The sequence below is a fragment of the Protopterus annectens genome, chromosome 8.part1, assembly GCF_019279795.1.
Source record: "Protopterus annectens isolate FY-2018-M chromosome 8.part1, PAN1.0, whole genome shotgun sequence".
NCBI classification, from domain to species: domain Eukaryota; kingdom Metazoa; phylum Chordata; order Ceratodontiformes; family Protopteridae; genus Protopterus; species Protopterus annectens.
Genome location: NC_056742.1, coordinates 282,882,351 through 282,954,439, shown reverse-complemented (window position 1 = coordinate 282,954,439; position 72,089 = coordinate 282,882,351). Strand labels below are relative to the sequence as shown.

The 72,089-nt window shown below is 38.8% G+C and overlaps 1 long non-coding RNA gene across 1 annotated transcript; it reads right to left on the bottom strand.

Moving 5' to 3' along the window:
- Window positions 1-46,396: 46,396 nt before the first annotated feature.
- Window positions 46,397-71,591, bottom strand: LOC122810081. The gene is made up of 2 exons (XR_006366049.1): window positions 71,159-71,591; window positions 46,397-47,037 (listed from the first exon to the last, which is right to left on the bottom strand). It is a non-coding gene; the product is annotated as an uncharacterized LOC122810081 (long non-coding RNA).
- Window positions 71,592-72,089: the final 498 nt, after the last annotated feature.

Sequence of the window (72,089 nt, the reverse complement as noted above, 5' to 3'; positions counted from 1 at the left end):
TATCAAAGTATTTGACATGGGCAGGAGACAACATAGTCTGTTTGTGATGGTAGTTATGTTGTATTGGAACAACCAACTGCACCCATTTCCCTTTCATTCAAAGTGGCATGAGGTTCAAGTGTTAATATCTGGTCACAGAAGTTTAGGAACAGCATTATAATGCTGCTATAAATGTCTTATGACCAGCTCTGTAGAAACTAATATATAGATTTGACGAGCCATAGCATATTACTAGTTCAGTAGCTGTTAGTGCACTTGTATAGTTCTTTTCTTTTACAGGGCTTTTGGTTCTATAATACTGCATTTGTATAGTGCTTTCCTTTTGGGAAGCCACGGTGGTGCAGCAGTTAGCGTTGCTGCCTCATAAGCAAGAGGTTCTCCAGTTCGATCCTCATCTGGGGTGCCTTCTGTGCGGAGTCTGTATGTCCTCCCTGTGGTCGCATGGATTTCCTCCAGGTGCTCAGGTTTCCTCCCACATCCCAAAGACATACTATAGGTGGATTGGACACACTAAATTGGCCCTAGGCGTGCACCTTCTGTGGAAGGTTGGGCGCTGGGCTGGCAACTCGACACCGTAAAACTCCACTGCCAATCATGAGCAGACAGTGGTCTGCTGTGGTGACCCCTAACCAGGAAAAGCCAAAAGAAGTATAGTGCTTTCCTTTTACAGGGCTTTTTATTCTAAAACCGCATTAACATAAATACTAGACAGAATACAAATGTAATCTTTCTCCAGGATTAAGAGCCCATTTTTCACAACAGTTCCATACACAATTCACAAAAAAAACCTCCCAGCAGCTCATCTTTTTCTATTCATGAGGATTTTTGTAATGTACCCATAAGAGACAGTAGAAAACCAATGACTATTTAAAACTTAACTCCTTCTTTCTCTATTTGCTCCTTTGCCAAGGGGAATTCCCTCTGCCTCTGGACAAGTAATTTCAACAATTTGCTTTGTCTTACAATACAACCACAAAATTGTGCAGATGTCATGTAACAATATCATGTATAAAAACAAAGCTTAATAGAATCATCCCCATGTTCCCATACTCTTCCAACATGGGGTCACATGAACTGTCAACACCACTGTTGTGCACTGTCCCACCTGTGACAGTCATTTGTCTACTGCAAGTTCTCTCATGTAATGCATATAAGTTTTTGGACTTTTCTTGCCTTGTCTCCCAAATCCTCTAACTCTTGTTCTGCTGTTCTGCAAATGTGCCCCAAACACCATAATTTGCTCTTGGATATTCTCTGTATCTGGGGCTACTTTGGTTTATGATACAAAGTGATTTGTCTGTGACAGTTTGCATTCCACTCCCAGTCTTAGGCACTTCCATCTCCAACACGTGTAACTTAAAATGCCTAGCGTTCTGTACCATACAGAAGTATTGGTCACACCACTGTTACACCTTACTTTCTAGCTTCTGTGTTATTCTTGTTATTCTACCTCACCTATGCCAGTTTAATTCCCTGATATTCTAGCTTTGGGTTCAGATTTCTCTTCTCAACCACCCACCCCCAAGATCACTGAAGCCAATAAACCTAGCCTGTTGCACTACTTCCCCCTTCAGATTTTTAGCCACTTCTGATCCCTCATTTGTTGCCATGGCAACTCTTGCCTGTATTTTATTGCATTCCATTCTTCTATCATTTGCTGAAGGTCCTGTTCAGAGTCTGCTTGTAATGCCACATCTAGATACAGCAGCTTTGTTTGCTCCACCGCCTATGACTCATTTGCCAGCAGTCCAACACCACTATACACAGAAGTGAGCTCAAAGCTGAATCCTGATACACCCACTCCCACTGGGACCTCCAAGAGTCTAAATACCATTCATACTGGTCTCATTGTGGCCTTCTACATAACTTGCACTACTTCTACCAATATATCTGAAATCTGGAACCATCACGGGACTCACTAAAACAGCTTTTATTGAATGCTATATACTTGCTACACTGACAATGGCCAGTTGGACTATTCAATCTTTCTCCATGGTCAGACTACAACATTATATTCAGATCAGGCTATAGCACAACTGACCTAAACTGCTGAATGGGATAGTTTCCCTGTTAAGTTTGTCACTGTAAAATTTGTGCGCTGCATAATTACTTCTCTAATCTTACCTCCACCTTGCTTAAATGCAACATTTCAGTATCCACTTCCTGGATAAATCTTGTAGATCATAAATGCTTGCCAGTATTAGGTACTACTAAAAAGCAATGGAGACTAGTGAACAATAAAGTCCTTTTGCCAACAGTGTGTTATAGTACAATTTTGTTAGAAGTAGCTTTACCCATGTTAATGCTGGAGCTCTGTAACTACAAAAGTTCAAATACCAACTTCTGTCATAAAATAATTTAAGTGAAAACCCTCTATTACAATAAGGATATAACTATGATGCCTTTTGAAGAAACTTAATTAAAAATGTAACAATGAAACTGCAATGAGTGTTAGAGAAACTAGTATGACACGAGTTACTTAAAGTACTGAAAATGTAGTTTCATTGATGTTAAATTAGGTCTTCCCTCAATTTAGAGGAATTTTAGAATAGTGTTTTTCACACATTACCACAGTGGAGTTTATTTTCTTGTCACATATATCAAATACATAACGAGCATGCATTTATGGTCCATTCATCTATCAATACATGTCAATTTTTATTCCTCAGGGAGGGGTACTGTTCCATCTGTTTTTTATAAATCTTATTACATGGCATAAAAATAGGATGGAATGAGTTGTGACCAATCATGTGCCAATTTTAAAATGGCCTCAGTTTTAGCACTAGTACATAAGTCATCCTGTAAAACATGGTGTTAAGTTGGCAAGGTTATCCGATGTGCAATGTTAGAATACCAAACCAGTCCCCTGACCTAATCTGCTCTTTCACCTGATCTAAATTGCACAAAGCCTTAATTGTTCCAATTTAAAAGCAGTTTGCCACAGCCTTCTCAACACTTCTGCACACAAGTAATTTATTTTGACCATTCACGTCACATGTTCATATGTTTCTGCCAGCTGAAGTCTTCTTTCCACCCCTTTGTGGACTAGGTAAGGCATGTATCTCAGGGTTTACTGATGCACATTTGACACCTTAAGCTTGTGAAATACAACCTCTAATTATCAGAACATTATTCTCAGTGCAAGCTGTAGTGTTTGGAAGAAAAGCTCCAGCAAAAACCTTGAAGCAAGGAGGCTGGCAGTCCACAAAGCCACAAGTACAACAACTCTATTCTGCCAGTACCAGTTGGTTGCCTGGAGCTCAAAACTGACACCAAGTGGAAACCATGTGGTCAAATAGCCAAATCAGGGAAAGTGCTGGCATCTACAATTTTACTGACAAGTTGCTCTGATTTGGAAGGTAGAACTGAACACTGGTGCTATATCTGGATTGCTGTGCCTCACTGAACACTACATAGATTTACTAACCAATAAATATCAAAGTTTATATACATGTACTTTCACCAAGATACCACATCGTACGAGGCACAAAAAAATGAAAAAACTTCCCAAAGTCAGGTAGGTTGTTGAAATGAACCCATAGCAGCACACAAGTACTTTTGTTTCTGAAAGACTACATCTCCAACACCTGCAATGATTGCATGGAATCATGTTTAAATATAGACTGGTTTAGCTACTTAACTTTTAAAAAAGCTTTCATTAATCATGCAAACCTGCAAAGTTAGAGGCATCTTGCTTGAAATGACAACTATACCCCTTCCAGTCTAAGATTTTCCACATTAATCTTCATGATGTAATTTATAATAGTTTTCTCTTATGGCATATTTCTGGATGTTTGCATGAGTTTTTGATCAACAGCATGAATTTGTGAGCTGGAGAATTTATAGTTTTTCCTTTAGAAAATACTGAGCATTGAGAAGAGGACAATTTACATATTTAGATTTACAGCTAAAAGCACCAGGTTATTTTTTAAACAGCTTTATTGAAAACATGAACAGATATTTTGAAAAAAATTGAATAAGTTATTTTTTTTTAAGTACAATATTTAAAAAAGAAAACAATAATACAACTATAATAGCACAGTAAACTATGTACAATGATGTTCACTATATATCGAATAACAGGATCAATTAATTTTAGTTTGGCAAAAGAAAAATGAAAACAGAGAATAAAAGATTAAAGAAAAAGGTAAGATTACTGCATTAATCATTAATCCAGTTCTTTAATAATTCATGTAAATTTTCCCATTTGTAATATAATTTTGTATTCCTTGTAGATTTAGATTTGATAGTTAACATTTCTAACTTAGAAATCTAAGAGAAGACCTTTAAACTCTTTAAATGAGGGAACTGATGAGGAATTCCAATTTCTTGTTAATTATTTTCCTGGCAATGGATAGTATAGACCAAAGCAAAGAATATTTGTTTTTGTTTATACAGTCTGGGGCAGTTGTATTGAATAATCCAAGTGACTTTGTAAGCATAAAATTGTCTGTAAAAATTGCCTTTAAAAAAAGTGTTAACTTCTTCCCAAAATTTCTTTAATACATAAAATATATGATTCCAATCAGCATTTGTTACTGCATTACATCTCCAGCAAACAACATCTTGTTTAGTTATCTTACTCATTTTCTGAGGTGTGATGAAAGATTTATGTAAAAATCTCCATGTGAAGATTTTCCATTTAATGGAGGAAGTGGTTCTGCTGGCTAACTGAAGGAAATTAGCTGTCTTTTTCTGAGGGAATAAAAATATTGATTACTGAAAATGAATTCCAATAGTTATCTGAATATACATCTAGATCTTGTTTAATTGCTTTATAAATATATGATATAATACTTGACCAGTTAAAAAATAGTATAAGTGTATAAAATCAAATATCGAATAAGTTTGGGTATTGAATTTTTAGCATTTGAGGGGATTAAAATTAGCTTATTTAGGATATATTTTCTAAACTCTTGCAAATCTGACCAAAGTAGAGAGCTAAGGTTATATTCATCTATAAGAGCATTAATAGATTTTGCCTCATTTTCATTTAACATTTGATGCCAAAACATCAATTGTTTGTTTAAATAACAAAATTTTAGAATAATCTGCAGATAGAATAATACCTTGTGTATAGGCAATAGGGAATATGAGGAATATCCAATTTTCAAAGATTCTAAACCTAAATAAATAGTTCTTAATGCCCTTAGAATTAAAATTATACAAGTAGATTTAAGCATTTGAATGGAATAATTGGAAAAATACTCTCAAATTCCATATACATGAATTTATTAACTGTGGTAATGTTATTTTCATTTTTGGTATTTTGGGATAAATTTAACAATTTCCATCTATAAGATAAACAATTGTTTTAATAACTGCTGAAATTGAATAAAGTTCTAGATTTGGTAAAGATATACCTCCATTTTCCCAGCTATACATATGATAGGGCAATGCAATTCTAGGCTTTATCGGATGCCATAAAAACGTTCTTAATCAGTGTGTTAATTTTTTTAATAAAAGAGTCAGTAGGGGGAATAGAGATAGATTGTATTATGTATAAAATCTTTGGAACCAAGATCTTCTTTATAATGGAAAGTTTTTCATCCATTGTAAATAAAATCTTGTGCCAGTTAATTAGTGTCTCTATGATAGTTATACTTTTACTATAATTTAGGTGTAAGATATCTAATAATGGTTGCTATAATTATACCTAAATATGTTACTTGTTGGGACTGAGGTATACATTTTTATATTGGTCTTGTATATTATAACTTTTGGAACCAATTAGAGGAATCTGAGTTTTAGAAAAATTAAAATTAAGACCAGAACGTTTTTGAAATATATCCATATTTTAAACAAGTCTTGTAAGGTAGGGTTAGTACCACCAAGAGTGATTAATACATCATCAGCAAACATTTGGATTGTTGATGTTTTATTACAAATTTAACCTATATCCTTCTATAGTATTGTTAGCCCAAGGTTCTATAATTAATGTGAATAAAAGTGGAGATAGAAGGCAACCTTGTTTGGTAATGGGTATGTTCTGGAATATACTTGTACCTATTTTTATGTAGGCGTGACTTTCATTATATAAATTGAGTTGTAAGGTTGATAAAGCTATTAGAAAAGTTTAAGTCCTTCAGTAAAATAAAAAGATAGCTCCAATTAACTGAGTCGAAGGCACAGTTAATATCTAAACTAACAAGAGTCAAATTATTCTTTAAGGCTACTACTGATTCAATTATTGTTCTTTTGATGTTATAAGTTCCATTAATTATAAAACCTGTTTGAACCATATCTACCAGGGATGGTAAAACATTTTTTCATCTATCAGCATAAATAGACATGAACATTTTATAGCCTGTGTTTAATAACAAAATGGGTCTATATGAAGCACATTTTACAGGATCTTTATCAGACTTTAGAATGGGGGAAATAAATGTGTACTTCCAAGAAGGAGGTTATAATGTTATTTTGAGCTATATTAAATACTGTATGTAGTAGAGTTAACGCTTTAGCAGGCAAAACCTTATAGATTTCAGAAATTATACCATCATTACCAGGAGCTTTATTTTGCTTAAGTTTGGTTATTTGATCTTTTACTTCTTTAAAAGATGTTTATCTATATTTATCTATTAATTTTATTTGTGCTTCAGTCTGTTTTTTATATTATTATGTATAAACGATTGAATATTTTTTGTACTATTAATGTTATCATTGGGTTGGTTTAATTTAAAAAAAAATTCTCTAAACTCAATATATTTGTTAAATCAGATACCATTTTATTTTGTTGGAGAATAGATTTCTTTAATATGACGTTTATTTAATCTTTTAGTTTTGTTAACTAGTATATTCATGGATCTAGGATTTATAGAAAGTTATAAGTCAATATTTTTCAAAATGTATCATAACTTTATGGTTTAAAAGTTCCATGTATTTATTGTTTAAGGTATTTATTTCATTCTGTCTTTATCTGGATTATTTGAAGCATCAAGCCTTAAAGTATTTAACTTTGTTTGTATATCTTGAAGGTCTTTATCCCATGACATTTTCTTTTTATACCAATCAATTTTACCATATAGGTAAGCTTTTAGAGCATCCCAAATGTACACTTCAGAAGTTCCCTGTGTGCTATTAAATTCAATAAAATGTTGTACTTCTGTAGTGAAAAAAATCAATAAAATCTGAATTTAATTATGTACGCTGGTATCCTTTTAATTTGAACATTAAATGTGGAGTTTATTATAAAAACTAATGTTATGAAATTATGGTCTAAAAGGGGACAATAAATCACTTGAGTTTGATAAGACATCAGTTGTTATTGAGTTGAATGTATAGAGCAGTAACTTGTGTCAGTAAAGTTATTAATATATTTCATCATGTATGAATCTGAAAATTCATTCAATAATTTAGCTATAGTTGGAATTTTCCTTTTAACCACTGGTACTAGAGTCTTTTATGTCAGAAATACAGTTAAAATCTCCAGCAAGAATACTACTACCCTTAGAAAACTGAACTATATGTTGTTTCACAGTTGTAGGTCCAATGCCAGGAACCCAATACATATTTGTTAATGTCAAAATTTTCTTATTAAATTCTATAATAACTGAAGACAACATCTCCTTGTTATCTTTGTAGGTGTCAATTGTAAACATAGGTGATGTATTTTTCCATAGTATGGCCACCCCCTTTTTTGTGTATGTTCTGAGCTAATCAAAAGTTTGTAAGATTTGGATTACAATTTTGTGACATCTTCAGTTAGTAACTGAGTTTCTTGGAGAAATAGAGAATTATGCAATTTAAGATATTTGTTCAAGGATCTTCACGTATTAGGATTATTTAATCCATTGAAGTTTAATGATATACACTTCAATATCATGAAACATTAATGTTCTGAAAATCTGTTGTTGAATAACGCTCTTTTTTTCCCATATTTTATAAGTGAATAGAAATGGACTATTAGGAATACAATTATAATTTACAAATAAAACATGAAGAACTTTTAGCCAATGAAATTTGTTTACATCAAACATTTACTAACAACAGACTCTTTAAAAAAAAAATCTGGAGTTAAAACTCCTAATTTGAGTGACATCTGTCACCAGGGCTGGCCTTTGGTCAACTGATGCCCAAGGCAAAAGAGCTCCACAGCACCCCCCACCCCAGATGGTGCCCCCATCCTGGTCTACCTACACCATCCAGATTACATTTTTTTCTTCATTTTTCTCACAGTCTTACTCTTCCGCTTTTCCTATATTCATTCAACACATTTTAAAGAAAGCATTTCTTTACCACAAAAAAAATAAATACTGGAAAAGTGCCCCTGCTAGAGTGGTGCCCTAGGCAGCCGCCTTAGTTGGCCTATGCCTAAGGCCATCTATGTCTGTCCCCCAAACTGACCATCAAGCTAGCAACAACATTCATCTCTTCCCTGTCTAAATATATATGTTGTTGCATAATTTAACAAACATCCATTAGAATTGTATACACAAATTCAAGAAACAAATTAAGGTAAATCAAATGTAACCATTTCATTTTAACTTTTGTCAAATTAATTCAACATATCATAAATAAAAGTCATAACTAATTTATATGTAATGGACTGCTATAATGACCAGTAAGTAAACTAATCCCGTCTCTTTCTGTATTGTGCCAATATCCAACACTATTTCCCCATCTCCATGTATCTGAGAAAAAAAATGTATACAAAATATTACATTTTAGTTTCCTAATGTAGTATGAGATTCCAATAAAAGTGCTCAGTATTAAAGAATGTATTCCATTTCTTACATAAGACCTTTAGTAATCTGAATGAACTTCTAGATTTGTCAGAATATATCAAAATACACGTTTATATGGTAAACATCTGCATCTGAAACTATACTATATGTAGCAAGCTATATGCATATAGAATATATTACATTTCAAACACGTATTTTCTATATGTACTAGAATTATTCTTATTTCTGATTTTTGTGCCTTGTAAAAGAATATTAACTACTGCTTAGGTGTCATGAAAAGCTTTATATATTCATTTTCTTTCATAAATACTTTAATGGTGTTGCTATATATGCCTTATGTTTGTTGTACTAATCAAGAGGTTTAAATGAAATAAAATTATAAATAAAAAAGTCAAAAATGCTTATAAATCCTTTTAATATAACAATTATATTATACAGGTTACTTAGCTGCAGTTCATTCATTTGACCTGTAGATGGTATTAGAGTGTGTTCAAGCTATTATCCAGCTCTGCGAAGGTTCTCAGCACAAAGTTCAGACTGCAAACAGCTCCATGGGAACACCACTTTTACTGCTTTCTGTTGAGGCAGTCACAGTATGAACAGGCAGCAGAACCATTCAGTAGTTTGGATGCACGAGAGCAAGGAGGGAAAACTTTTGCAGCTATTTCCTTCTCTTCCTTTTTTATTTTTGTAAACTATAGATTATCTTGTGGCAGGACCAGGAAAAACAAAAGTAGACAAAGCAAAAAGGCAACAGAGGGGAAAAGCCAATACAAAATAGCACAAAGCCAAAAAACATCTCTCAAACCCAGCAAAACACTAGACCATCATAGACGCACCAAACCCTTCATTTCAACAGCATTGTTATGTATGCTATATGCTTGTAATTCCAATCGATATAAAATGTATACAACCACAATAGAATTATGAAGACAAGTGTACAAAATGTAAGGGTTTAAATGTGTCAAAAGTGCTTTGTTTATGAACATTTATAAATGCTTAAATATAGTAGATATATTATATATGTTATTTAGGGGCAGTTTTTCAATTAAGCTGAAGATGGCATTAGAAACAGTCTATTCTAATGGTTATTCAGCTTTTACGAAGCTTCTCAGCACAAGGTTCAGTCTATAAACATTTCCATGAAAATTACACTTTTTCTTGCTCTCCTTTGTAGCAGCTGCAATGCGAGGACAAACCAAAGTTGTTTAACAGATCAGATGCACAAGCTTGTGGAGGGAAAACATTTACAGCTTTTCACTGAGAAAACTGTTGATTAGCTTGTGGAAAAAACAGAAAACATAAAATGGACAATAAGAAAGACATAAGAGAGGAAGAAAAGCAATATAAAATGTTAAAAACAACAGACTCCATCTCTTAAACCCAGTAAACCACTTGACCACCGCAAACATATCATTCTATACAAAATCCATTTTTTTTAAATATCAGATGAATTACTTCAAAACATATCAGGTCACTGAAAGTAAGAAAAGATATATGTCTATCACAAATAACATCACATTCCAACAGGGGATGGGTAACAATTATTAAAGCAACATTATGGCAACAATATCATTGAAGAGTCTCTTCACAGAGAGGCAGGAAAATAAAACAGCAATCAGTTAAAAAAACAAATGAAATAGAGATTCTATTGTAACAAAGGATCTCATTTTCTCATCTATAAGTCTCCGTATCCACTATAATTCCCCAAAATACCATACAATTTAGTCCCAAACATAAGAAGCATTTATTATAACAGACAACCACTATTTAAAGATAAATAAATGAATAAATAGTTTTTACTTGCTATAGGAATTGAACTAGAATAAAACTAGACTTAACAGACTATAAAATACCATTAAAACAACTATGTACCGTAAAAAGACATTTAAAACAACAAAGACTCATCTGTTGAACCATTTCTACTTCCCCAACTTCTGGGTTAGTTTTTAAGATTTGGGTAAATAAAAGCTACAGTAAAATAGCTTAGTCATTTATTTTTGAGCTTCTTTTTATCTTCAGAGACCTTCTAGAAACTTATCAGTATTTCTTTTAAGGCTGGCATTTGTCCACTCCATATCCTCTGTTTTATCAAGCAGTTTTCTTGTTTTGACAAAGGTAATGGCAGAGTCTATGGCAAATATTTTTGAACCATCTTGAAGAAATATTTTTAATCTAGCAGGAAATAGAGGAGTCTTTATTTGGGCTTTCTTTAGTTCTTTTAGCACTGGCAAAAAAAGCTCTCTTTTGGCAGTTACAGAAGATGAGTAATCATTATCAAAGCGTATGACATTTTCTTTATATTTGATAGGAGATTTAGCCCAAGCAGTCTTTAACACTATCTCCTTGTCATGAGAAGACAAAAACTTCACTATAACAGATTTAGTAGAATTGGATTTACCTTTGTTTGCAGTAACCAAGGACCTGCGTTCTCTTTCTATCCCACATGAGAGAGCTTCAGGAAACTGTAGTACATCAGGGAGCCAAGATGTTAAAGAATGTTTCCATATTACCTTCGACATTGTTAAGAAAACCAAAAAGTCTATTTCTTATTGCTCTATTCTCTAGATCATCAATTTCTGTTTGTAAAAAAGTATTTTGTTTAAAGAGAAAGTCTATATTGTCCTCACCTTCTTGAATTCTAGTGTCCATATCATTTAGTGAAGTCTCTATACCAGTAATCTGTCTCTTTTGCTGCTTAAGGTCTTCCTATAATATTTCCATTTGCTGGGAACATTTTTCTTTGAAATTATCCAGTTTCACATCCATTCCATCAATCTTTGCTGTCAGTCCTTGAATTTTAATAGTGACTGAAGTTCTTTCTTAATAGTTGTTTCTTCAAGTGAAGATTTGGAAAAGTTCATCCTGTTGTTTGAAGTTCAAATATTTTCTCTAGTACTTTTTAACAGGAAAAAATAAAAAAATTGCCAACATTTTTATATACTATCCTAAAGAATGATCAATAGAATCCAAATATATATAAAAAAACACAAAATTAGGATAGACATACTCAAAAAACCCTGTCAAATATTCTGTAAAGACAGAGCAGAAAGAAAGTGCTGTTACTCAGTGCTCATCTTGGCCACACACACCCCCAGCACTAGGTTATTTTAATCTTTCTAGTTTAGTGCTCCCAGGTTTGATACACTTGCAAAGATTACAGCCCTAAAATAGATATTAAACTCCCTCTGACAATTGCAGTTAATCCCTTAACTTTAGGGTCTCATGAAACCTGCATCTTCTAATGTTTAATAACTGGAATACAGTTTATATGATTTGTACTTGGTTTCCCTTAAATTCAGCCTCAGTGGTTACTAGATTGAAAGTGTTGCACAAAATACTCATGACTTGTCAGTTAGATGACTTGCTTTTACTACATTTTAGAAATAATGGATACATCTTAGAGCTTAATTATAGTCTGTTCTAGAAAATGTGGATTTTTTTTCTAGCTTAAACTTTTTGAAAACATGGCCATCTACCTTAAATTTAAGCTACCACCAAAACCACAACTGCAATAAAGTTAGTTAATCTGCAGATGGTAATTTGTTTTCAGATTTGAGTAATTAGTTGACATTAAATTTAAGGCTACCCTTGCAATCTAGTGAAACACTGTTCCTTTAATTATTCATGCAAAGTACAGACCATTTAGACTAATGGAAAGGTGTACTCAAGTTCAGAAGAATTTCATTTGTCTATGTTGACAAAAACCTCTATTGATGAGGACTGTAAACTTTAATAGTCTTAAATTTAGTCTGGCAGTTGACAGAGGATTAAGGGGCTATTAACGAGCCATTTTCTGTAGTCCAGTGGTGCAAGGTTTGATTCCATCAGCCTCCATTGCCTAACTGTGCAACTCTGAGCAAGCCACATAACCAGCGATCCCACACCAACTCTGAGAAAGGGTCCATGGAGATGCTGCTCTACCCTAACATAACCAGCGATCCCACACCAACTCTGAGAAAGGGTCCATGGAGATGCTGCTCTACCCTAACATAACCAGCGATCCCACACCAACTCTGAGAAAGGGGTCCATGGAGATACTGCCCTACCCTAGAAATGTAAATAAATAAATAAAATGGGCTCCTTGACACATTAAGGGGTTAACTGCAATTTGGCAGAAAATATTTCAGTATAGACCACATTTTGATACAAGGTATTTCTAAACATATTGCATTTAAATTTCATAGCTACCTATTGCAAGTACAAAATAGAGCACCAACTAAAAAATATCAAAATATCTGGTGCTTTCAAGAATATAGTTTGTTGCTCTAGGTTTTCAATGTTCAACATGGAAGGACTTAGAGAATAACATTTTAGAACAGATGAAAAAATGCCCTCCAATCATGCAGAGCAGAAGTATGAAGTAAATGTAAAAACTCTGAACAAAATTCAACTGAAGCTTGATAACTACTTTAAACTAGAAGGAATATAGTTGGCAGGCAAAGTTGGATGCCTGTAGCTTTTTTGAATGATTATAAAAATGTTTATTTCTTTTGTTCTTAAAGCAATTAAAACATTGGAGTTACTATCTTTTTCTCACTCTAATGATCCAAATGTATTACCATGTGTAGTGATTCCATAACTCCTGAATTTTATTCAGTTTTGCTTTGTATCCTTACACAGCCTTAACTGTGAAGTCTGTGTATGAAATATTTAAGCATTGTATATGTGTTAATTCAAACTAGTACTCCTGGGTAAAGTTTTCCTAACTTTCACAAAACTGAAGAAACTATAATTTGTCCAGAATCCATGCAGAGGAATTCTTTATGTGAAAAGACTACCTGTCACAGATGAACTCACTGATCTGTTTTACAATATATTTCTAAGAATCATGTCCAGATTTTAAAGTCCTTTCTTCAGCTTCCGATTTACTACTTTTACCAAATAAATCAGCAGCATGCTCCAATATGCTGACAAGCTAGCTATAATATATAATTGTTTTAAATGTTAACTAAAAACTATGTTCACTACCTGCAGTTTGATGCCATCACAACTAGCCAATATTCCAGTCATCTTTAAATATTTTAAAGACATTCTTAAATTTGACATCTAAAGCTGTTATCTGCCTAAGAATTAGATTCACTGAGTAATCACTAAAATAGTGGTTAGTGGTAGCTTTACTGAGTCATATCTCCTTGCAAGTTGAAGTACCTTTGATTGAGAATCATTTGTCATATCCTGCAGTTCACTACATAGTTCTTCACTTGTATTGAGACATGAACCTCAACTTTGCACCTTAAAGTCTGTAAGAGGATAGCCAACTATTTTGTGCAAGATATATAGCTTTCTTTAGAGTTCTTACACTGTCAAGAAACACAAAAATGAAATACAATTCACATACTTTGATATGGAGTGTCATTAGACACTTTGTACAAGGACCCAAAAATACAAAAGAATTCTGACAGAGAAAAGTGGCTTTAATGCACTTGCATTGCATCACCATGTGTGTTTGGTATTACTGTAGTGTGAAAGGAATGTCAATGCCCAGACTAACAGAAACCGGATCTGACCTTCCCATCTGTGCAGCTTTTTTAATGCTTGGTGCCAAATTAAAACATTGTTCCAAAGAGGTTTCAAATACTCTAGAGGTTCTTTACCTAAACCACATCCAGAATGTAGTTCAGTGGTTGCTGTCAGGAATCAAAAGCTGTAAACCATAAGTGATAGCAGGGCTAAAATCTAAAAATCATGTAATAGGCTAGCAAGTGAACTATTTCAAATTCAGTGCCAAATGTTGACAGAAATCACTATCCATACCCCCTCCCCTCCATTAACAGGCTCATTACTGTACTTAAATAGGTTAATAGGTGTTTACTAGACTAATGACCACAAGGGCATTTTTGAGCCTAGCCATGCATCCCAAATATCTGACAAGTTTTGACACCCTTGATAAGTGTAAACATTGGCCTGGGAGATGAACCATTTACAGGTTACCTGTTTGCATTAAAGACATAGGTGCCAAACCAGGGATGAATTTCCTGTCTCCCATCTAATTGTGCACTTGAATTGGGTTATGGAGGAACTCTACTTCACATGGCTGGGGAGCCTGTTCCACAGACAGGGCAGTCTCTGGGACACATACTTCGCTCTCCAGGAGGTCCTGTTTATATCACAGGCATGGTTTAAGTCTTTAGAACTGGTAATTCTGGTACTATTTGTTTTGTGGATATGCAGGAGGTCCATCAGGGTAGGGTCTGACAATGCCCTGTATGCCAGGCATACATCTCCCCTCAAAAGCCTGTAGGAGACAGAATACAGGGATAGAGCCTGAGGCAGTCTGCATAGGACATAATTATGCCCTGTATTCTTTTAGTGAGGAACCTCTGTGGAAGTTCCAGTTGTTGGATATGACTGGTTAGGTACATACCAAAAGGGGCATTGTACTCAATGATAGGTCTGATGAATGTCAAATACAGTGGAACAATGACTTACTTGGACTTAAACATCCTAACTTTGTTTATAAATTGTGCAACATAGAATTATTTCCTCACCACTGTAGACGCATGATGATCAAAGGCTAGATTATTATCTGTGCGTGTCCCCAAGTCCCTGACTATTGGGTCACTAAGGGATGTGTTATCAATATGAGAGTTACCAGAGATGGAGGAATTCCAAAAGGACAGTATTATCTATTTCTTGGCATTTAATTTTAGTCCATGGTTCTGACACCAGTTGTTTGTCTATGTCAGCCCCTCCTGGAGAACATCCGTGTCAGTGTGAGATTAGATGACAGCTCCTAATTTGCAATCTGCAAATTTAGTCAGCCACAGTCCACTGACATTGGCCTTGACTTCTGAAACGTAAATGCCAAAAAGAAGCTGTAATGTCCTATATGAACATAAAACTAATGAGGAAAAAATTATAAACTACCTCATAGAAGCTTCACACATACAATGGAAAGCCATAACCAAAGGATGAATAGCAATAATGAAATTAAGTTTAAGGACAGATAAAATGAGAAATTACAAAGTGAATCAAATTCATAACATAATAAGCACTGTTCTAAGATCTACACAGCTAAAAATGTGAAACAAGCACCTGATGTTAAGGCATCGCTCTGTTAAAGGGACATTCGTTCTTATAGGTTCATAGAAGGATACTAGGCTAGCGGGCCTAGAGCTCTTACAAACCTAGCCATGTTCATTCCAGGTCATCCCATCTCTCCAAGTGAAGGAATTTTGCATAGCTAGTCTATGATCAACATAGACACCTCCTGTTCATAAGGGACATGGGTGCCACCCCTGGGTGAATTTGCAGTCTCTATTTGTCCAGGTTGCACTTGAATAGTGTCAGGAGCTCTGCTTCATATGAATTGGAAGTTTGTTCAAGAGCAGCAGCACTCAATGAGAGACATTTAACTCTTCAGCAGGTTCTCAATGTCACAGGCTAGGTTACAATCCCTAGACTCTTGTGCCATTAGATTTATGCATATGAAGCATATCCATCAGGGCAGGATTGGAGAATGCCCTGTAGGGCAGGCATAAGTCTCCTCTCAACAGCCTATATGACAGAGTACAGTGACAGGGCTTTTAGTCTATACATGTACATCATGGTTTCGAGGCCCTGTATTTTTTTTAGTGAGGAACCTTTGTGGTCCCTCCAGCTGCGGGTGTCTGCTCAGGTACATGCAAAAATGGAGCACTGTACTCTATTAGTGGTCAAATAAGAGTCTAGTACAGTGGGACCAAAACATCCTTAGAACTGGATGCAGTGTCCTTACATGAGGTGCACAACATAGAATGCTTTCCTTACCACAGAGGAAACTTGGTGGTTGAAGTTCAGAGTGCTTTCTGTGTTCCTAGGACTCACACCACTGGCTTTGAGCTTCGGGGTGTTGTCAATACTGCAGGTACCAAAGGGAGCAATAATGCACTTTTTGCGCATTTAGTTTTAGACCATGGTTTTAGCACCAGTCATGTCTGCATTAGCCCTTCCTGTACTATGTTGTCATTGGGGATCTCAATGATTGCAGCCAATTTGCAATCAGCAGCTATCTTGGTAAGCCAAAGGCAGTCTAATTTAGCCTGGACTTCCAAGAAGTAGATTCTGAACAGTAAAGGACCCAGTACAGAACCTTGTGGCATGCCACTGGTGACAGGTCTACTGGTAAGAGGTGGAGTCACCAACTTAGTGTGTTTGACAGTGCGTCCAAGGCTTTGATGGTTCTCAAAGAATTCCACCAGGTTTAATAACCATGATCTGCCCTTAAAGAAACCAAACTGGGTTGGAGCTTAAAGTTTGCCCCACTCCTTGTTAAAGTCTATGATGATTTTTTCCATGGCCTTGCAGGTCTATAGTTTCCAGGGTCAGTTGATGGCTCCCCCCTTTGTGCAATAGGATTAATGTTGCTGTCCTCCACTCCATTGGACCAAAGACAGTTCTAAGGCTATAGTTAAGAAAGTGCTAAGTGGGTCTGCTAGGTCCGGTTTTAGAATACTAAGCATCCTGGGATGTTACCTGATCCCACTGAGGCAGTGTTTTTGGCCTTGGAGCTCACAGATAAGACCTGATCCCTTGAAATACTAGGCAGAAGACTGGTGTCTGGTATGCTTTGGGGTATGGCTGGTGGAACCAGGGGGTGAAGTTTGCAGAAAATCTGTCAGCTAGCAGGTTAATCTCCTCTAGTGCAGTATGACTGGTACCATCTATTACCAGTTCTACACAAAACTAGGCATTACCTTTTAGGTTTCAGACATTATTAAAGCATGTGTTATGATTATCCTTAGCTAGGGATGCCATTTTAGCTTCATACTTAGTTTTAGAGGGTTTCACAAGATTTCTGACTTGCTTGTTCAGGTTGAGGAGGGAGCTCTTCCACTGCTGGATCAGTTCCTCCTTTATTCTTAGACATCAGTCTCTTCCTCTTGTTATACAACTTGTTTATATTTGAGGTCCATGAGGGTGGTTTGTTTTATTTGGTAGGACCTGGTTTTGATCCAGTCAGATAAAGCCAAGTCTCTACGGCTGCTTAAGTGTTTGTACAGGGCACCTGAGTATACCTCTGCATAAGAGTTATTGTCTGTGAGCACATGAGGTTTAAAACTTTAACCATCGCATAGCAGGCTGAAGTTAGCTTTGGAAAAAAGTTCAGGTTTTTTTTTTTTGCTCCAGCAGTTACTTCAAGCAAGACAGTTAAGGTCAGACATTACCAAGGAAGGCCCCACAGTGACTCCTGATATTGGCGAGTACTAGTTCTAGGACATTTGAGCCCCTTCTGGGGGTGCAAACTATTGCACACCATTTGAATTAAATTCCAGAAACCTCTGAGCAAGTGTGTTTGAGCTCATATAGGTCACCCAATTGGAAAAACAGTTGAAATCACTCCTGACTAAGATGTTGGGCTGTATGTGACTCCAGTAAGTCCAGGTAGGTGATGTGCTTTTCTTGGTCCATGGTGGGGGACCTATTGGTAGCACTGTGGTAGAGTACTTTGCCTAGAGTTAATTGGACATGGAGTAGTCAAGTCACTGCTTGACCAGTCTCACGGTGGACTTTGCTTTAAAGATGGATACCCCTCCACTGTTGGATCTTTCATGCTCATTGTTGGTCTGAATTGTGGAAGGCATTGTAGCCTTGCACAGCCAGGGTGCTTTCCATGGCCTTGAACCATATCTCAGTGACTGCACAGACATCAGCATCTTCCAAGGTGAGGAATGCTTCCAGGAGTAAAGCTTCCTGTTAAGAACAGCATTAAGCAGGAGAACCTTGAGTTTGCCTCAGGTAGAGTTTGTCAGAAATTGTTCCGACATTGCCTAAAAAAAAGCATTATAGGATGATAGGCAAGCACCTTTAGCAGTATCTGAAAACCTAGAGGAGACAGGTGCAGACCACCTCCGGCAAAGCAGCGTGGCCTGTTGATCATGTCATCCCAGGCTGACAGATACTGGATCCTCCAGTGGGCTGATACCAGAAGCGAAGCCAATTGTTGAAGTCGATTATTGTTTATACTGGGGCATCACCCTGGGAGAAGGTAGAATGCTGCTTAAGGCTAGGGCCATCTGCCTGGGACACAGTTCAGTCATGTGTCCAGTCCAAAGAGGTATGTCTGAAATCATTCACCCTGGCAGGAACTATGACCAAGTCATAACATTACCTGTGTGGTTTGAGTGCATGCATGATTTGACAGATCCTGGCACCGGATTATGACCAACTTGTCCAACCCGGTGAAGGTAACATCTGCGCATCTCACTATGGAGTCCTCTATGACCAGGACATTTGGTTTACAGGTGTTTTGTCTTAGGGGCTCATTTGTTGAGACATTTGTGTTATGCAGTGGTTTCTAATTGTGTAACAATGTGCACACTGTTTATATTTGGGAGGTCTCCAAACGTCTAGCAAGTACTTCCATGTATGTGGGTGTTTGTGTGCAGTGTTTAGTTTGTGAGAGAGGTGAAGACTGTACTGACAATCTGATTGGTATCTAGTTTGATACATGACAGAAGTGATTCCAATTTCATACTGTACTTACATCTTTCACATAGGGAACCTGTTTGATGTAAGAGTAAATGGTTGTCAGTATATGAGGCAATTAGTACATTGCCTCAGTACTCCCATCTCAGTCAGGCAGCTGGAGAAATGATGGGAAACTGTCCATTGTAGCAGGGTTTTACCATATGAGCCATTAGGAAATGAATGGGCTAGACTGACCAGACTTTGCACTAGAACTATCACGGGTTGTTAAATTTAAGGCTGTGGATGATAGTTGCAGACCAAGCAGCATTGCCACACCCAAGTTACTTTTAGTGCAACACGGAAGCTTGTGAGGGCTCCGCTGAGCTGTCCAGGGAAAATTGTTTCAATGCATTTGCACAATGTACAGCAACAAGCAAATTTAAGGCTTAAATAGTAAAATTACAGTTTATCAAGACACTAAAACACTTTACCAAAATAATATTATGAATCTCTGGCAAAATATACAAGACTGTTGTAGATGGAATAAACGTAAACTACCTTTCCTATCTAAAATGGCAATTAAGATGAATATCTTAGGCTACTATACATTCATGGCTTCTCGGGTATTAATGTATACTAGATTATTAAACTACATTCTACTCTTACCAAATTCATATGGGCTCCTAAATCATTTAGAAGTTCTTATCAAACTGATGAGTCCTAGAGATAATGGGACTAAATCTTCCTGACTTTAGATTATGACATAATAGTAGCAGATTAATAAACATAGTTGGTTATGGTTCTAAGGGGAATTTGTGGTCTTTCTACTGGATAGAATTATACCATAAATACATCAACTCTCTTAATTTTAATCCCAAGGCTCACCCCTTTCTTAATAATTCAAGTTTGAAAAGCGTTTAACTTGCAAAAATGCATTGCCTCATTAAGCTTATATACTGCTTTTGTAAGTCTACATTCTGTACACTTCAACCCAAATTTAAAACTTAATAATTCAATGTTAAATTTGAATAATTTCTCCCTTTAAAAGGGGAAACAAATTTTTGATTTCTATCTTTTCCAGGACCTTCACGCACCAGGGTTATGATCTGTACTAAATCTTCCAAAGAGTTATACTATTATATTGAGACAAATTAGAGAAAATGTGTTTTAGATTCTTTTTTAACCCTAGCCTATACAATAAAGACATAACTGCTTGTAAAACTCTAGAATTTAACGTTAATGAAAAAAAACTATTTCAAGTACATATAAGTTAACAGTCACTCAGACATCAGAACAAAATCCTTTTCTCAAAAAATTGGACCACTTTTGATTAGCGCAGATTTCAATGGGCATGTTGGTGAAGGAACAGTGGGTATGAGGAAGTGATGGGCAGGTATGCTGTTGAGATGAATGCAGGTGGTCAGATGATAGTGGAAGGATGGACATGGCTGTGGTGAATATGTATTTTAAGAAGAGGGAGGAGCATAGGGTGACATACAAGAGTGGAGTAAGATGCACACAGGTGAAGTATATCTTATGTAGAAGTACCAGTCTGAAGGAGATTGGAGACTGTAAAGTGGTGACAGGGGAAACTGTAGTTAGCCAGGATGAATGGTGGTCTGTAGGATGACGTTAGTGATCAAGAAAAGGAGGAGTGTGAGAGAAGAGCCAAGGATTAAATGGTGGAAGTTGAAAAAGGGTGCTTGTGAGGTGGAGTTCAGGGAAGAGTTATGACAGGCACTGGGGGGCAGTGAAGAGTTACTGAATGGCTGGGTAACTACAGCAGAGCTGGTAAGGGAGACAGCTAGAAAGGTTCTTGGTGTGACATCTGGACAGAGGAAGGAGGTCAAGGAGACCTGGTGGTGGAATGAGGAAGTACAGGAGAGTATACAGAGGAAGAGATGAATAAAGTAGACAGGAGCATAAGGAGATGAGGCGCATGGCAAAGAGAGGTGGTGAAGGCTAAGGATAAGGCATATGGAGAGTTGTATGAAAGGGTGGACACTAAAGAGGGAGAAAAGGACCTGTACCGAGGGACCGAGCTGGGAAGGATGTGCAGCAGGTAAGGGTGATAAAGGATAGTGAGGGAAACATACTCACAAGCGAGGAGAGTGTGTTGAGCAGATGGAAAGAGTACTTTGAGGGGTTGATGAATGAAGAGAAAGAGAGAGAAGGTTGGATAATGTATGGATAGTGAATCAGGAAGTGAAACAGATTAGCAAGAAGGAAGTAAGGACAGCTACAAAGAATGGAAAGGCTGCTTGGCCCAGATGACATACCAGTGAAAGCATAGAGGTGCTTAAAAGAAATGGCAGTGGAGTTTTTAACCATATTGTTTAATGAAATCTTGGAAAGTCAGAGGATGCCTGAGGAGTGGATAAAAAGTGTTTTGGTACCTATCTTTAAGAATAAGAGTGATGTGCAGTGCTGTAGTAACTAATGAGGGATAACATTGATCAGTTACAGCTTGAAGTTATGGGAAAGAGTAGTGAAAGCTAGGTTAAGAAGGGAGGTGATGATTAGTGATCAGCAGTATGGTTTCATGCCAGGAAAGAGCACTATAGATGCAAGGTTTGCTCTGAGAGTGTTGGAGAAATATAGAGAAGGTCAGGAGGAGTTGCATTGTGTCTTTGTGGACTTAGAGAAAGCATATGACAGGGTGCCTAGAGAAGAGTTGTGGTATTGTATGAGGAAGTCAGGAGTGGCACAGAAGTATGCAAGAGTGGTACGGGATATGTACGAGAGTAGTGTGACAGTGGTGAGGCCTGCAGTGGATGTGATGGATGCATTTAAGGTGGAGGTAGGATTACATCAAGGATCATCTCTGAGCCCTTTCTTATTTCAAATGGTGACTGACAGGTTGACAGACGAGATCAGACAGGAGACCCCGTGGACTATGATGTTTGCAGATGACATTGTGATCTGTAGTGAGAGTAGGGATCCGGTTGAGGAGACCCTGGAGAGGTGGAGATATGCTCTAGAGAGGAGAGGAATGAAGGTCAGCAGGACTAAGACAGAATATGCGTGTGTAAATGACAGGGAGGATAGAGGAATGGTGAGGATGCAAAGAGTACAGTTGGTGAAGGTGGATGAGTTTAAGTACTTGGGATCAACAATTCAGGGTAATGGTGAAGGAGAGTACAGGCAGGGTGGAATGGGCGGAGAAGAGTGTCAGGAGTGATTTGTGGCAGACGGGTACCAGTAAGAGTGAAAGAGGTGGACTACAAGAGGGTAGTGAGACCAGCTATGTTATATGGGTTGGAGGCAGTGGCATTGGCAAAAAGGCAAGAGTCAGAGCTGGACGTAGCAGAGTTAATGTTAAGATTTGCACTGGGTGTGATGAGAATGGACAGGATTAGGAATCAGTATATTAGAGGGTCAAGCTCAGGTTGGACGGTTTGGAGACAAAGCCAGACAGGCGAGATTGTGTTGGTTTGGACATGTGCTAAGGAGGGATGCTGGGTATATTAGGAAAAGGATGCCAAGGATGGAGCTGTCAGGTAAGAGGAAAAGAGGAAGGCCTAAGATTAGGTTTATGGATGTGGTGAGAGAGGACATGCAGGTGGTTGGCGTGACAGAGTAGGATGCAGAGGACAGGAAGAAATGGAAACAGATGATCTGCTGTGGTGACCCCCTAAAGGGAACAGCTGAAAGAGAAGATTATGATTGGACCACTTTGAACCCGGCAATTCTCAATTAACTAAATAAAACAATCTACGATTCATTTCAAAATTAATTCCTTTTAAAAAAAAAAACAGTTATTCACAAACATGATCAATAATGCATATCTCACCCCAAATTTAACCCCTCACTTTCCCCTTTTTGCCCTTACTGTGCGTTACAAGAACTGAGCTCTTTCATAGCCTGTGGAGTTGCAAATATTCCTATAAACTTTGGCACTAACAAAGTTAGACTCCAAAAGATGGAATATGAAAAATCCACCCTTTCATGGGAATTTACTGTATTACATATACCTCCACCTGGTTTGACTAAACTACAAGCTCGCATTCTAATTATACTATCCACCAAGGGCGCCCACAGGCTGGTGCAAGGGGGTGCACTTGCACCCCCCTGGAATCGGCTGGCTGGTAGATTAATTAAAAAAAAAAAAAATTTTTTTTTAGGGCATTCGTCTTTAAGAACGCTCTTTCAGTCACACACACACTTTTGCATCTGTCCGCACACCTCTCAACCATACGGAATTTCTCCGCTTTTATTGGTTTTGAGGTCCAAATAACTGATATCATCATGTGCAGAGGCGTGCGTGATGATGTCAGCTCCACATACCCCCTGCAAGCCTGTCGGAAGTGATTTCACTTTCTGCGCCATAGTGTCCATGCATGCAGTTCTCCAGCATTTGAATTCCATGGTTATTACAAACTTGGCCAGCCAGAATAATCAGTACATTACTATTCCCTGGTAAGGAAAACGTTTTAGTTTAGAAGAAGTAATGAACGGCTAGCCAGAAAGCATTCCGGTAACGATTTACTTTAACTTAGAACTTGAAGCAATTCAGCATTCCAGTGTTTAGCCGCACAGCATTTGTAAGGACAGTGTTAGATTTTAGCTGCAGGTGCAGTTAGGTTACTGCTAGGCACAAGGATTTAAATTCAGCATTCCGTTTTTTAGCTGCACTGCAACTGTGGTTAGTGTTTACTGCTTAGCACAGTCTTTATTAGAAGCAGAAGCAATAGCCAGCTGCTTAAAGCAGCATTTCAATTCCACAGTGGCGGTTACAAACTTGACAACCTGAGGAGTTTTTAGCTTAGAAGCAATACACGAATGGCCAGCAAGCAAGTAATACTTAGAAAAGCAGTGGTTGCAGCCCCGCCTTCACATTTGGAGGCAGTTTTGCCAGACCAGCCAAATGCTTCATAAGACCTTAAAAAGCTACTGTCTTGCCAGATTGTGGAGGGGACTTCAAAATTCCAAACACAAACACCAATTCACGAACTTGAAAAGACTAAACAAATGACTAGAAATGCGAGTACTGACAAATGAAGGAGTTCTTGTTAGAAACAGGACAGACGGTGCTTATAAATAAATGGTTGTCAGTACTCGCATTTTCTAGTCATTTGATTAGTCTTTTCAAGTTCATGAATGGGAGGGGACTTAACAGTTTTGGTATCGAATGTTACGACTTTGTCTTTGTGGGCTTTCTGTTTCCAGTATTCTGATCCATCAGTCCAGTCTATAGTAATAAGGACTCTGTGTTCTGTCTTATACAAAACAGTATATATATATATATATATATATATATATATATATATATATATATATATATATATATATATAAGCAGTCTACTAAGACCCCTCTTCAACATTTATTTGTTGCATCAGTGCTCATAAGTCAGTCAGACCAGGCAGGGGCATTGAGAGGTTTAAGGCATAGCTGATAGATTTCTGTCCTGGCGTTTTCCATGACAGCAGTTCGTTTAAAGCTTGTGGCTTGCTGCAGATGGCAATGGTTAATTTCTTCATAAGTATGTGAAAAGTATACACACCACAATGTATGTGATATTTATGTTTACTGATTGCACGAATGGGTAATGCCAGTCATTGGACAGCTGAGTTTTAGATCGAGGACTACTGGAAATACAGCGGCCAGGCAAAATAGTAGATGGTCAGGAGTCAGACTTTGCTGCTATAATAGACTTCTACTGTGAGAAGCAAGTCAGCATTCTGTTTTTTAGCTGCACAGCATTTAAATAAGGATTTTAGCTTATTGATCGGCACAGTCGCATTTGAATAAATATTTCAGCTAACTGCTTGGTCGGCACAGTCTTTTACTTAGAAGCTCAAGCAATTGCCATTTGAAATTGATTTGCAATATTTAGAGCAAGGTTTTTATTTTGAATTACTTAGAAGCAACGCTACTACAGAACAACGTTTTATTTTGAATTGCTGTATTTATAGCAAGCTACAGTACTTTACAGGAACAAGGTTTTGAAAAAGTGTGTTTTGGTTTTATTTTGAATTGCAGTATTTATAGCCAGCAACATTTATTTTACAGGAACACGATTTTGAATTGCAGTATTTATAGCCAGCTACAGCACTTTACAATAACAAGGTTTTGAATTGTGTGTGGTTTAATTTGAATTGCAGTATTTTACAGCCAGCTACATACAGTACTTTACAAGAATAAGGTTTTATTTTGAAGTGGTGTGTAACAGGAACAAGGTTTTATTTTGAAGTGTGCGTGACAATGTTTTATTTTGAAGTAAGTGTGTGTGTGTGAGACAAGGTTTTGTTTTGAAGTAGAACCTACAACCTTCTGCGTCAAAGCAAGTATTCTACCTGTTGTGCTACAAACAACACAAACCAATTTGGCATAAGCAGCACTGCTGGTCAGGCAAAGTCTGTTTGTGTTAGTAGCACAACAGGTAAAATACTCACTCTTAAAGCAGAAGGTTATGGGTTCTACTCCCACAGTATGTAGATGGACTGATACTGTATGTACTGTGTTATACTTTTAAAGGGGGTAGAATTGGTGGATGCTGCTGTTGTGAATGTCCTCTTTGGCAAAGATATCTAGTAACTATGAACCTGTTCAATCTGCCATCCATTCCCTATTGCAATATCACTACCTTATAATTTTTTTAATGTAACATAGGCAATTTATTTCTCAAGGGCAACAGGCACTTTATTTGTGGATGAAACAATGAAATATTAAATTGTTTGCTAGCAGCAACATCTTCATTAGTTACAGATCTTGCAGATCTCTTTAATGTGGAATTATTTAGATGACTTTTACAGCAGAGATTGTGCATATTTACTGATACTGGTGGATTGTAGAAGTTTGAGTAGACTTTTATGATGGAAATATTCTGAACTGGGCAGTATTCTCATTATTGGTTCATGCATTTTGTTTCATTGCTTACTGGAAAAATGTTCAAAACAAATTTAAAATGACTCTAACAAGTGTGCTGTAATATATGTATATTTCTGGGGGTGTAGATACTCTCAGTTGTCCGTACTTTTGTAAAAAGACTAGGATTCATCCTGATATCTGGTTTGCTGACTGCTGCTGGTAACTTTTCTTCTGGCAAGTGACTAAGGAGTTAAAGTTTTAGACTTTATAGCTTTCAGAAAAAGCATGATAATGTAAAACTTGTTATTCTAGCAACATGCTAAATAAATAAAGGCACTATCAGTCCCTGATATTTGGCCATTTGTCCCCCCATTATTTCTTATCTTTCTCCTGGCAAATACAAATGACCTCAGAGGTTTTTAACAAAGAAGATCAAGGGCCTCTAGAATGTGCCTTACATAGACTGACTAAAATCCCTGTCACTATACTCTGTAGAGTATAGATTTCATATGGGGAGGCCTACAGAGCAACCCAATACCTAAACCTAATGAAGTTACTGCATATCTATAAATCAAATGGGTCTAAGGCTACTCATTCCAGGTTCTTAAATATGGCCTGTGACTGAAATAAGACAGATTTATCTCCCACTGACTGCCGCGTCTTTGGAACCGGCTACTAATTCATGTGAAACAGAGCACTTCTATGACAGTGTTCAAGAGTAACCTGAATGAATGGATGAGACACAGTAAATTCTTACCAGGGATAACATCCACAACCTTCCAGGACATGGGCAGTCATCACTAAATGCAGTCTTGGGTACTGACTAGTACCTCTACTGTACTACACTACTACACTACACTGGGTTAAAATGGCTAGGCTTAAAATCACCTCCGGGTCAATAGTGTAGTAATATCCTCTGATCCTATGACATTGCTGTCACTTGTTCAAATTAAGCAGGCGTTATTCTCAGTTTGCAGAACTAGTGCATTTGTGTAAAGCTAGCTGGCATACTTTACTGTGGCTTTTGTAAAACAGAGATAAGAGGTGTGCACAATCAATAAAGAATAAAGTGGTTGCAACTGAGGTTTCTTGGCGTTGCCTTTGATGAAAAGGACTGTGTGGAGAAGGAATTGTAGTGTATCTAAAAGTAGCAAGTTAGCCATATTTTCTTTCACTTTTCATCACAAACATCAGCAGTGTACACAGTATCTGACTGATTGACTGTGGTGGTCTGGACAGGATGTGTGTTACAGCAACTGAGCACTGGCACAAGGGTGCAGTGAACAGCACTGCTGACTCACAGCGCTTGGGTCTCTAAGTTTTTAGCTGTGGACTCTGCATTAACTCCCAGGTTCTATGTAGTTTTTATCCAAGTGTTCTCAGTTGTATAATGAATGCCTGTCCCTTTTTAGCAATTATGTCCAGTGAAAAAACATGAAATGTGACATATATAGATGTTTTCTAGGGGAAGGAGTGCTTGTAAGGAGTGGACTTTTTAGCTTAGGCTCTGAAAAGGAAATTGGTTATTTTCTAATTCATGTAGCTATAAAATTCAGTATAAAAATTGTAAAAGTATTTGAATGCAAACACACTAGTTATTAAAGCAGCATGATGACAGGGAGTACTTCAGTACAGAGAGATTCAACTATATACATAGCCATGAGTTCCTTTATACCTTTCTGTCAAAAACAAACACCAAGTTCATACAGAGTTTAAAGTTGTAACTTTGACAAAATCTATTTATGTACATTGTCAAGGCGCGAATGAGTAAACATTGTAAAAATATGTGGAAAGGAGGACAGTTTGACAAAATCTCTAAGGGAGGTAGCATACTCCTCAGCTGTCCAGGTCTTTGCAGAATGTCCAGATTTTTGCCCCATATTCCTCCTAAAAAGGATTGAAGTTGCTAAATAGTTTTAGGCATCATATCCTTTAGAAAAATGCATACCAACACAAATCATGTTATTCTAGTAATTTTATAAGTTCATGAAAGCAATATTTATAATCTGTCCCTGTTTATTTTAGGCTTTGTCCAGATTTCTTGCACAAGACGTTGAGGGGTGTGGGTGTGTGTGTGTCTGCATCTGTCTGTGTGTGTGTGTGAGAGAGACAGACAGACAGAGTCAGAGAGAGAGAGAGAGAGAGAGAAATGCCCTAGTTAGATCTAGCAGGTGAAATTTATTTTCAAGTGTATTTTCAAGAAATTGTAAGCTTCAAGGGAAGCAAAGGTTGCTGCTGCTCATGCTAAGTCTGCTTAAAATGTGCAACTGTTTTGTTTAGCAAATGGTATCATTACTGTGGTATAGAATTTTAAAGCATGTTAGCACAGCAGATAGCATACTTGCATCTTGATGCAAAGGGCTGTAGGTTCTATTCCTACAGCATGTACATTTGTATTTTAAGGGGGTATGGTACTGCAGTCCTTAGTATGTCCTCCTTTGGATGAGACACCTAATAACTATGAACCTATTTTTCTGCTTGCCTCCCATTCCCTATTGCAATATACCAACTTACCATTTCTTTTACTGTAACATAGACAATTTATTATTCAAGAGCAACAGGCAGGGAATTTGTAAATGAAACACTGAAATATAAAGTTTTCTAGCAACAACCTCTTCATTAGTTTCAGATCTGTTTAATGTGGAATTATTCAGGTGACTTTTACTTCTGCAGAGATTCTGCATATTGATTGATATTGGTGGATTGTATGACAGAAGTTTGAGTGGCCCTTTAGGGTTGAAATGTTCTGAATTGCGCAGGTTGTCCTTATTGGTTCATATGATTTGTTTCATTGCTTAAAGGAAAAATGTTCAGAACTATAAAATTAAAATACACTCTAACAAGTGGTGCGGTATTATACAAGGGATATAATTCAATTATTATATAGTATAATTAATACAGTCAGGAAGGTGAATCAAAGAACTTTTGCATGGTTCTAAAAATGTGTGCAAGGAGCCTATGATTTGAAAACAGCCCAAAGGTAAACTTACCATGCCACTGGCCAGATGCATTTTCTTTGAATGTGGGTTTCAATGCTGTTTCAGTGAATGGGGGTTTCAAAGCTAAAGTTTTAATGCTAAGTCTGTTTTCATTGTAAAACTATTGCTTTGTTTAGGTTTAGTAAATGTCTATCAGACTGTGCTATAAAATCTGAAATAAAAGTTGTAAATTAAATCCAAATATATTAAAATCATTGTAGAAGTAAAGCATAAAACAGTATGCACAGAGATTTGAACAGTGTCTATGACAAATGGGGAGAAATAGCCAAGTAATGGGACACTGGAATGGCTGTGTGGGTGGGTGGGGTGCATGGGCGGAGGAGGTGGAGCTGCATGGGTGGAGGGGTGGGGCTTCATGGGTGGAGGGGGTGGGGCTATGGGTTTGCACCCCCCTGCAAAAAATCCTGCGGGCTCCCTTGCTATCCACCCTAATCAAATTGGGCCGATAGAACATTACTTATAATGTGAAGAGGGGTTTAAACAAATGGGAATTCAGCTCATAAATGTTTAATGTTTAATCAAAAAGCTTATTCACATTTTATTGATTACTGGAATATTTTATTGGCACATATTTTGCTGTAACCCCTTCGCAGTTAATGCTTTCAACCTAGAACTTTAAGGATCTTGGGTCTCCCTCACCTACCATATTTTCTTTATACAACCTTACCTAATCTTTGACAAATTTTTCTAGTTGTGGACCTTAATTCCTTTCTTTCCATACATACAAGTTATCCTTTGAGTCAAAGCATACTTTAATTCCTCAGGTTAATAGCACTTGTGCAAATAATGGTGTATATAGTTGATTGTTGTTCAACTGGTTGTTTGTAGGTGTAGTGTTTCTCAAATTAATGCCTTTACATCTCAATTTTAACCTTTAGTCAAATTTGATGTTTTTGGGTTTTCTTTGTGTACATTATTCTAATTACTAAAAATTAATAAAGATTATGGGAAAAAATACACATTTTAAGCTAATCTATGAAGAGGAATGTACACGATTAACCTTCTTCCTTGCCACAAGGGTGCAGGAAGCCCATTTCGTGTAAGATGGTACCTGTGTAATGAAAACTGGATATATTCAGTAGGTCTGAAACCAGACTGCTATCTATGCTGAAAATATAGTTGAAAACAAGTGCAGAAAATATGCAGTCAACAGCAAAACAAAATTTAGTGATCAGATATAATTTAAAAAGTGCAGACAGAAAATACACTTATTTTCTTGCTGCAGAAATATCAAGGGTTTCCCCAACCTAACCAGACCAGCCTACCTCCCGGTGCATTAGATGGAAAATCCACTTATCTCTTGATGTAACAAGTGCTTACTGATGTGTAAGAATACACTACTTTATCCAACAGCAAGCTAGAAAATAAATTCAGATCAAGTAAATCATGAGAGGCAATGAGACAAAAATGCACTTTCGAATACAAGCACAAGGCACATAAGTCCAATATGATAAAAGGGAGGCTTAAGCTCAATTTACAGTAGAGGTGGGCAGGTTAAAAGCACCAGGTTTGAAAAGCACAAAGGGGAGGGTGGTTGGGGAAACTAGCAGGGAATCACCAGCAGTGCTTTAATTTACACAGCCTTGAATCTTGCAGGATTATGGAATTATCTGTAGTTGTAGGTGAACTTCCATTCCACAAAACAGATAGGGAAAATGGGAAAATGGTTAGCAATACAACTACATTACTTACGACTTGCAGCAAATTGGGCTAGAGACAATCAAGGAATAATATTCAGTCTCATACCATCTTCAGTACATAAGGAGCTCTCAGCTGTTCAGTGAGCACCCAGAGATTTTACCTCTTACCCATCAGACTCCATAGACCTCATTTTATAGATGTACCATACACCCCCATGGTTAGTTACCTTAAAATAGCTCCCTGCCTGATCACTCCCCATCTTTTTCAAATCTGCTGAGATATAAAGTTCAAACATTGCAATATGGACTGTCAGTTTCCCTCAGCTTCTCCTTCCAGCCTGCTGGACATTTTTTTTGAGGCAGTGTAGCAACTGCCTCATGTACACTGACAACCCCTTACTCCTAAATAACTCAAGTACAGTTTGCAATAGATGATCCTATACTAAGGATCAGGAATCCTTGCTCTCTCATGCCCAGAACAGCAACACTAAACATGGTCATGCCCATAAAAGCTAGGAGTTTAAAATCAGAAATTGCAATTTCTGGAAGCACTCCTCTCCCTGGAAGATGTTGACATCTATGCACAGAAACCTGGTTCAAGGCCGCAGAAAGTACCCCAACCTTGCAAGGCTACAATGCCTTCCATACTTTCAGACCACAAACTGAGGGTGAGAACCAAAGGAGGTAAAATATCTTCATTAAAGATAGATTTCTAGACTGGTTAAACAAGAAAACTATGAAACTAAACCAAGCCCAAATTACCATGGGTAAGACCCCCCCCCCCTTCTAGGCCACCATCAGTAGTCCCCTTCCATGAACTAAGATGTCCACACAGCTACATGGGACAATTAAGGTACAAACTAACACCATAGTCATGGGTGACTTCAATATCCATTAATTGGGAAACATATGAGCCCAAACTCACGTGAACAAAAGTTCAGACTTGTTTACTCAAATGTCCTGGAACAAATAGTGCACCACCCCACAAGGGGCTCCAATATTCTAAAGACACAGCCATACCAAGATAGGATTAAAAGAAAGATCCAAGAAAAAAATCCTGGTGGATGTCTAGCATTAATTATACAATAAGTGAAAGATGCTGCTGTCTAAAATTACAAAAATGAGATCTTAGAACTGGAAGAGCACCCTACTCATCCTAAACAAGCAAATAAGACAACTCATAAAATCAAAGAGAAACTACGAGAAAAACATTAGTAAACCATAGCCAAGAATAATAAGGCTTTCTTCATCCTCATCCATAACCTAAACTGATGGACTCTGATATGTGCTTAACTAGTTGTGGATGGCATCACACAAACTAACCCAGTCTTCTCTTTTGGCTATTCCCATTAGGGGTCACCACAGCAGATCTGTTTCCATTTCTTCCTATCCTCTGCATCTTGCTCCATCACACCAACCACCTGCATGTCCTCTCTCACCACATCCATAAACCTCATCTTAGGCCTTCCTCTTTTCCTCTTACCTGGCAGCTCCATCCTTAGCATCCTTTTCCCAATATACTCTGTATTCCTCCTCAGCACATCCAAACAAATGCAATCTCACCTCTCTGGCTTTGTCTCCAAATCGTCCAACCCGAGCTGACCCTCTAATATACAGATTCCTAATCCTGTCCATCTTAGTCACACCCAGTGCAAATCTTAACATCTTTAACTCTGCCACATCCAGCTCTGACTCTTGCCTTTTTGTCAATGCCACAGTCTCCAACCCACATAACATAGCTGCTTTCACTACCCCTCTTGTAGACCTTCCCTTTCACTCTTACTGGTATCCATCTGTCACAAATCACTCCTGACACTCTTCTCCACCCATTCCACCTGCCTGTACCCTCTTCACCTCTCTTCCAAAATCACCATTACTGTGAACTGTTGATCCAAAGTACAAACCTCGCATCTGTAGTGCTCTTTCCTGGCATGAAGCCATACTGCTGATCACTAATCATCACCTCCCTTCTTAACCTAGCTTCCACTACTCTTTCCCATAACTTCAAGCTGTGACTGATCAATTTTATCCCTCACTCTTTAAAATCATCCTTATTCTTAAAGATATGTACAAAAACACTTTCTCCACTCCTCAGGCATCCTCTGACTTTCCAATATTTCATTAAATTGATAACCTGCTGGCAGACAAGTTTGCCAAAAATCCCCCCCCCCCCCAAGCATACCACAATCCAGGTCTTCATCTCCTCCTCCCTGCATCTCCAAAGAGCAAGTCATCTATGCTCTTTCCAAGGCTAAGAATACAACCTCCATGGGACCAGATGGCATTTTGGGCTGCATTCTTAATGTTCTAAAACAATAGCTAGCTACTCCATTAGGCACTCTACTCAACCACAGCCCAAGTACTGTCTTTGTCCCCACTGACTGGAGAAACAGTGACTGTTATCCCCTTCCACAAGGGGGAACTCTGCAACACATCCTGGTAACTATAGGCTAGGAAGTTTAACCAACCTCATCTGTAAGGCAATGGAACAAATCAACATGGACCTCAAAAGGAGGATATAGGTGACCTCCAAACCCTGGAACTGTGCCAGTTCAGTTTTGTCAAGGGCAGATCATGCTTGGACTTCAATAATGTGACTAGAGTCATAGACAAGGGCAAAGCCATGCACACAGGCTATCTTGACTTGGCAAAACTCTTTGACACTATCCCACATTCGGGCATCACTGAAACTAACACAGTTGAATATCAACCTGTATGTCATCAGGTGGGTTGGAAACTGGCTCACAGATCAAAGTTGGAAACTGACTCAAGTCCAGGCCAAAATGGAGGGGTTGTGGCTAACCAAGTTCATGGGTGACTGCAAATTAGGTGCCATCATTGAATCCCCTAGCAATATCAGCATACTTCAAGAGACTTACACAGACCATTGAGTGGTGCCAAAGCAAACCCCTCAACCTCAGAGCAAGAAATCTGGACAAAGCCATAAATAATGGGGGTACAAAGGCCCAAAAATAGGGACACTTTAAATATGGCTCTTAGAAAGTTAACAGCTTTTGGATTAGCATGAACTTAAGAGTATGAAGTCTGAAACTCAAATGTCCATTTTCTGACTTCAACCCTCAATGATTTGCCAGAAAGCCACAATTTTTGAGAATTGGACCAAAAATGAGTCAAAACTCCAGGCATTCAGCGAAAACCTATACAATTGAGAGGTCTGTGCCAAAGCCATGGTCTTAAGCTACATACTAAAAAAAATGCATCATGTCCCTGCTGATTATAAAATACACCAAGTACCAATTCAGTAGTGAGTGACCTAGGAACACAAGTTGACTGTAACCACCATGTGTCTACTGTGGTGAAGAGGGGATTCTGTGTCACTCACCTGATTAGCAAAGGCATCGCCTCGAGAAATACGTTATAAACCCCCTGTAGTTGTCCCTCATCAGGCATATTATCAAATAAAATGTACCATAATAGACACCTGCAGCAACTTGAGAGACCTTAGCAATTTCTTAGAAAATTCAGGGTCTCCAACAAATCTTATACACAGACAGACTTAAGTCTATCACTGTACTCAGTAGCATATGGACTACTTAGAGGTGACTTATGTCTGGTTTATAGGGCTCTGACCCAAATCCAATGGAAATTGTGCACATCCACAAGTTAAATGGGACTAGAGTCACCTATTCCAGGGAACTCAATCTAGCCTGTGAATAGGGCCTACTGGAGAGACAGATACATCTGCGGTTGAAACTTCCCTAGAATATACTTCCAATCCATATCAAGCAGAGTACCTCCATGACCATGTTTAGGCACAACCTGCACAACTGGATGGTAAACTAAATTTTTGCTGGGGATTGCCTGGCTTCTTTCCTTGAGATGGGTAGTCCTTACTAGAAAAGCCCTGGGCATATACTATCACTCATCTAGTATTATGAGACAACAGCTAGATTTATAAAGACACTCTGGTCAATAGCCTAGTAACATCCTATGAACCTATGAGGAATTCAGCCTCTGGCACTGCAAATGTGATTGATCGCAAGAAGCCATTTCATTCCTCCTAATCCTTTGGTTAGGGCTTGCCATCTTAATTTTTAAAAGGAGATATTCCAAAGTCTAAAAGTATTTTCTTCAGATGAAATTATTACCCCTCATGAACTTAACCAATTGCAACATTATGCCTCAAGCTAATGTGGGAGGAGTTATGGATCATGATTTCTATACAAATTCAATGAGGGATATTTACTATTCCTTACCAACCTTAAACAATTTCAGATTACAATTAGACATCAAAATGTCTAGACTTTCATACAAGTGGTCTTCACACAGGAGTCCATTATGCCATTTATGCTTTACCTAAATTGCATAGAGACTTTACCCACCACTGAAACCCAGAGGTTATGGGAAGTTGGATTACAGAAAATCTCTACATAACCTTTTCAAGTTGCCACCAAATATACAAATAGGCATGTCAAGATATTTATGCAGAAGTCAGTTTACAGCAATATCAAAAATCCACAGCTGGGGAAAAAGGGGGCAGCTGCCCTTGGTGCAAGCAGTTGAGGAACATGAGTCACTGTCTCAGTCCCTAAAGCAAGTCACGTGCCGATTCTCAGTGTACCCCCAACTTTCTGAACAGGTAGCTGCTCAGCTGTTTTTTAATTCTCCACAAAACATTTGTTTTGTGTTTCAGTTTTGTTTGAAGGGGCTATTGCCAGAGGCTTACCCATTATACATGCAGTACAAGCACATTGAGCCAATAGTTTTTCCAATGCCAAAAATTTGTTGCATCTTAGAGTTCGAAGTTTCCAATGGCAGAAAAAGCACAAGCAACATGTATCCATCACTATACCCAGGCATGATAATGTAGCTTTAACAGTTTAATTTAATAGCAACCACCATTTGTAAATGGATTTCTTATTGGGATGCTAAACAGCATTTCTATAATATTGAACTATTTATTCAAATTGCATTTCTCACCATTCATTTTAGCTTTACAAGCTCTTAAAACAGTATGTATCATTAGGTCCTTATGTTAAGCTATGTAGTGTTACTAATAACAAGTGAAGGACTTGGACAGTTGCTAGCATGAAGCTTGCCTCTTCTAACAATGAGGTGACGGCATCCTCCTTAACTATTGTAATAATGAAAACTGTACAGCAGACAGAAATGACTAGGTCACACAACTTCATATTACAGCAGGCTGCCAAAATTAGGAAAATGCATTAGCAAAACAAGATGAAGTTCAAGCAGGGTTTAAATTTTGTAAAAGTAAAAAAAAAACACACACACTGGAATTAGTGTAGCTAAACAGATATGCTTGACAATTGGATACAAAGTTTAAATTACTAAGGCTACAACTCAGATGCAGTATTTAATGTTATTTGTGATGCTACTAATCGTCAAGTATAAACACAATATACAAGTTCATGCACTTCTTACCACACTGAATTCCTATGCATGAAATCTGGACAATTTATGGACACAGCATGTGTAGCAAAATATAGTGTCAAGCACCATACAGACAGGTGTACTACATTTGAAAGTACTAGGACAACAGTGGCCAAAGAGTGAAGTCTTAGGCTTTTAAAGAGTCAGTTATGAATTATGATGGAGATAACCAAAGGGCACTTTTAGACTGAAACTGGCAAACATAGCCCTAAAAATATTTAGAGTTGCTAAACTGACAAACCTCTCAAAGACCCTTGTCCTGAAAGATAGCGGTTTTTCATCTTGACACTCTGTGAGAGAACTTGTTGGTGAAACTGCTCATGTGGTCATATGAGGATTTACAAGATCCGTCAAGAGGGAACATTACATATTTAAGGACAAAAAAAACGAATACCAAACTCTTTAAAAGCCATAGATGTTTATTAATGGTGGTACCTCCTCAAAAAGAAAAAAGCTGATTTGTGAGTTTGACAAGATCAGTGAACAATGAATTTAAAGCTGGACAACTTCAAACTGAAAGGTGCAAACAGCTTTTCATCAAAAGGGAAACATTAAATTCTGCTTAAATTTTAAGTTGCACCGATTGCTTTTTGTCCATGGTTTAGCCAAAGTCATTGTATTTTTAGTTTGTTCTGGGACTTAAAGGCTTGCAGCTTCATTTTCAGTTTTGTGAATATTGTACTACTGTAGGATTTTAGCATCGTTTGTTATACTGCATTTCTATTTCTAAAGGTAGAATTAGAAGTGAAGGGTAACTTTTTTGTATTTTGAACCCAGTCTGGGGCCTCCATCATGTAGTGCGTCACAGCTGCGGCAGATCTGAGCCTCAGTTATTTACTACAGCATTGCCATTAAAACTCTGCATAGTATGTGGTAGGACTGTAGTGACCATGTTGATGCTTAGTGGAGTACAAGTTACATTCCAGTGTCTTTGTTCACCTTGTTACTGCTTCCCTGATCAGAGTGTCTTTACACTGAGGGGGTCCATCTACCAAGCCTGGAACTAGAGACCCATAAGCCTAACCACACTTATCTGCAAGGCCATGGAAAGAATCATGGACCTTTAAGACATAGGCAACCTTCAACCCAGGTTTGGCTTTAAGGTAGATCATTCTTATTGAAACTTGTGAATTTCAAGAATGTTAAATCCCAGTTTGGTGGCTTTAAGGTAGATCATTCTTATTGAAACTTGTGAACATCAAGAATATTAAATCCCTGTATGAAATACTGCCCATCTTGACTTGGCCAAGGCTTTTAACAATGCCCCACTCTGATATCATTGAGAAGCTCTTCCAGCTGGGGATTAACCCATACGTTAGTAGATGGGTGACCAACTGGCACAGATAGAATGCCTACTAGCAAAGTTGGTGATTCCACCTCTACCAGTACACCAGTTACCAGTGGCATACCACAAGTATCCCTGTTGGACCCTCTGTTCAGAATCTATTTTTTTTAGAAGTCCAGGTGAAAGACAGCCTGTCACTTACCAAGTTATGATTGCAAACTGGGCACAAGTCCCCAAATGTTTTTAACATTATAAAAGGGGCTAAGAAATGATTGGTGCCAAAGCCGGACTAAAACCAAAGGCATTATCCCCTATAGCAAAGGGGAAGTCCCTGCAAATTACAATACTGACAGCACCCCCACCCAAGCTTAAACCCAGTGGTGAGAAATTTGGGAACAAAGGATGATAGCAAAACTTCAACCACGTGTCCACAGTGGTGAGAAACATTGCACATTTCATAAGGGCATCACATCCAGGACCAAGGAACTGTAGAGAACACTCCCTTTGGCATGTACCCTAGACACTTGCAGGAGACCAGAGGTTTCTCACCAAGAAAATTCAAGACTTTCAAAACAGGACCTAAATGGAAAGACTGAAAGTCCTGTTACTGTACTCTGTATCCTAAAGCCTGCTGAGGAGACTTGTGGCTGGCCTACAGAGCAGTCTGACCTGGCCCTAATGGAAATAATGTACATCTACAAATAAAATGTAGAGTCATTTACTCCATGGATCTCAACCTAGCCTGTGACAGTAGCAGGACATGGCTGGAGAGAAATCTCCCAGAGAACACAGCTCCACTGGAATAAACTCCTAATTCCATGTGAAGCAGAGTTACTCAAGGACCCTATTCAAGCACAACCCAGACAATTGGATCGACCATAAATTCACCCTGGAGGTGGCATCCATGTCCCTCATGGACAGGGGAAGTCGATGCCATCACATTCTCTGCAAACAAAGATCAACTGGGGAACACCAATATAACATGGCTAGGCTTGTAAAGGCTCTAGGGCCATTAGCCTAGTATCTTCCTATGAAAAGGGAGTAGGTCCTGGCATTGCTCACAAAGGCCAGAAAGCCTCAATGGGCCCCAACAATCGCCAAAGATGCCTCTTAAACAGCTTTAAATGACATCAGGCCCACTTTAGTCCCTTTTCAGCTATGGTCTCAAAACAGGCTTTTTACCATTGAGAACTGCAACTGTTATCCTACTTCATGGGTGGAACAACCAACTCTAGAAACTACAGGCCTATTAGTCTGACTAGTCGAACATGTAAAGCCATAGAACTCAAGGAAATAGGCAACCTTCATACATTGGATTCAACCCAGTTTGGCTTTGGCAAGGGAAGGCCATGCCTACTAAATGTGGTGGACTTTGAGAAGGTCATCAAGTCAAGGGATGAAAAGGAATCTACATACCTCCTACCTAGACCAGAAGCAATAATGCACAACAGGGTGCATTACTGTAAATTCATACCTAGAGGTGTTCAAGGCTTGACACCAGGCAGAGGGTCTCTACACCGCTGCTCATGGTATTTCACTTTATTTTTTATAGTTCTTCCACCTAATGTTTAGCTTGTAGCATATGTAAATGTAAATACATCCAAAATAAGATTTTTGGAAAAAGTCTATATTTACCTCCATTTTACTCAATTTGTGGTCATCTTGGCAATCACTGGGGACTGAAGTCACCAAATCATGACATACATTTGTGTTGTACTTCAGAAAATGCATGTAACAAATCTCATTCTAGCAACTTTCCAAAAGCAATATTTAAAAATCTGCTCCTGTTTGAAGCTTTGTTTCCTCTTAATTTTAGGCACCAATGCTGCACTGAGGTCACTTATATTTTAAGAGGAAAAGTGATGTGTGCACAAACAGCAAAAGTGCTGTTTAGCCAGGGACGTTGGGAGGCATACTAACAGTACACATTTGAGTACAGTGTTTGCATGGAGTGGTTAGCACAAGGCAGTCACTAGGACCTAGGAGAAAAAGCTAAAGCAGTGCCTTCTCATACGCACACCAATACAGATGCAAGCATATTTTCCACTTGCACATGCAATTTAAAATAACCGTTACACTGAGACAGAAGGTAACTATGTAAAATGAATGGTTGTGTATACGTACCCTATTTTATTATATATATATATATATATATATATATATATATATATATATATATATTGTATACACACACACCACACACTAGCCATTCTGTTTGAATGAGAGATAGTAGGTGTGTATGGAATGTAAACTAGCAGTTTTTTGTATGAAAGAGGGTGACTAACTGTACAGATTTAGCCTCAAACCAAAACTGTTTCTCTATAATGTGGTTCTGGCAAATCAGAGGACTGAAGTCACTAAACAATGCCCTATATAATCATTCAGAAAATGAATTTGAGCACAAATCCTGTTATTCTAATCAACTTTCTTATTTAAGAGCAACATTTAAAATCTATCCCTATCATACTCTCAAATGTCCAGATTTTCACCTCATTTTTGTTCCATTTCTCCTATAATTTGTGGTTTTCTTGCAAATTACTAGCCACCCATTGAGGACTGAAGTAAGAAAATAAACTCCATATGCTTCAGAAAATTCATGCTAATGCAAAACCTGCAATTATATCAACTTTCCAAGCCTGTAAGGGCAATATTTAAAAATGTTTCTCTATTATTTCAGGCTTTGTCCAGATTTCTTGCAGAGAGAGTGAGAGCATCTCAACTGTCCAGATTTTTGCAGAATTCCCAGATTTTTGCCTCAGTTTTGGCCTATTCCTCAATGTTTGTGGTTTTCTGGCAAATCAGAGGACTGAAATAACTATACATTTGAGTTGACTTCATTTCCTTTAGAAAATGCATGACAAGACAAATGCTCTTATTCCAGCAACCTTCTAACTGTAAGAGCAATATTTAAAATCTGTCCCTACTTTAGGCTTAGTCCAGATTTCTTAGGTTAAGAGGTACCAACTACCAGACTGCTGAAGGAACTGAGCTCCAGTGGAGACAAGAACCTACCAGGACTGCCAACGGAATTGAGTTTGAGCTTCAGTGCATTTTCCAGTGACTGAGTTTCATTTCATTTTCGTGGAATTGAGAGTTTCAAGGGAAACTAGACTTGGTTGCACACTGAAAACAAATTTACTGTTGCTCATGCTAACTGTTTTGTTTACCAAATGGCAGTCACTGTGTGTTGTAGAATTTGAAAGCAGTATTAGTAGCACAATTGCCTTTCATGCAGAAGGCTGTGGATTCTACTCCCACAGCATGTAGGTGAAGTGCTGGCATTGCAGTGCCATTTTGGTTGCAGATTTGGTGCATTTTAAGGGGGTGTAGGGGTTTTATACTCCTGAGTGTGTCCTCCTTTGTATAAGATGCCAAGTAACTATAAATTTGGTTTGTCAGTCATTCCCTATTGAAATATTACCAGCATTTCTAATGAAACATAGGCAATTAATTCTTTAATGGCAACAGGCACTGAATTTGTAAATGAAACATTGAAATGTAAAGCTGTTCTCATTCATTGCTCTTTACTAGTTACAAAGCTATTTAACGTAGAATTATCTGGATGACTTCTGCAGAGATTGTTTAGCACATGGCTCTGTTTATGCAGTTTTATTTCAGTATCTGTAATCATGTGTAGAAGTAAAGAAAACTGGTTCCCTGCATCTTTATTTAAAATATCTTATGATAATTCTTTCCATGGCTTTACATACAAGACCAGTCAGACTTATGGTTTGTGGTTATCCAGGCCAGTAGAAGGTTAAACCTTGTGCTAAGGATCAACTGCTGTAGTCCTCCATTCACTAAGCATAAAGCCAATTAGTCAGCTAATGCTGAGCAGTGATTTAGAGTGCTTAATAGCTCATGTTTCATGCTATCGAAGAGGTATCCCAGGATATTATCAGGGCCCATTCAGGTTGTATTCTTCAACTTGGAGTACATTGAAGACTTGTTCAGTAGTGATAAGCACAGGATTTATGGTGGAGGGTGTCTTCAGAGAGGTATTGAGGGGAAGAAGGGGTGAAACTGGGATTAAATTCATCAGCCAGTAGGTTTGCTATATCCTCAGATTCCTTTTAGGTGGCTTCATTTACAAGTTGTTCAGCACACTGTCATCTTACCTTTGAGGTTGTGAACAAAGCTGACGAAGGCTTTGTGGTTATCCTTTGTCTTTCAGGATATTTCTGCCTCAAATTTGGCTTTAGTAGGCTTGATAAGACTTCTGAGTTGCTTATTTAGTTTGAGGGGTTTCATACCTTTCTGGGTACTGCACTTCCTAGTTTTGGCCATGGTTTTCCTCCTTGTTATACAACTTGCTGATATCAGGATTCCACAATGGTGGCTGGTTGAGTTGGTTCTCTTATTCCGTCTGGGTACAGCTACCTCAGTGCAGCTTACATTATGGTATAGGGTTTCTGTAAATGATTTGCATAGTGGTGGCAGTGTTCACATCGTTTTGGGGGATGGAAATTTTAGCATGGTACAAGCCATTACTACAAGGTTTACTTTGGAATAATTCCTGAGGGTAAGATGGCATCCACTTGTGAAGCGTTTGGAGAGGTACATACCAAAAGGGGCATTATACCTCAGTGATTGGCCTAATAAGTGCCAAGTAGAGGGGAACAATTATATGCCTAGATCTGGATGATGTACCTTTAGATACAAGCTGTACAAGAAAAAAAGGATTCCCTTACAATAAGTGAATACATTAGGCCCAAGTCCCATCTTCATGCAAGATAATGTGTTGCAGCATCCAGCACAAAACCTGTTTTGAGATTAGTATTGAAGAGCCTTTGTAGGGGGTTCGACATTATCAGGTTTCAGGACTAGCCAGTAGGCAGTCTATTAGGTTACCCAGTCGCAATAGACATTGTTCTTGGCCTTGGGTACTAACTTCAGAAATTGAGAGATTTGAAGGGGTTATAGATGCAGCTATTTTATGTGAGAATATCGGAAGACTGGTGGGTTGAAGTTGAATCTGAAATAGTTGGCCAGTGGATTGGCTATATCCTCTGGTCCGTGTGATATCATTTATTAGCTCACTGGAGTGCCAGTCATGGCTAGAGATTTCTAGTCCAGTTAAAATACTTTTATTATTTTTCACTTGGGTTTATATTTACCTCAGATCAGGCTTTGTTTGATTTAACCACAGTCCTGAGTTCCTTGTTTAGTTTAGCAAGAGTGTTAGCTTTCCAAGTTAAATTTTTGCATGCAAGGACTATTTTTTCTTTTATTATGCTGCCCATAGGGCTTTATTTTTGAATATGGTGGTGTATTTAATTCTGGGGGGGGGGCATATGCAACTATTTAAATACGCATAGAACTTGGCAGTAAATTATTCTGTACAGTGGAAGTTTGAAACAGGCTTATTAGAGGAACCCCATCCTCAACTAATGCCCTGTACCCAGCATAGTCAGAAACCAGCACTACTCTGATACAGTGTGTGCACATGAGATCACTTACACTAGCTTTATAAGGGGGTTGAGAACGGTGTGGTTATTTTCTTTTGACATTTTCCACAATTAAACCAGAGTGTCTTCATTTGTTCTTTCAGCATGTAACAGCATAGGGCTATACATAAAAGTGACTATTTTCATTTTGTGGGAGGCAGCCAGGCAGCATTTGCACATATGCTTTGTCTTTTCAAGGAGTTGCCTTCTCAGCATATTGGGTGGTATTGTGTCAGCTTTGAACATTAAACTTTGGGCAAAAATGTCTTCCTTGAATTTCTTTTCAGTAATTTTGTTCAGATGATCACTGGATCATAAGACTAGAAAAACTCCAAACAAGCATCTTACAGCATGCAAGTCCCACTGGTCCTAGGGCAATTTTCTTGCTTTAACCAATTCCCTTTCAGCAAAGATTCGAGATTCACAGAATATAAGCAGGGTAGCTGGTTTGTCTTTTGGCTTTATCCCGGTAAGGGGTCGCCACAGCGGAACTCCGGTCCGCTAAGGATTGGCAGTAGATTTTTTTACGAAACGCCAAGGTGCCAGCTCGACACCCAACCTTCAACGAAGGCATGCCAATTTATGCACGCAACCCCAACCACGGGGAGGACATGCAGACTCCACCCAGAAGTTACTCCCAAGCCAAGCATCGAACAGGAGAACCTCTTGCTGAGAGGTAACAATGCTACCACTGTACCACCACAGAATACAAGGATGTAAATTTCAACTGCTTTAGCTCTCTCGACTCCCATGGGTACACTTCATTTATGGTCAGTGGCAGTATGAGTGAACCCAGTTAAAATGCATTTGTTGTTGAGAATGTAAGGTTTACCATTCCAAAAGGCCTAGTGTGAGTGTAGGCTGTAGATGTGAACTGCCATTGCCAAGTGATCCATGCAGGTGGATGGGAGGTAGTTGTGGCCACAGCACTGTGGAGCATGTGCTGCCTAAAGCCTGCCAGTCCTTTAGATTAGTCCGCAACACTACTGGAGCTTTAAAAGAGCCACTACAGGAGTTGGGAGCTGCAAGGGAAAGAGTAATCTTTGGGGGGGGCAAACTGATCTGCCGTAAAAAGAGTTTGACTTGCGGAAGATGTACCTTTGGACGGAAATGGTCATTGATCATGCAAGTAATTTCTACCCCGGCATATACATGCAAGTGATCTGTCCAGAGATCAGCAATATAAAGGGGGCATGGCTTTGTCAGTGTTAATATGGGTGTAGCTTGAGGGAGCAGCAGTCTGGAAGCTGCGAGTACAAATTAAAATCCGGACTACAGCCCTGTGCTTACAAAGTGCAAAATGGTGATGGCAGCTTTGTACTGTCATGAAGTGGCAGACAGTTCAATGGCCCATTCTCTAAAGATTGGGATCGCATGCTGATACAGCTGACAAATTCAAACTGGGCATAAACCCATACATAACTCTGGATTGCTAGCTTAGACAAGTCCTTGCAAGTTAAGAGTGGTAATTGTGATTTGTCACCAGAAGGGTACATCAGAGCTCTGTGCTGGGACTGCTCTTATTGGACATCTACTTCAGAGTTAGAATGTCAAGGGCCTTTGATTGACCAAGTTCAGATGACAGCAAATTTGGAATCGAACCCCCCCCCCCCAATAACACCTAAGAGGGTTCAACAGATTAACACGCTGCCAAGAAAAGCAGTAGTGCCTTTTGGAAAAATACCTAGGCTAAATCAAGAAGACCCCCCCCCCCCAAGCGTAAGGGATCTGGGAACATTTAGACAGTAACTTGGCCTTTGCCTAGCATGTGGCAAAGGTAGCACATTCAACGTTACACATCTTACAAGGCATGGCATTCAGGTTCCAAGTAGTCAAACTCATTAGCCCTCAAACCTATGGAGTCAATGCCCCCTTTGACATATACCTGACCAGACATATGGAACAGCCAAATGTTTGCCCACAATTTCTTACTGTAGGCATTACTGAAAGCCCTCTATATTCATCTTCTACAGGTGAGAGAGGAAACCTATGCCTGGTAAACAAGGAATCCTCTTTCCCAGCTCTGATGGACCTTTTGTACATCCATAAAACTGCAAGAGTCACTAGACCCAAGGATTTAAATTTTGGAGGAGACATGTTGGCAAGATAGGTGTCAGGAGGATCCCCACCCATATGGATGGAAGTCCACCCCCAACTCTATTTAAGGGAAACCTTAACCAATGGGAAACTGGAAATTCACCCCAGGTCTACACCCAACCCACCCACCCACATGCCCTCTTGAAACTTCCCATCACACCTAAAACTCCCATGATACACTGGGACAATTGGGTTGGACTACACAGCTAGGCTTAAAGGCCCTGGTGTTAGCCTATGAGTCAGAATCAGACACTTCAAAAACTTCAAACTGAAATGATTATGTCAGCCAAGATTTGAGAGAGCACAGCAGCCCAAGTAACTAGAACAAGGTTACTGCACAATAAAAATCCTTCATGCGGAGGAAAAGATTTCTTGGATGACCTGGCATTTTATAGGTTACCTACTTCAGGCTTGGGTCTGAAACTGCACAAAAGGGATCAGGCTTAAATTCACAGCTGGCATTAAAGGTGGAGCCGTTTCAAAAACAGTAGGCCTTAGTGCAATACTCTACACAGTGCATCAGTACAATGTTTCTGACAGGTCATACCTTTGCATTTGGATTCCCATTTTGAAGGGGATGTTTTAATGCTCCTGAGCATATTAGCCAGCATTCATACAGTAAGATCTTAATTCAGTGAAATTTCTGTACACATACCCAAATCTGGATGACTCATTTAACACTTATGGCAAGGACATGGTATGGGTACAGGAATACCACAGAGTGGGAGTGGAATAAAAGCTTTTCCTAATCCAGTTAAGTGTCAAAGGGCTGAAGGTCCACATGAACATGGAGCTACAGCAGTGGTGGTACGTTATTTCACTAAAACCTGAAAGGCAAGACAAAGATGGAGTACATGCTGAAATGTGAGACAGACCTGTTCAAGGACATGCAAGGATCCAAGGATGTTGGACCTGTAGTGACAATGGTAGCAGACTTGTGTATTATGAGACATCTACACTCTAGTAGATACAGACTGTTTAGGAGAATTTCACTCAAGTGCAAATTTCAGTAGTAAAAACACTGGCAGCTTATCCTGTTGCGATGTGCTCATGATAGAGCAAAGCACGTTGCCCTCATACATCTGGCAGTATGTTGCCTTGCCACCTCAATTGCACAAGGACATCCCTCATTCAGTAGAGTATACAACTGAGGAGCACATCCTTGCTGTTCAGACTGTATCTGGTGATATTGCTGGTGTTCAGGAGCTTATGAATTTTAATCAGGTCTAACAGAGAAGCAAACACTGAATTATGCAATAATGACAACTGAATGAACACTGCACTGTAGTTGAGACTTAAAATTCAAAGTATTTTTCCTTTGAAAGGAGCATAACATTTGAAAGCATTAAGATTTGCACAACCTCCTCACAAGACTTCAGCCGATTTCCCAAAAGGGGGAAAATAACCCAGCTTCACAGCAAGAATTTGAATAAAATCTCTAACCTCACTGATGCATTTTAAAAGTTGTAGTCAAACCCTACAGCTGCTTGGGAAAAAATATTTGCCATCACACCAAGCTTGTTTTACTCCATAGCATTTATACTTTGTATACTGCACAATACTAGTTGTCTAAACCCCAGACTGGAAACTAAATGCTGACTCAGGAAGTTATACTGTACACAGAAAAATTATACAGTTCCCCTATTTATTCAGTGAACTGGGTAACTTCAGGCATGACAACCGACAATAGAAAAATTCAATGACAAAGTATACAGTGGGAGTGCTAAAAAACAGATTATAGTATGCCTTTTTTAAATTCTGTTATAAACAATTTGCTTTTTACTCGAGCATTTGATTCCAACCCTTCTGTTCAGAAGAGAATTCCAGAACACTGCTACTCCTGGATGCAAGGAAACCGAATTATCTAGGAGCTTGAATGTAAAACATTTTAGGTCTGCTACTAATCCTATAACAATTGTACAAGTCTTAGTACTTTTGAGTAACACCTGATTTCCAAGGATCAAAATGGGTTAACCAGTTCAGAAAATGTAGCGAATGACTTGCTCTAAATTGCTATAGTATAACAAATCCCTCCCAAAAGTTCATAGTCTGTTGATGTGAAGATCCCATCTTCCAACTCATCCAAGCACAAGAAAAACACAGCTTCTCGTCGATTATACTGGTGCTAATGATGTCACAAGATGTATCAAGTGTGCACTGGTACTAGCTGTTCTTGGGTATGCATAGTATAGGTTCTGTGCATATGTTGCAGTTGACTCAAGATCACCGTGAGCTGGTAGCTGGTTGAAGTACACTGAACACTCATTCTGCAAACAAAGAATGAACACAGGTGAAATCTGTTTACTAGTTTACACTGAACTACACACTAGCCTGAAATTATATACACTGTGAAAGGGTTCAAAATTTAGTAATCAAAAGACCCTTTAAAGTAAGCTTCCCAAGTAATGTATAGGGTACCAAACCTACTTATGCAAAGTCTGTAGAATGGTTTAGATATACTGGGAAGAAGTACATGCAAAACAAGCAGGTATTTACTGTCACCTTCTCAAAAGGCCCAGTCCCATTCCCTTTGCTACACACATGAATATAGGCAACACATTAGGAATGGAAATAAAGTTGAAAATCTAGCTGGAAAAGTGATTCAAGAAAGCATACAAGTTTCCCATTAACCCTGCAGGAAGCACATAAAAGTCACTGAATTACTAACGTTGGCCATTTACCCGTGGTGGTGGTGCTGCGGTAGCGTTGTCGCCTCACAGTAAGATGCTGTCCGGTTCGATTCTCAGCTAGAGTGTCTTCTGCGTGGAGACATGTGTGAATGGGCGTACCTTCGTTGAAAGTTGTGCGTCAGACCTGGCAAGCTGATACGTAAAAATCAACTGCCAATCAGTAGTGGACCAGAGTTCCACTGCAGCGACCCCTAACCGGGAAAAGCCGAAAGACACAAACTAAAGTTGGCCATTTTACTTTCAATAAGTTTGGGGAAATCAGGTAACATGCCCAGAGTAAGCTAGCTGTAATCAACCCATTCCATAGTGTGTATCCAGTTCGTAAAATTGGATAACTAGTGCTTACTACATGGCAGCATACTTCAGGCAGCTACTAAAAAAACAAATTGATACACCTCATTCATGTAATCTTCAGTAAAAGACTGTCATATGCTTTACTAGGTTTGATAACACCAAGCATTCCTACAGATTAAACACCCTATATGCCTAGATGAGGTCTCTAATAAGAGGCACTATACAAGTTCAGATAAGTTTGTATCCATAAACTTAGATCCATGGACACATTTGGTTTGAGTGTCATGCCACAAGTCAGATTTTTTTTAATTGAGCCATTCCTGTAAAGATCGGATTATAACTCCCTTGTCAGAAATTCATGCAGTCCCCCCCCCCCCCAAACTTGACATCAGTCTACTCTGCATGAAATATACATGCATATACTGGCACCAGTTGCAGTCCATATTCACTACAAATAGGTCATGAAACTCAAAATTATGAGTTAGGCAGATGTCTGAATGTCTTGAGCCCCTTCAGACTTTTGAATTGGCTTACACCTATTACTGAAATGTTAAAGCTGTTTACATTCATGGATGCCAACTCGTCTCTATCTGAAGATGCAATTTCACATTGGGAATATTTCCCAGCATGGCTTCAAATAGTTGCATATTAAAATTTCTTGGTAAGGAATCAACTAGGTGCTCAAGAGAATTTATGGCTCTTGGTGCAACAGTACACAGGATTTTCTGCCCATTTTTCCTCTTCAGTATTTTAGTTTTGAAGTACTAAATGTATGGGGGACAGTTTTAGACCTGCATTTGATGTTGGTCACCAATATAACAAAATGACTCCTTTGAACACCTACTCCTTTGTTTTTAGCTCCAAAAATGCCATTTGTCAAGTCATTTCACTTTTTACACTAAAACGCTGCTTACTTGAATTAAGTTTGTCAAAACAATACCAGTGTAACTTTGCAGGTACAAGTCAGATTACCCACTTTTCTTCACATACCAAGTTCATTAAACATTTAAGAGTTGATCTTCAGTCAAAACAAAGTTTTATGAAAAACATTAAACGCATTTTGAAAGTTAGATGTCCAACTGCCCTTGAATATACATCTGCTTACAAAATCATTTGGCAATAGACAAGTCACCACGTTTACTCTTCCAGATCTACTGAACGCAAAGGGAAGTTAGAGCCATCCATATTTAAAAATATGCAATCTAACCAGTTTGCAGAGTTAATTCTGGCATGCCTAGTCAGGCATGAACACAGCACATCACACATACAAAGCAGTGGTGGACTGCTGAGATTAGGACAAATGATTGCAAGCTTTATATTCTGCTTCCTCATTACAGTGGTAGAATAGAGTACTCCTATCAAGAGTACCACTTTAAGGAATTCTAGATAAAGCCAGAAGATATGGGATTAACAGAATCCCAAATCACTCAATACACATTTTGAGCAATTATGAGCAAGACTGCCAAGTCAATGATACTTTAAAGTTAGGGGCAGTTGAGAGGCATGAGGTAGGGCTGCAATGCCTTACACTTATCAAAAGGGATAAAATTAAAAAGCTGTTAATCAGGTTAATCTGATTAGGCCAATGGCCTCAGGAGAGATGCAAGGTGGTTTACCTACACACAAAGGGAAATGTTGCCAGGGCATCTACTTCCCTACTCTTTTGCATACAGGGACTCATTTGGCATTACACTTCCTGTATTCTGGTCCGGGTGTGAAAGTGGCTCAGAGAAGCAGAATTTTTAAACATGGAGGAAGGTGATTTTCATGTTTTTGTAAAACTTAATAAAACAGCTGGAAAGCTTAATGTGGCAGATAATGGGTTGGAAGTTATAAAGAATGAGAAGTGGGGAAGGGAAAAAAGTGGAGAGTTGAGTAAAAAAAAGTGGAGAGTTGAGTAAAAGGCAAAGAGGGACAAGAAGTAGATATGGCAGAGTTAGCAAAATTTTCAGAAGATTCTGCAACACCAGAGTGTTATAACCCTCCAATCAAGGGACTGCAGGATGTTTATTTGAAAGAATTGAACAAAGCAAACTGGAGTGAGAAGGCAGTGTTGTGGGGAGAAATATCGACAGAATTCAAGAAGTTCAGGAAATAAGAAATCATACGCACAAACGGAGAAGGTAAAAGAAGATAAGGCAGAAGCTGCAATCGGCAGATAAGTAAAATGGAAAAGAAATTGGACAGGTATGAACTATAGCACAGCATCAGTTCACCACTGGGTATTGAACCCAGAGGCAAGAGCTTTTATTTGTATAAAGATACTTTTGAATATGAGAAATTTTTATAACCGTATGGAGAGAGAATGAAAATCTTTGGAACTCTTGTGCAGACATGTAACAGAGAAGCTAAAAAAGTAAACAATTTCATACAGAAGTAGAGATATTTTAAAGCAATTAATAATAGTCTAGATATGTAATGGACAATACAAAGATCCGACAATAGAGGTTTATGGATTGGCAGTGGGAAGGAGGTGTTATTGAAAATGCATTTACTGAATATAATTAATGTGGAGGGGAATAAGGGAGTGGTTAGATACTAGGACAACCAAAGATGTGGTACAGGATTTAACAATTGTGACAAAAGGAACTGTACTTGCCACAAAGTTAATCATGAAGCAAAAAACAAGTAAAAATGTGTGAGTGTGAAAATAGGACATTCATGGATAGACTAATGCTACAGAAAATTATACACAGTAAATCAGACCAAGACAGGGAGAGTGTTTTAGTACAGAATACTAAAGACAAGAAAAAAAGAATGGGAGTAAATGTGTACAAAGGAAACAAAGGAAAAGGAGAGAGAAAGTAATTCAACTGATGAAGAGGATAAGTTCTACTGGGAAAAAAGAAAATAGAAATTTAAATAGGTATAGGGGGAAATAACGGTAAAAGTAACAAAGGGCGATAATCCTAGCCATTAATGTGAGTAATATAAGCAATGTTCAGCTAAGGCTAGAAGGTTGGAATTGTGAACATTGTTAGATATGGACATAGTATTAGACATAACAGAATACAAATTAATGCATTATGGGAAAAAAGAAGTTATGTACTCACCATAATGTTCCATGTATGCAGTCCATCTAGCCGATTATTACGTGTGGGTTCGGAGCTAATCCTCAGCTCCGACTCGGCCGCTTAGAAAGCCTAAAAACTTCCGATTGGCTCATGGCTAAGAGGTATCCCATGGTGCATGCGCACATTCCCCAGATCTTGTTTGCTACTAGTCTATCAGAATAAGAAAGAAAAAGGACAAAGGTCCAGAGGAATAAACTGCAATAAAGGCACCCTTATGGTATAAACCACTGTAGAAAAGGAAACTGTATCCAGATCCTTCAGGAAGGGGGCTGGTGGGTGGGTTCGTAATAATGTTCGGTGAGATGGACTACATACATGGAACGTTATGGTGAGTACATAACGTCTATGTTATGTAGTCCTATCTCACCTCCATTATTACGTGTGGGACAGCGTCCCTAGCATCTTGAATGGGTGGCTCACTGGAAAACACTCCCGAGTACTCTGGAACCAAATGAGGCTCTACCCCCTGGAAGTAGAATCCAATTTATAATGGGAAATGAAGGTATGAGGGGTAGCCCATGTTGCTGCTGCACATATATTATCAATAGGTGTCCTGGCTTGGAAAGCAGAAGAAGTATAAAAGGACCTGGTAGAATGCGCTTTGACTTTAAAGGGCAACTCCTTTCCCTGAGAACTGTAAATAAAGGAAATATAACTAGAGATCCAGTTCAATAGTGTGACCTTAGAAACTGACAAAGCCATTCTCGCCTCAGCAAAATAAACAGCTATTACAATTTTCTAAATCATTTGGGCCTGTGGAAATAGAAACCCAGTTGCCTATGCACATCCAATTGGTGGAATGTATACTTTGCTTTATTGGTATGATTAGGGAAGAACACTGGCAATTCAATTGTTTGGTTTAAGTGAAATTGATAACAGACTTTAGGAATAAAGGAAGGATTGGTCCAGAGAGAAACTCTTGTCTTTGTGAAAAATTAAATATGGAGGTTTAACTGATGGGGCTTGTAGTTCAGAAACTGGTCTAGCTGAGGTTATTGCCACCAGAAAAAGTCTTCTATGACTGGAATTTCAACTGACATCTATGGGCTGGTTCAAAGGATGGCAAAGTTAGTCTAGACAGAACTAGATTCAGATCCCAGGGAGGAATGGGGTCTTGCACAGGAGGTCTTGACATCATCGAACCCCCCTAAGAAAAGATTTGCACAGTTTGTGAGACACAAGACTGGAATCATTAATCCCCGCATGAAAATTAGATGTTTCTGATAGCCGAGTCCATGGATAGTCTAACAGGTGAGGCTCAAGAAAAGGAAAACAAATCTGATGAGGCCAGTAAGGGGTGATGAGGATCATCTTGCTTCCCAACAACATTGCTTTCTGTATGACCTTAGGAATGAGTGGAAAAGGAGGAAAAGCATAAAGGAGTCCCAGGGGCCAATCGTGGACAAGTGCATCTCTTGCAGACTCTCCCGGCAGGGGGATGTGGAGAAAAAGGTGCTGCATTTGGTGTTGATGGGGCTGCCAAAGAGATTGCAGCAGGGTTGTCCCCACTTTTGGAAGATCACACGGGCTACTTTCTGGTTCAAGGACCATTCATGAGGTAACAATATTGCCCTGCTTAGCTTGTCCGCTATCAAGTTGGAAGTCCCCGGGATGTGCATTGCAATGAGAAAGCATTGGGAAGAAATCACCCAATTCCAAACTCACAGGACCTCTTGACATAAGGGGTATGATCTGGTCCCCCCTTGTTTGTTAGATACCAAACCACCGACATGTTGTCAGTCTGGATAGCTATCATCCCTAGGGGGAGAAAGTCGTGAAGTGCTTGCAATGCTAGAAGCATCGCTCTCATCTCTAGGACACGGATATACAGATGGGCCTCCTGATCTTGCCATGTGCCTTGGACAGTCCTGCCAAGATAATTTCCCCCCACCCTATCTGGGAGGTATCCGTGTTCAGTGGCAACAGGCTGTTGTGGTACAGAGTCCCTGTGGTAAGATGACTTGGTTGAATCCATCAGAGTAGATCCTTTTTGCAAGAATCTGGTGATGTAGAGACAACTGCTGAAAGGACCACTGGGATGACAGGAGCCATTGGAGTATCCTCATATGTAGTCTTGCTAAAGGTACGAAGGTTATGGTAGATGCCATAGTTCAGAGAAGCTGCAACACCACCTTTGCTTTGACTCTTCGAAGGGAAAGTATCCTGTAAATTTGCTATGCAAGATTCTGTATTCTGTCTGTAGGTAGTATGGCTGTCATAGAAACAGTGTCTATCTTTGCTCCTATAAATGTTATAGATCGAGTGGGCAAAGTAGAGGATTTTTCCCAGTTTAGAGAGATTCCCAACTGGGAACAGAGCTTAATTGTGGAATCTCTTGATTGAACTAGATGATGCCTGGTGGTGGCAGTCAGGAGCCAATCGTCCAGGTATGGAAAGACTTGAATTCCCCGACTCCTCAAATGAGCTGTGACTACTGCCATGCACTTGGTGAACACCTGGGGGGGGGGGCTGTGGTGAGACCAATGGGCAGCGCCCAAAACTGGTAATGACTGGCTCCCAGCCAGAAGCCTAGGTAGCTCCTTGATGCTTTGTCCATCATTATGTGGTAGTAGGCATCCTGGAGATCAATTGAGCACATCCACTGCCTTTCCCTAACAGAGAGAGTATGGATTGTAGAGTGATCATTCGGAACTTGGACTTCTTTACATACTCGTTTAACCTGCTGAGGTCTAGGATGGGTCTCCAGTCTCCTGTTCTTTTTGGAACTAAAAAGAACCTGGAGTATGTTCCGAATCCTGTCTGGTCTGCTGGGACCTTTTGGATGACTAACAGCAGCTTTTTTCTCTATAGCCGCTTGATCCCTGTGATTGGTTGGCACATCTGGGATCCTTTTGGGAGGGCATGGTGGAAGGGAAATGGGTATATAGAGTAATGTCTTGTACCCACTTGTCTCGACTTAGCCAGGCTTCTTGGTACAAGGACAGGCGACCCCCGACTGGCTCCAGAGATGCACAGTCGGGTTCCACATCAGTAACACTGATAGGGATTGGTCACGAAAGGAATCATGACCTCCCTGACTTCCCTGTGTATCCTGGAAAGGTCTCCGATTTCTTGAACCACATTTTACCGCTCTTCTGACCTTTACGGCAAGGTCTAGAAGGAACAGTAAAACAGACTCCCGCGGCAGAGAGAGTCTTTCCTTCCCGTTCACACCTGGTGAGGGTATCTTTCATCTTGTGTCCAACAACAGGATCCATCCACTGGAACATTGGTGAATGTAGACTTGAAAGGCTCAGCAAAGTTGCATAGACGCATCCAGGAATGTCTCCTTAAGGAGACTCCTGAACCTGCCACCCTACTCGCACCATCAGTTGCATACGACCACCCTACTTGCACCATCAGTTGCGTACGAGATCAGCCACATGGAGGAGTTAATAGATGTGAGAGTAGCCAACTGAGCTGACACTGTAGATGGGACTGCTTCAGTAGAGGTACCCTGAAGAGCATCTCCTAATTCCTTTAGAAGATCTCTCTGAAGTCTTGCGGACTGTAAAAGCCGCTGAAGAGAAGATACACTTCCCGTACCTATCCATCGTTTGGGATTCCTTGTTGGGTGGATGGATAGAAGACCCTGCTAGCTCCTTCTTAGTGGCCACCACCACCACCATCAACAGGTAAGACCTTGGATAAAAATTCTTTGTCTTTAGGGGCAAAAAGAAATTTATTCGGCCTCCTGGGGACAGTTTCCACGGCATCAGGAGTCTGCCATGCTTTCTGACTCACAAGATCTAATAATTCATCAAATGAAGGAGACACCCATGAAGCTGAGGGTTGAGACCCGAAAGCCTTCAGGTACACTGACTCCTCACTGGATGGGTAATGGTGGCCAGCCGCCTTTCTGCCTGAGGACCTCTAAAATGTCTGCAAAGAGACATCTTCAGAGGATGACTTAGGAGACCCCTCAGACTCATCGAGGTCAGTGTCAGATGCGACAAACTCATCAGGGGAGTCTACATGCTTCCTCTTACATGATCTCTTCCAAGGGGGTGCCTCAGTGGGTTCCTCTGGGGAGGTCTCGTAAGATCGGGGGCCGATACTGCAGGGTCCAGAATCTCAATCGGCCCTGAAGAGCCGAAGAGACAGAGGCCAACTCCGATTTTGGTAACTTCTGTGGAGGTTCAGAGACAGAAGTTGAGGCTGGAGAAGGCCTTTTAGAAGTCTTGCTCTTATCCTTTCTAGAAGACTGTGACCTAGCAGAGGAGGAAGAACTGGCTAGGTCTTCCTCGAAGGAAGGTTTTAACATGCCTTTTAAAATCAGCTTATTCTTCCATTCCGAGTACTCTAGAGCTAATGGAATGACGAGAGACAAGTTTCTTGAAAATGTATGGCCCCTAAGCAGTACACACAGATGCTATGTCCATCAGTGATGGACATTTTTTGTGAACATTTAGTACACTTTTTAAACCCCGACTGTTTATGTTCTTTATGTTCCTTGGACATAATGGCAGTAGAGAAAAAAACAACACACTCAACAGGAGAAGAACTAGATCCTCTTAACTTAAGCAGATCTAGCCCTAACACCCACAACAAAAATAAAAGGGGTTTTGCTAGGTTCTCCAACTTAAACGAACCTAGTGCAAGAAAGAAAAAATGGGAACAAACTAGCACCTCCAAGTTAAACAGTCTAGTCAAAAAAAAAAACACACTCACGGAAACCACACACAAACGGCCAACAGGCCCAAGAATTTTTAAAACAGCAATAAGTCGAATCCGGTTAAAGACGCAAATCGGTATCACAATAAGACAGTCAGCAATCAGAATAAAACTTCACATGAAGCAAAAAACTGCTAATAAGCAGAATAATGAACTAAGTCACTTAGCCACGGCTAACCAAAAGAAGCTTCCGACTGAAGACGTGGCAAATGAGATCTGGGGAATGTGCGCATGCACCATGGGATACCTCTTCGCCACGAGCCAATCAGAAGTTTTCAGGATTTCTAAGTGGCCGAGTCGGAGCCGAGGATTGGCTCCAAACCCACACGTAATAATGGAGGCGAGATAGGGCTACATAACATGCAAGGTTATATGGAACTTGGATGAAAAATGCTCAGGCATAAACATTTTTATGTAAAGAATGTATAGAAATTCTGGATTATACTATATTGGATACAAGATAGAACCATAATATAGGGGGCAATTACAAAAGCAATGAGGCTTAGGAAGATACTCGATTATGCGAATGTAAATATGCAAGTGATGTGGGAGACAAATTGACTGACGACATAAGCGAAAAAGGGGTGGATGCAAGTTATTTCAGATATCAAAAGCAGGTAAAATGTACTTCTGGAAAACGGTGGGCATGCAAAATGGACTCGTTTGAGAACTGAAATTTAAAATTACCAAGTTGGTGGATTAGTTTGAGGGGAAAAAAAAAAAAACACAAACTGGACTGGCAAAGGACAAAAAGAATAAAAGACAGATTGACCAAAGTTTCAAGAAGAAAACTTCTGCATGTGACACTAAATAAAGAACTTGAAAATTAACTGAAGACAATTAAGAATGGAAGAGGAGATTGCCACCCTTGCATATCCTGATATATGTAAAGAGAATTTTTAGAGGTGCTGAATGGTCTGAAAAAGGTACAAAAGAAAAAAAATATGCATGGGTGCAATTACATTTATATGGAAAAGGAGACAAAACTGGAGACCACTAGTATTAAACACTTATGAAAATAAGCAGGGCTAATATCTTACTGAATTTATTTGGAAGAAAAAGGAAGTAAAAAATGTTAATGTTAAGACATTTGGTAGATTATGCGATAATGCAGGAAACAAAATAGTGGTTAATGGTTAGTTGAATGAGACAATAGAAATAAGTGGTATTAAGCAAGTCTGTCCAGTAATTGGTAGTTTTTGCATTTATAAATGCAGTAGTTACCACGTTTGGCATTAGAGGAAGCCAAGTATTGTTCAGAGGGAATTCAGATTCCAGTGATGTTCACTTATGCGAACAATCTAGTATCAGTCAAGAATGGATAAGTGTGTCAAGCATTAACAAGGGGAAGAAAAAAAAATAGGAAAAGGACTGTGGTTCTCTGGAAAAGAGGTACCCAGTTTAAGAAATAAAATTCTGGGGGGTGTGAGTTTGGTACTGAACAGAGTAAGAATTGAAGAATGGTACTTACCTATACGCCGCAGTGGTGCAGCAGTAGCATTGTTGCCTTACAGCAAGAGGTTCTACCATTCGATTCTCAGCTGGAGGCGGTGGCATCTGCATGTCCTCCCCGCAGTTGGGTGGCGTTTGAAAGACATGCGTAAGGGCGTGCCTTCGTTGAAGGTTGAAAGTAGAGCTGGCATCTCAGAGTTTGTGAAAATCTACTGCCAATCATTAGCGGACCGGAATTCCGCTGTGACGACCCCTAACCGGGAAAAGCCGAAAGACAAAACAACTTAAAATTGAGTACCTGTATATTTGAGAATATTTAACTTGCATATAGAAAAAAAAAAAAGTTTAATTCAGAAATAAGATGGCACATCTAGCTAGTGTATTTATACCACCAGAATGAAAAAAAACTAGTGGAGGTGTTATTCACATTTATGTGGAGATCTAGATTGAACCCTATTAAGTAAAACATATGAAAAGCTTAAATGTTTGAGTAAAGGCATCGCTTGTACAAAAATGAAACTATCAAGAGAAAATATTACTATGGAAGATTCTCAAATGCTTCCAAAGATGAGCAAAAGCTGTAAAAGAAAAGATGCAAAAAAAATGTAGATGTAGCCTATAAATAGGCTTCCAGTTTTATATGGCACATTTGCCTTTACTAACAGAGAATCTGTGTAAGGAATTAGAGACCACATGCTTTTCTGAAATGTGCAAGTAAACCAACTGTGGAAGTGTGAATGTTTAAAAGGACTGAAAAATGTTTGTATAAACATGGACATTACTGTTTTTATAGTATCTATATTCTGTTAAAATTATTTTATCTGGAATGAAAGAATGAATGAGAAAATATAATGGGAAATGGGTGTAGTCAAATATTTTTTTGGAAGAGTGGGGGAACTGAAAGTCTAAAAATTGTGACATATGCAAATTACTCACAATTGTAAACTAGCTGTGACATTTGGTCTATAGAATATATATTGCATTTTGTGAGGACCCCCCCCCCCCCACTGATAGGTGCCATCGTATCTTGTATTCACCTGAGGTACCAATTCACACAGTTGGGAGCCTGTTTTAATATCTCATCCTAATGACACTCTGTGCGGCACCCCAATTATGCCAGATTGCACTATAGGCAATCCATCTACCTGGTACAGAAAGAAATCACAGGTCATACAATAAGCCATCAGAAGTGTATAAAAGTAAACTGGGTGCGTACAAATCACATCTTCTATATCAAATACTTCCTCCAGTTACATATGATACAGCAAATTTTAAACAAAGCATTCAATAACCATTCCTTTGCCTAAAGAGTAACCCAATACTCAAAGGCAATAATGGCAGGCAGTGTGGGTGTTACTAACCCCAATGCCTACCCTGTGGGATACTAGAGGGGCAAGAATTTGCCTCTGCACCCTTCCTATGCACATGAATTCAGTAACATTTCAGAGTTTAGAATCCTTTATGCCATACCTGGTTGCACTCTAAAATATTCTTGTGAAATCAAACCCATAAAAGTCATTTATCCACTAAACCAAAAAGTAAAATTTCACACCCATCCATTTGGGTGGGTTAAGACCTTAGTCTAGCCAGAAATCCTAAATAGCTAGTTCTTAAAAAGGAATTAGAAGTCTGCCTGGGTTTACCAATTGGTACTCGAGATTTTGTAGAGTGAACCCACCCCCAAGAATATTCCGGGTAGACAATGCCTCTAGTGTTGTGGCCAAAGACTCCAGATAGAGCATAAAGGGAGAAAGTTGGCAAATCTAAATACTAAAACAGAGGGAAAAAAATTGTTACACCACTTCCTGGCACCTCAGATATGCCTTCCAGGCATTCCTTAAACTCCCATGATAACCAAGTAGTTTAAAATGCAGAATCAGATTTCTCATTTACTGGGCTTCTAGAATGCTTCAGTAGCCAGGCTACTGAAGTTTCCACTTTTCTAGTCTCATGCCCTTAACACGCTTCTGCAATCTCAGAAAATAATATGACAGTGCAATTCCTTCACTCGCTACAGTAAACACAAATACTAAACTGCTTAAAACCTAGACCATAAAAGCTCCCACTTTCAAAGATGCTTCATCAGGTAAAACAATCATATGCAAAATATAAAAGTTGCTATCTTAATGCCATATTATGTAGTCTAATATGGCTGTGAATCATCATAGTCTACGATCTTAAGATTAAGTTTCAGCATGAAAAGGCATCTCTACAGATGCCCCAATGTCCTCACAAATGTTCAGTCGACATTCCTACTCATACTAGGAATGTACACCCAAAGTACCACACTAAAACCTTAACACAGATTTTGCAAAAAGGAGGCACCCTTGCCAATCAGAATTCTGCAACCAACATGCTGTACAACTCCAAGGCCATTTGTACAAGCTTTCTACATCAGCTGAATTCATAAAGCCATCAATTTTGATATATGCGGCCTGCAGTTTCACAACTACCTCCAATCTGACAGTATAGAACTAGAGGTTTTCCCAGATATCAGGCAAAATATTATCCTAGTCTGTAACATCTCATCCATTAGGACTATATCAGTACTTCTAATTCAGGTTTTATAAAATGAATGTAAAGACAGAATCATAGTTTGCACATTGTATAAATGCTTTACTTTTGAAGTAGGTACTAGAACAAATGTTCACAAATTAAGAATTGAGGTTTCCCCATTAGGTCATCCATACAAAATATAAAATGACCCCCCCACCCCCACCCCAAAGAGATATCCATGGTCAAAATCCAGCTAAAGTAGAGGGGAAAACTGGCAACCATCTCCCTCAATACAGATGACAGTCTTGTACCAAAGTTAAGCCTGGGTAATCATGGGTAATTCTCACCAGGATTAAATACCCTAAAATAATCCCAATCAAATGCTTGTGTATAATAGACACAAGTTGTTTTGGCCATTTTGATGGTTTAAATCTTGCCCTACCCTTTACAAATCCAGTTTCGATCTGGACCACGAACTAGTTACAGTAACCACAGCATCCATAAACAGTTTTGCAAAGACTCAGTTTGAAAGAACCCACATCAAGATATTTTACACATTTCAGAATAATCTGAAATGTGGGATTCCAAAAAAGTGAAAGTAAACAAGAAATTAGCTATTAAGGATTGCCATGCGATTTATACCACCTGGTGCACAGTCTGGACTGCAGCCTGATATCTGCTTGACTTTTCCATGACCTGAGCCATCATGGCATGCCATGAGACTAAGTGGGCATGCATATGGGGGCACAATATTCTTTACTTTCATCTGCCTGATTAAGATCATCCTTAGGATTTAGCTGCATGGGGTATTACAGTTCTTTGCAAAGCTTTCCATTGGTAAAGTCTGAAATGATTTAACACCCATTTTCTAAGGCATAAATCCACCCTGGCCTGTTCCACCTTGCAAATGGTAGTTTGCTATTCCTGATTTCATGCACCCTTAAACACATTTGACCAATACAAAGCAAGAGCAAACCAGAGCAATGATCTAGACAATGCTTGTGGTTCTTTAGCAATAATCCACTACAGTCATCTGATCAGCCTCTCCCATAATAATCCACTACAGTTATCTGATTAACCTCTCCCATAATTTCAAAGTTCCTTTTGATGGGTAGTCACTTAAAATACATCACAGCAATGGAGTCCAGCTAGCCATTTCTTACATTCCCCAGGTAAGAAATCTGGATTCAAGTTTCAGCTTCTGCCAGACATCAAGCATACTAGTCAAGTTACTCAAGTACTAAGGACCAGCTCTCAGGGTACAAAGTGCACCCAATTTGTTGTAAATTCTGCCGTCCGATTCCTACTGCCCTCTTGAAAATGTAATGCTAATCCAATCATAAAAATGCTTTAGGACCCTTCCCCTCTGTAATACACACATCTGTTCCTTAAAAATACATGTCCTCATCCTTTTAGCTCCAGCAACTGGAAAGTTATCTAGGTAGCTAGCCTCTTGTTTCCAGCTGAGGGACAGTCTCCTTCAGTAAAAATCATATTTACTATAGTATTCAGCTTTTAACGTGCCATGTAATAAATTGTGCAAAAAGAAAATGAAGAGTGCACCATATGTCGCCAAATCAATGAAAGCTCAAGAAGTCTCCTTGTAAAACCAATGATCCACGTTTATTGTAAAAACACAAACATAGAAACTGCAGAGATATAAGCGCTTTTGCGTTGCTTACCAACGCTTCATCAGATATAAATGCAGTGAAAATCACCCCTCCCTTTATACAAAAAAGACCTCATGACATCACTAAATTCATTTAAACAATTAAATAATTAAAACAATAAGGTACATTTAAAAAGGTACAACTTAATGTTTAAGACTCCTAGATGCTAAAAAGGGTTTAATGGATAACTTGTCATTAAGCCCAAATCTATGGGCTTGTAGTTTCATTATCCACTTGCCCTCTCTTTCCTCTATTCTATTCTTTATGTTGCCCAGCCTTTTGTTAGTGTTCACCAACTCCAATACCTGAAATTTGAAGTTGTGTGTATTACCTAGCTCCATTGTGTGTTTTGCAAGGGCATTAGTAATATTTCCCTTGTTAATGGCATAAATGTGTTCTCTTATGCGCTCTCGTAGTGACCTAGTTGTCATGCCCACATAAAATCTCATGCATGATTGACACTCGGCTATATAAACTAAGCCAATAGATTTACAGGTGGCATAGTTTTTGAATAAATACCTCTTCTTAGTGGCCGGATGTATGAAAGTATCCGAATTAGATATGTATGTGCATTGATTACAGGCATGACATGCAAAAGTGCCTGTTTTCTTGCTCAAGTGCATGTTTTGATGGCTACTATCATAACATAATAGCCTATTGAGTGAGGGCATATTTCTATATGCCACTCTGGGTCTTACATCAACCAATGATCTGATCGTGTCATCAGTCATTAATATGTCCCAATGTTTATTAAAAACGTTCAGCACATGATTATTCCTATTAGTAAATGGAATAACTATCCTATTGAAATTGTCACTGTTTCTACATTTAGGTAACTGTGAGTGGCCATATGATCTATTAATCAAAGGGGCTCCTTCTTGTTGTCTATAGTGATCACTCTTAGAAAAAGCTTCCAAAATGTGTTTTTTTATTGTAACCCCTAGATAGAAAATTCTCAGCCAAAATCTCTTTATGCTCACAGTATGCTGTTGTTTGTGATGTTAGCTTAGATACTCTGACCATTTGGTTAGTAATGATGTTTTTGTATGTCATGCCTGTAATCAATGCACATACATATCTAATTCAGATACTTTCATACATCCGGCCACTAAGAAGAGGTATTTATTCAAAAACTATGCCACCTGTAAATCTATTGGCTTAGTTTATATAGCCGAGTGTCAATCATGCATGAGATTTTATGTGGGCATGACAACTAGGTCACTACGAGAGCGCATAAGAGAACACATTTATGCCATTAACAAGGGAAATATTACTAATGCCCTTGCAAAACACACAATGGAGCTAGGTAATACACACAACTTCAAATTTCAGGTATTGGAGTTGGTGAACACTAACAAAAGGCTGGGCAACATAAAGAATAGAATAGAGGAAAGAGAGGGCAAGTGGATAATGAAACTACAAGCCCATAGATTTGGGCTTAATGACAAGTTATCCATTAAACCCTTTTTAGCATCTAGGAGTCTTAAACATTAAGTTGTACCTTTTTAAATGTACCTTATTGTTTTAATTATTTAATTGTTTAAATGAATTTAGTGATGTCATGAGGTCTTTTTTGTATAAAGGGAGGGGTGATTTTCACTGCATTTATATCTGATGAAGCGTTGGTAAGCAACGCGAAAGCGCTTATATCTCTGCAGTTTCTATGTTTGTGTTTTTACAATAAACGTGGATCATTGGTTTTACAAGGAGACTTCTTGAGCTTTCATTGATTTGGCGACATATGGTGCACTCTTCATTTTCTTTTTGCATACTGGACTTTATTGAGAGTGCTTTACTTGGCGGTTTTGTTTCGTTTTGTTTGATGTAATAAATTGTGTTTGGCTTAAATATCTGCCATAGCACTAAGCCCATTCACAGGAATGGAACACAAATAATTGTGCCCCACAACTTATTTGTGGTCACACAGTGTTCCTCCCCTCTTGCAAGAGACTTTTCACTCAAATTTCTTCAAGCAATTAAATCCATCTGCCAGACATTTGAAGATAGTCAGCTTGAACCTGAGAATTGTACATCATTTCCCTTTCAGTATTCAGGAGGAACACATTAAACATGGCAGACAGTGAATGACTTAACTTCAGCTATATGCAAATTTAACAGCAATGCTAAAAAAAAAAAAAAAAAAAAAAAAAAATGTACATTGGTAAAACTAGTCAACTGTCGAATATATAGCTCAGAGTCTAAGAAAAAAAAACCTCATGGGTCTTAAAGACTATTTATTACTTTATTTGGTTCTTTGTGACCATTTCAGTTTAGTGAAGGCATCTATCAGCAGATGAGTGCTAATGGGGCCTAAAGTTGCCCCTACGTTTGCCAACCTTGTGATGTGCTGGTGGAAAAAAAAATATTTGTCACCGTTTAAGTTGGCCATTACCAAAGATGGTGACATTTTTCATCTAAAAAGGAAGAGGAAATTTCATGACTTCATGGAACTAATGACAACATTTGCAAGGATAGATTTAGTAATTTACATTGATAGTTCTCAAACCTCATTTGTGAAATTACACATCTTTCAGGGACAAGTTATCCATTTGAGTCAGCTGGCTAGTGATAGTAAGCCGAGGAGGTTGAGACATTTATTCAAGTGTTTTATGAAAAGGTTATTCCTAAACCAAATTGAACTTTATTTCTGGGGAGATAGTGAAGGCAAGGAACAGTTTCCTCCTATTTTAGTGTCAGGATTTACACCAAAATCTAAAGGAAAACAAAACACTTGCCCTTCCTATTCCTACGAGCATTGAGGGGTACAAAGTTAAAGATTGGAAAGTGGTTTTAAACAATCAGGATTAACAAAGGTTGTTGGACCTGAACCAAAGTTCATTTTTAAAATTAAACCATGAACCTGGTTTGTTAGAAGAGTTGTGAAAGTTGATAAACCAGGTTCCAGGAGGTTGGTACTTTCCACATGTCAGAATTGTAAGTATTGTAGATTCATTTATCCCACTGGCCATTATTTTCACACATACATTAACAGCAAAGGATAGATTTAGTTGCAAAAAAGTGAAGGCCTTGTTTATTTAGCTAGTTTAGCTAGCTGCTGCAACTGCAATAGTTTTTATATAGGGAAGACCATCAGGAAGCTAGGTTACAGAATAGGTGAACATCTACACACATTAAGCAAATGGATGCATTTATGTGCTTGCAAGACATGCCAGGACCTTCATAAATTTACTTTTTTGTAGCTGAAAACGTTAGTCAGCTACCTTTTGTGGATCAATTCAGCAACTACGGAGTTCTTAAAACTCAGTGGCAGGTGTTTCTTTGGGCTGATATTCAAACAGGATTGAATGAGACTTTCAGTAAGTTTACCAAAATATAGGTTTTATTGATATTACATAGACGTTACCAATATTGCATGGTCTAGTTGGTTTATATTTGTATTTATTATATTGCTTTTTAGGAGTTCCCTATTAAATCAGAAAGCTCCGATTTGCTGTTTTTGAAGAGAAGCAACTACCTTGTATTATTCAAATGATTCATGGTTAATGTTTGTTATTTCTGATGAAGTTCCATTAGTGAAGGAATGAAAGCACTGGTACTGGTGTTTTGAGTGGTGTTGTTAACCTGGTACCCATTTTACTAAAATATTCCAAGGAATTTTATCAAGTTGATTTGTTTCCTTGGTTGTGTGTTTTTACAACTTGTAATAGCATGTACTTCCACAAAGGGTACGCTTTCTTTAGGCAAAGGACCACAGTGATGAGAAACATTTGTAAAGAGCAGCCAAGGTACAGTTCTCCACAATGCTTCAATTTTCCTTCCTCCCAGTCAAACAAAATTAAAACACAAGTTCAACTTCACACCACGCAAGTTCAACTTCACACCAGCTTAATCAGAACTGACAATACTTACTTTCTAAACCTATAACTTACAATTCTTGCAAGTGGAGCACTTTCAGTTATACATGTCCAAGGTTTGCAGGCCTTGGACAGGCTTTCCCATAAACAAGGGGCTAAAGCTGGTGTTAAACCTTTTGCTAAAGTTGTTGCAGAAGGCATAACTTATCACACTGCTACATTTTGATCTGTGCAAATCAGTTCACTCAACAAGCTGACCCTGCATAGTGGCTGCAAGTCCCCTTCCTATCTGGAATCCTCAGGTAGGAAAAAGTGTTCTGTTATTCTCCACACTGACAGCCCCAGGCAGGTCTGAGCTTCACAGGCTTCCAGCTGCTGCAGTTTGAAGGACTATCATACACAGAGTTGGTCCAAACTAGACCAGAGATTCTTAATCTCAATAGTTGCATTAATCATTTAAAGCTCTACCATCAGTTTTGCATGTAATGCTTCCATGGTGCCCCCCAGTACAAGACCATCCAATACCACATTCATTTGCTGCTGAAGGTGGCTTTTCCTCTGACAAAGTAAAGGATTCATACCATGCCAAAATTTCATGTTTAGTTCCATAGATAAATACCATGCCATTGGGTGCAAAACATTCAATGCCCCCCCCCAATCATCCTTACCCTGACTAATCCCCCATATGCCTGCTATTCGATGTACAGGCAGAAAAATGCCAAGCTTCACAAAATGTATCTGAATGTTAAAGCTATCCAACTTTAAGACCAGTAAATTACTACAGGTTTGCTCAGAATGCCAGAAACGGCTAGCAAAACAACTGCAGTGCAAAGGTTGCCCTGATATACAAGTGAAAAAATGAACAGGACTGAAGTTTGTTCCCTTTTCCATCAAAACAGCCATAGGCTAGCCTAACCATACAATTCATTTATCTTTATGAAAAGGATAGTCATAGTAAAACAATCAAAGTAGCTAGGGTTCTCTTAAAATCCCAGAGAACCACAGCAGCTGACTGGTTTGGCTATCAGTACTGGAACCCATATGTGCTACCATAGGAATGGGGCCTGTTTGGCACTTGTTCCTACCACAGCCAGCCAAACTGATGCTCACAGTATACAGCCTCCTGTTGCCAGTACAGTAGCCAACTCCCCCATAGAATTGGCAGGCTAGTCAGTTCATGTTCCAATCTTAGCCAGCACCTGGGTCACTGATTAACCAGTCAGAATTTAGATTCTGTGCTGAGGAATGAAAACTAATTTCACTCCAATTACTCTGAAATCGGGGAATTCCAAAACTCTTGCCTTTCCTATTCCCCAAAATGAATTCCTAGGCGAGTGGAAATTTTTCTTGCCTATATATGCATATAAGTAAACTGCAGCTGCTGAAAACAAAAGTTGTGTATTGCTGACTAGACTAGTCTCAGATGCAACATTCTAAGACAGCAAACCACTCACACCATACAGTCAAGTAGCGGCCCAATGCCAGTGGGGCAGGAAAGATAATCCAAAGCTGCCAAGTCTGAAACATCTTCCTTCAGTTTAATATTCACTGAAAGCAAAAGAGCTTATAAGCATTACATGCTGGTGTACCAGTTTGCCAAATTATGACAATGAATACCAGCATTTTCCACCCACAAAAATTAGAGCCATCATAGTATGGTCTTTACAGAGATAACCTTGCACAGTTACCACACAGACTAGGTATATACTGAGGACAGAGTGGCATAATACATTGCCACATTCTTGGATAAAGTGATGACAGATGTCTAATGTAGTTGTTGCTGCATTTCCAAAGTTTGCTTAACCAGCAAGGGTAAACATTTGGGCACTGAAAACTTACTAGAATGCTTGTCTATTGTGTAGAAAAAATACTAATAACCAGTACAGCTACAGACTGACAGCTTTTACTTTGACCTTGCTGCAACATTATATGAATCTTGGGTAAGAGCACTGCAATCAAATTCTCATGACACTACGTTACACCTCACTATACAAATAAGTGAGGTAGTTCAACGGTACAAATATGGATATTTCACAGAACCTTTAGGCAAGGCATACTATAGGGCACCACAAGTCAAATCATGGCACCACCCTACATCTCACTTAACAGGTTACTAAACCTCTTGATGCTCCATTTAAGACTATAGCCATTGCTTACAAGGGTAACGGGACCCTAGTTTTATTTGCAAGCAGCATGGGTTTATTTAACTGTTAGTCATGATAAACTATTGCACTGTACCCACATTTCATTTTACATGAATGTTTAATTTCATTAAAGTGACACTGAGCTTAGTTCAAGTGCCATTAATTCTCCAGTTTCTTCAAACTTTAAAGTCCAATATTGTTCTTCATCCATACACCATTAAGCATCACAAGTTGAGACAAATTTGTGATGCACCACTCTAGTGAACTATAGACCTTTAAGATGATCTTAATCACAGGTGGTGGTTGCTGAGAGGACAAAGCAAATGGACCTTCACGTCAGTGTAATCCATTTGTTTGACCAAAGAATTGCAGATTAAACCATTACCCCTGCAATCATTCAACTATCAGCCATCAAGATACATCCCAATTTAGCCAAACCAAATACTCAGCTTTTCTGTTAAACCCCTTTTATAGTGAGACTAACAGTTAAGGCTATGAGCTGCCAAGAAGCTAGATTTCAAACCCCAAACTGGAAGCTAGCAACTGTTAGTGGCTCCTGTGCTAAGACCTAGAAAGGGACTCTTGCCCTCTGGTTTACCCACTTAACCAGAATCACCATCAAGGGAATGCCTCATGGGATTTTATAAAGCTAGCAGATAACCGACAACTACTTTACTATCCTTTAGAGAATCACACGATGCATTGAACAGCAATAGTAGTAGTACATTGTCAGAAATTAAAAGCTGTAGCCTGTATGACAAGTTTAGCTCGGATTTTGGAGGGATCTTATTATAGCACAGACACTGGACAAAGCCACAGGAGACCACAAAAATTGAGATCTTTTAAAAAGCTGCTAGAACAGATGTTACATTAGCATGCATTTTAAGGATATTTTGAAGCTTTTCATTCAGGGGTTTCAGTCCTATTTGAAAGAAAAAAAAATGTGAAGGAATAAATACAACAAGGCAAAAGTGGACATTCTGGACAGTTGAGAATTATGGGTTGTATTCCCCTGCATCCCATGTACATTTCAGTACCACTAAAAATGCAATAATTTCAAGGTTGGCTCATCTCATTTAAGGCAACATTTATGTATTTTTATGTAATGCAACCCTGGAACAATATTTAGACTGTTGGTGCAGGAAAACCCCACCACACCAAGTTTTGCAATATCTGCATATTTAATTATGCATTAAATATGCATACTCCAAATGCCTTGGCCAAGATTACTTATGACAAGCAGACATACAAAGAACTGCTCAAATCTTCAACCCATTTAACCTACAGCTTGAATTTTATAACCAGTGCTACAGAAAGACACTAAAGTGAAACAAGGCTAGATACTCGAAAATTTAAATTTTACCATACGAGTACATTCAAGCTTAAGTTATCAAACTGAAGCAAAAACAGACTAGTCATAAGTACTCTCTCACAGCATACCATTCCTGCCTCTGTTTTCTATTTCTCAAAACCACTATCTGCATTTCATACTCTGGTTTACTCATTAAAAAGCTAAGTAAACTGGTCACATTTCAGATAACTTGGGCCACAAGGATAAATTCCATAGGTGAATACTTATTGCTTCCATGACATAGCAGATTAGCCTCTCAACTACAACACTTAGGACTAGAGCTTTGTATCTGTAAGAGCAAAGTTAACTGGATGAAGGGAAAAGCGAAGTCAGCATGTGTATACTGTACAAATTCCTCAGCAGACCATATGGGTTTATTCGTTCCCTGGCGTGGGGACATCCAAGTATATCATTGTTAATACACTACACTCACTGCATCTACCAATTGCTGCAGTTACCAAGGACACATGAAATAATTCCCTACCATTCCCAGGTATGCATGCTCATAACCAGTGCAAGCATTGCTGCAGTTACCAAGGACACAGGAAATGATTCCCTACCATTCCCAGGTTTGCATGCTCATAACCAGTGCAAGCATTGCTGCAGTTACCAAGGACACAGGAAATGATTCCCTACCATTCCCAGGTTTGCATGCTCATAACTCAGTGCAAGCAATGGACTACATGCAAGGGTGAATGGAACAGCAAGGAGGGAAAACATTTTTAGAGGGGGACCACAGTGTGAGCAAGTGGACACAAGTCTAGTCAGCCACTGTTGTTTTACCAACAGCAAGAAGCCACAGTACCCAAGAATCTGCAAACTCCATAGAAATGGAGACAGGAAATCAGGACTGAAATATATCTATAAGGTAAGGATGCTCACCATCCAAATGAGATTGAAAGCCTGAAAAAAGTCTTATCGCTAGAGGATCACTGTTGAGAATACCTCTCAACCTCTTAGTGCAAGAAATCTAGACAAAGCTATAAATACTGGGGGGGGGGGGAGCAAAGGCCCCAAAATAGGGATAATTTTTTAAATGTTGCTGTTACAGACAGAGCAGGTTTTGCATTAGCATTAATTTCCTGAAGGGTGTGAAGCCTAAAATTCAGATATATCATTTTCTAACTTCAGACTTCGTTTGCCAAATATTTGCCAGAAAACCACAATTTTGAGGAAAAAACAAAAATGAGGCAAACAATCTGGACAGTTGAGGCATATGCTATGGAGTGTTATTCAGGTTTAACACAAACAGCATAATAAGACAAGGACTCTAGCATCAAGGCTACTTGAGGCAGAGGGGAGAACACTAGCCAAAGACCACGGCAGAGACTAGCCAGGGGTTCTAGGGGGCAGTTGTAAAATTCAGTGTAAATTGGAGGATGAGAGCCACCAATGAAGACAAGTTACCAAAGAGAAAGTGGCAGCATGTAGAGTACATGCCTTACAGATGGACACATCAAGGCTAAGTGAATGACAGAACATTTAGAATGAAGGCAAAGTGTTAATGGGAGCAACAAGGCACCAAAAACACTTGAGATCTACCTATAGTGTATCAAAGATCTAATGGTGAAACTAGAAAGCACAGATATCAACCACGTAAATGAGAGCAGTTTAAATGCACCGTACCAAGTGTAGACTTAGAATGGGTCCAATATGTATGGCTAACTGCAGCTAGTGATGTACAGCAAGAAAGGCAAAATGAATAGAGTTTAAATAGAAGTTGGAAAAAAATCGCACACCTATACATCGTGCTGTTAAGGGGGACAATCAAAACAATAGCCGTTGAAGTGAGGGACCAAAAATTTTGTTAAGAAAACCAAGACAGTTAATGGTTTAAATTCAAAATACTATATCCCGAGAAAATCAGTACAAGCCATCAGAAACAGCATTTCGGAAAACAAAAGAGCAGATTTCCAGCCAGCTTGTGTGCTGGACGGGGATGTCGAGAAAGTCACCGCAAAGGCCTTCGGAGGGGAATCTTAACATCCGTGTCGAACCACAACTCTCAATTGTCCAGATGTTTTATAGAAAACACGTATTTGTCTTATGTTTGTCTGTTCCTCCTAAAAGGAGTAAGGACTGAAGTCATACTGCCGCTTTAGTTTCAGACTTCATATCCTTCAGAAAAATAATGTACGTTAATGCAAATCCAGCTATTCTAACAACTAGGTTTATAAGAGAACTGCATGCGAAGTACTTCCTCCGTGTATTAACTATAGAAAAAAGATAATTATTCAGAGGAAACCTTCATATGCATTTGTTTGTTAAGAGAAAGAAACTTAGTATTCCCTGGTTCTGAAAGCGGTAAAAACACCGACACCTCACAGGCAGGGAAGTAAAAGTACTTCTCCGGTAAAGAGAAACTTAGACTTTCGGCTTTTCCCGGTTAGGAGTCGCCAGCCCGACGCAAAACCTTCAACGAAGGCACGCCCATTTACGCTCGCACCTACCTGCGCGTCTTTCACGTCACTCTACCGCGGGGTACGCACAGAAGGCGCTCCCCCCCCCCGGGAATCGAGCGACAATGCTAACCGCTAAGCGTTGTTTAAAAGGAAGCGAGGTGGTAGCTTTTTAAACCTGACGCAGCTAGCCCCGTCCCCTTCTGAGCTGTTACCACTCTAGTGCGAAGCTGAAGTGCGACAGCGCTTCATGCTAAAATCAAGACAAAAGTGCTTTACAATGTTATTGCTAGTTTTGGAGCATAGCCACGGAGCTCCATGCACCATACCTATATCAATTTACTGTCTTCAAAAGACGAGGGTTTCCATATTCCTGGTATAACACTTGCCAAAATTGTCAGAAATCAGTACAGGTGTCTATAAAGCAACTTCTTTCGGTTTTTGGGGTCGCCACAGATCACCTGTCCGCTCGTCTGTAAAGCAACTAATTATTAAAAAATAAATAAAATACTTGTATCAAACAAGTCAACAGCACAGAACAATAGTGGAGCTATTGGTTGGTCCACTCCAACAAGCGCTTAAGAAATGGGATTCCTGAGCGCATTACTCACTACATAAGGCAATTAGGTATCACGATTTTTGTTTTTCTCGTCAGAACTTCAATTATTGTTGCTGGAAAAAAAGCTTAGCTTGCAACACAGTTGCATGGTCAGCTTCTTTCAAGGAGAGCTACAATTGTTACTGCAAACTCATATAGTGCTACTGAAGTATACTATTTATTTATTTATTTTATTTTACATTTGTTGACCGGGCTAGTCTGGCTGGATAACAAGTCCATTTTCAGCAGAGGCCCGAGGAGAAAAGCTCCACTATCTACTAATACATTACATACAACTAGGTCACTTAAGAAATACAGCTTATAGGGAATATAACATTGCAAGAGAGAATTCAACAGTAATAAAAACAAATTTTCCTGAGGAAAGAAATGTACTGTTTGTTAATTCCAACAAATTTTGCAGAAAAGTATATAATACATAAAGTTCTAATAGTAGTAGAATCAGAAACAGGAGTTGGAGTAGAGAGGAAAGGAGTGGAGGAGTAACAGTTTAAGAAATAGGGTAAGTTAGTCAGGTGTACTGCAGGAGCAGAGCCAGTGGTTTTGGAAGTACAGTTTAATTTTCTGTTTGAAAAGAGGCAAAGATGTAGTTAGAGTTATATCACTAGGTAGAAGATTCCAATTTCTACCTACTGTATTTGTGA